This window comes from Drosophila guanche, unplaced genomic scaffold (genome assembly GCF_900245975.1).
Source record: "Drosophila guanche unplaced genomic scaffold, DGUA_6, whole genome shotgun sequence".
In the NCBI taxonomy this organism is placed as follows: Eukaryota; Metazoa; Arthropoda; class Insecta; order Diptera; family Drosophilidae; genus Drosophila; species Drosophila guanche.
In genome coordinates, this window is record NW_022995758.1 from 80,878 (window position 1) to 150,150 (window position 69,273).

Consider the following 69,273-nt stretch of genomic DNA (forward strand, 5'->3'; position numbering starts at 1 on the left):
GTATAAAAGTAAAGGAGTGGTGCCACGCAGGACGAGCGGAATATTTAAAAAAAAACGGTTAGGTGTAAAGCGGTGCACCTGGAAAAATAAAGAAAGAGTTAGATTGGGTTAAATGAGGCTGGCAAGATACAAATTACCCGCGTTACGCACTCATGGCGCTGGGGCGAAGCCCAGGCATGTGTAACGGACACGGGAAGTGTCGTCTCGTCAGCACTCTCTGTCTACTAAAGGTTGGCCGGCTAGGCTCGGCTGCTGCGAAAACGAACTCCGTCACCTAACAAAATCGTAGACAGATTTACGGGAACTGTTATCGGAATTACAAACCCGGACGGAACTTAAGGTCCACCACCTACTGTGAAGAGCAAGGTGGTTGTGCTCTTCCCTCTTGGCCCACCCTCCATGTAGAATAACATAAGAATATGCCATTATGGTTCTACCCGAAACCTGCCGCTGCTGCCTATGTGCCTTAGGAACCCCTTCCAAAAATCAGATTAGAAATTCATGATAAATCGTTATAATTTTACTTTGACTTGTATGACTTCAGGTTGTTTGTAACCCCCATTCTTTCTACCCTAACCCTTAAAACTATTTTTACTGCATGTGTATATATATGTGGGACTAATTTAATGCATAGGAATTCAAGAGAATGATCAAATATGAATAAAAATAATATAATCAAAATATAAAGTAAGAATGAATTAATTAAATGAATTAAATGGCATAATTGTAGTGAATGTAGTTAATAATAATTCATTTTATATATGGTTAAACATGCAGGTTTCACTGTGTAGACGCTATTCTCCTGACCCGGAGTGTATGTGTATATATGTGTGTCTACTTACAGACTTTTAAACAGCTGTTGGTGTCGTTGGGCCCAATTTCACGTTCGCAATAAAAACTGTTAAAGAAATGTAGAAAGATGCAAAATAACAAGAAGCGTTATGAAGAGGTATTTAACCAATACCCTTCCATGGACACAATGAGACCGATGATGCACCCTTTTAGAATCTATTATTAACTAGGCATTCATTTCATGTTTTTCCTCTTCTATTTCTAAGTTAATGTCTAGGAATATTTAATATTGTTAAAAAATTTTCTTTTCTATTTTTTTCTTCTATCCATAATTTTTCATTAAATTTTCTTTTCTAGATTTTTGTGATTTACTTTTCTTCCCTTAAGTGGCTTTTAGAATGTCGGCATCGAACAATTTTAATAACTTGAGAGAAGGAGAGAATAGGTGACATACGGTCAGGTGGGTCTATTTAAGTGCGCATAGGTGTATGGTCAGCCGCAAGGGCAATGACCGCTGAGCTAATTTTTCCACACCCTACATATGCAAGCACCAACATTTTCTTTACACAAGGCGCGGTGATATAATATATTAGATGGTTTTATGTTATCGTTGTTGTTGAGCGGCTTAGTTGCGCGTGAGATATATGTATATAAACAACTCGGTCCCGATCGCCAAGTCCATCCGTTTCTCGGCCTGCAGGCAAGGTCCGGTGGCACCAAAAAGAAGGACTGATGATCGTGGTACTGGAGCGGACCACCCTCCGAGACCGAGGGTCAGGCCAGGTCAGCAATTTCCTGCCACACGTGGATCATAACCTATGTACAATACATACATGGAATTATGTAATAAGGTCAGGTCAGGGGTTGGTTTTTAAGTTTTTGTCTTTGCAGCCACAACACTTTTAAAATTGTTTTTATTTGGTTTATGTTCCCTTTTATGGTTTTGCAAAATTTTCACCACGTTTTTTTTTTATGTATATTTTCTACACGCACATTAATTAAGTCTTCCAACTTTGAATGCAATTTTTGTTCTGTGCAGCATGCACTTAGCCTAACTATTTTTCCCCTCCAAAAGCTGTGTATGAGAGAGCTAAGAAGGTTCTCGAAGGGCTAGCCGTAAGCTATGCTTGCGGAGAGAAAATCTCACATGTGAACGGTGCTCGCACGTGCAATTTCGAAAGAAAGAGCTTTTCAAGATAAAAGCTTCTGATCTTGCATGTGAACTCTCGCTGGAATGCGTACAGTGGGGGAGGTTCCATATTTTCTCGATAAAATTAGAAGACTGTTCCCAAAAAAAATTTGTCTTAATACAATTTTTGTACAGACATTCTAACTTTTTGTTTTTGGTCTGCAACCTTCACACATGGTAAGGGATGGTGAGGTGGTCGCGGGACGATCCTCGGGTCCGGGACACTGTGTGGGGGGACTTCCAACCGATCTGGATCAGAGGCGCAGCCGGCGTGGGTGGTAAAGCACCGTGAATCCGAACCCGGGCGAAGGGACAATAATTCCGGCGATCGCTAGCGGATTCACGGCCGACAGGCAGAACTGGGGCACAGAGGCGATCTGGAAGATAAAGTATTAGTAAGGAGGCGTCCACTATATCCAAAACTTACCAGGCCAGGGGGGAACCGAACAGCAGCCAGATGAGGAGAAGTGTCGATCCGCAGGTCCACTTCCTGGCACGCGTACACACAAGGATTCACAGATGAACTTCACAACGGCAGTAAGCGGCGAAACAAGCTGGAAAAGGGAGGGTTAAAACACACTGGCACACTTCCAAAGGACACACTCACCAGTCTATGAAGGCGGGAAAATAAGGCAAATAAACGCGGGTCGTCAAGTAGTGCTAGTATAACCAGATAGAATTCACATTCCTCACTTTCCACTTTCCCACAATAAAATAAGCATTTAAGAAGTATGTAGGGGGAAGGATTGGTTCAAACGACAAAACCCAGCACAATTATAACAAATTAGTTTAAACCAAAAGAATCGATGTATGCGAGGCAACAAAACACAGACCGGCACTCTGGGATTAACGCGGCGAGATCGGATAAGGGCAACAACCGTTAGGAGAGACGGAGCAACGGTGAGAGGGAGTGCACAGGGCCCACGAAGAGATGCACCGTTAACCGGAACGAGTGGGAGTGCAACGAGAAAATAAATAGGGGAGGTTGGGGTCCGGACCGGCACTTTGTGAACACACGCGGTAAGCAAACGATCGACAACAGAGATACAAAACAAATAAAAATAAAAAAAATTTGGCGCACGTACAAAAGTTCGTGGAGGATCAGGAAGAACGGCTGCGGTACGGAGACTACGACGTCGACGTGCACCGTCAGCATGAGGCGACCGTGCCCATGCGTGGAGACGAGTGCGGTCGGCGAAGTAGCTCTCCCGTGCTGCAGGTGATGGCGTCGCCATACATTTCGCCAGCGCCATCGTCATGCTCATCGGCGAGCCCGGTGGTGTCGCCGGTGGAGAGTGAGGAAAGCTAGAGCGAGGATGACGTCGTCATCGTAGATTGGCAGCCGGCGCCCAAGCGAGGGGAGCTGCGGCGCGAGGTGCGCAAGGCAGACGAAGGGAGGCGCGGCGAGGCGAGCTGCGGAGAGACGCCCAGTGGACCAAGCACCGTGAGGGACCGCTGGAACTTCCTCACACCTGAGGAGAGGGTCCGCATCCGGCACTTCTTGGAAGGCATAGCCGCGAAGAAGTGGGCGATTGCCAAGGAGAAGAAGCTGACTGAGCGGGAGGCTCGGGTGCTAAGGAGGGAGAAGAAGGTCCGCACGCAGTGCCTCTTAAGAAACATCGCGGTGAAGAAGAGGTGGGTGGAGGCCAGAGAGAAGGCCCTGGTGGAGCGGGAGGCTCGAGTGCGGAGAAGGGAGCACGAGGCATGCCCACCGTCACCAAAGAGGAGGAGGGAGCCCACACCCACGCCCACGCCTACGTCCACGACCACGCCCTCAATGAGCTGGGAGGAGCGGCTGCGCAAGCCGAGGAGGAGGAAGAGGCCATGTGGGGAGCAGAAGATCCCACGGCAGGTGCCAAGGAAGCGGCCCAGGGGGTGCCGACAGCACCGGAGGAGGAGCCGCAACGGCAGCAGCAGGAGCAGCAGCATCAGCAGCAGCAGCAGCATCAGCAGCAGCAGCAGAAGCAGCATCAGCAGCCTCAACAACCAGGGCCCGGCTGGCAGGGTCCCCAGAGAGCCGTGATCGGCCCGTTCGTGTCCCAGGAGGTGCGAACTGCGGTGCGCGGGAGGATGGTGTGGCACCATCAAACGCTGCATATCACCTGGGCCTCGGGGCCTGCCCCGGTGGACCCGGATCCAGAGGAGGCGCGGGTATGGGAGCAGGCGCCATCCCACAGCAACAGCCGCTACCCAAGGCGGAGACCGGCGGGCCCAACAACGACAACGGCCGCGTGCGGGTGGATGCCAGCGGAAGAGGCGAGAGAAGAGGAAGAGGCGCCGAAACAGGCTCCGAGGGAGGTGGAGCCGGAGGCAGCGGAAGCGGAGCCAGATGTGCCAGAGGCACTGAGGGTGCTGCGAGCGGCTGCGGCGATTCTGCGGACAGAGGCCCTGGCACAGGAGGAGAGGGCAGAGCAGGCGGAGCAGCGACCATCGGTGGAGCCACAGGCGGAGAGCGCGGCCGAGGCCTCGTAGCCAGGGGAGAGGGGTCCGTGGCTGTGGCCAGAGCCGGCACCAACGCTCAAGCAGCCGACAGCCGCGGGCCACGCGAGCGCCGAGGGGTAGCCACGCGCAGCGACGAGGAGTGATAGTGGAGAGGGGAGTCAAAGGTGAGGTAAAGCTCGAATATCGATATAATATCGAGTGCGTGGCAAAACAACCTCGCATGATATCGAGTGCGGGGCAATGCAACCCCGCACCTTATCGATCGCACCAACGAATTCGTTAGGTCCGGCAACCTCGCATGATATCGAGTGCGTGGCAATGCAACCCCGCGCCGGGTCGATCGCAACACCGAATTTCCCCGATCTGGCAACTCTCCAACTATCGATCGCACCGTACACTTCCCGAGATGGGGCAGCCCGCAACCTGACACTCGCTGCGTCGGGTTCCATCGGTCTGGCGGCACCGAACCGGGTAACTGGGACCTGTTCGACCGGAGGCGGCTCGAACACATCAATTCAAAAGCGCGCGCGCTGAGTCAAGAGCGGCGCGCCGATCCAGCGGAAAACAAAGGCTTTCCGCTTCCCGAAGAAAGAGGGGAGTGCGAGGGAACGTGTCCCTCACAGGCTTTAGAGGGTTAAAGCCTGGGGCTCGGATATCCGAACACGTCGAATTTGGAAGAGGCGCTCAGAGAGCGGGGACCCCAAGATGGCGGCGCAGAAGAGAGTGGAAGGATGGGATCGGGCCGGCAGCGGACCGACGCATGACCAAATATGGCCATGTGATCGAGGTCCCGTTACGAAGAAGGGAGAAAGCATCAGAATCGCCAATGGAAAAACACTGACCGCGTCGGAGAACCGTTAGCCGGCGTCTATATAAGGAGGGTGGCCGCCAAGGCTCGGGATCTTCACGCGTGAGCAGCCCAAGGGCTAGGTCGAGTGTTCGGGTGTATAAGTGAATCGAAGTGCATAATAGCGGAAATTGTAACGGGACCATCAGATTTTCGGACGAGGTTACAGCGGAGAAAGGCGAACCNCCGAGATGGGGCAGCCCGCAACCTGACACTCGCTGCGTCGGGTTCCATCGGTCTGGCGGCACCGAACCGGGTAACTGGGACCTGTTCGACCGGAGGCGGCTCGAACACATCAATTCAAAAGCGCGCGCGCTGAGTCAAGAGCGGCGCGCCGATCCAGCGGAAAACAAAGGCTTTCCGCTTCCCGAAGAAAGAGGGGAGTGCGAGGGAACGTGTCCCTCACAGGCTTTAGAGGGTTAAAGCCTGGGGCTCGGATATCCGAACACGTCGAATTTGGAAGAGGCGCTCAGAGAGCGGGGACCCCAAGATGGCGGCGCAGAAGAGAGTGGAAGGATGGGATCGGGCCGGCAGCGGACCGACGCATGACCAAATATGGCCATGTGATCGAGGTCCCGTTACGAAGAAGGGAGAAAGCATCAGAATCGCCAATGGAAAAACACTGACCGCGTCGGAGAACCGTTAGCCGGCGTCTATATAAGGAGGGTGGCCGCCAAGGCTCGGGATCTTCACGCGTGAGCAGCCCAAGAGCTAGGTCGAGTGTTCGGGTGTATAAGTGAATCGAAGTGCATAATAGCGGAAATTGTAACGGGACCATCAGATTTTCGGACGAGGTTACAGCGGAGAAAGGCGAACCGTAACAGTGCGGAATTGGTGTGGCCGATTAAGATCAATTGCCCCAGTTCATCGGCACCAACGTGCAACGCCCGGAGTCAACCCTCCGAAATCGGCAGGTCACAAGATAGCGATAACATAGCCATAAGCTAGGCTAGGCTATAGAGATTAATATACTGAATAAAACCCCAATTGTCTGAAATAAACTAATCCTGTCTTTTTAATTGGTCGTCGAGGCAACAATACAAATTCGTTGCAACCACCCAATTTCCCGCTGAGTCAGCCCAGAACAGGTCACGCGACCGGAAAAAGGGTTCGTTACAATACATACACTTATTGGCAGAAATGCTAGGGGAGCCGTTCTGCCGACGAGACCTCCTTATATAGTTGCTTCATGGGTAACGTCTATCTAAGTCGTTCCACTACAGGCCCCTGTAGCACTTATTTAGAACTCGGCATACAGTCACTCACGTGTTTTGTTGCTTTTATATGCGCTGAGCTGAACAGAGAGACGAAGTCAAAAACGTTTCTGGATTCTCTGCCGCTAAGACAGCCGAGCAATTGTGAATAGGCCCCATACGAAACTGATTTTCTGTCGCTGCGGCGTTTCTCTGTGCTGATGGCAAAGTGACAGGAAGTCATCTCTGCCCGAGATCGTTACCGGCCTCTGCTCTGATTTCGTGTTTTTCAGGTATACAAACGAAGGAAAACCCATCAATATCCTGCGAAAACATCAAAGCCATGCCCTATCCCTCGACATACGAATATTTGAAGTACAGAAACTTGCAAATCTTAGTACACCAGACGATAAATATCACTGTTGTGTGTTTCGAGTAAATCTAAAAACAGCTAGACACGCAGCTGCTTCCCAATTTGTGATTTGAAACTTGTAATCTAAAACAAACGAGAAGGGACGTGTGAGACGCTTCTTACGTCACAACTTTTATACCCGGCACTCAGTACTACATCTGCACCTTAGCGGTGTTTTGTCAAATTGTACATTTTTTCTTCATCTGTCTTCTACAACTACAACTCTTCTCAAACCAACACGCTCCGTTAGCTCGCCGCCCTTCCCTAGACCCACACACTACAGACTCGCGGCAGCGGCAGAGGCAGGGCTCGCACACAAAAAAAAATCAAATATAAGCTGCGAGACGGGGTGGGTTAAAAATCGGTAGAGGCAGAGGCAGAGGGACGGCAGAGGCAGGGGCCAGAGGAAGCAGAAGCATAGTGTGAATGAGAGAATGTGAAAAAACAACAAAAGCTGCTGGACACGATGGGTTTAGCCACTGAAAATCATATTCTTCATTCTGGCTGTATAATGATATTATATATAATAAATTATATTATATAATAAATGTTCTTGTATCTTCAAAATTGAAATACACTTGTAACAGTGTGAGCATACAGAAGTCTGGATGCACAATTTGGTGGCTCTAGCTTTTATATCCTCTGAGATCCAAGCGCTCAACAAGACGGATGGATAGACGGACAGACGGACGGACAGACAGACATGGCACAATCGACTCGGTTATTGATGCTGATCAAAAATATACTTTATACTTTATGGGGTCGGAAACGTTTCCTTCTGTGCGTTACATACATTCACTTTGTGCACAAATACAAAATAACCCTATTTACTCTTCGAGTACCGGGTTTAAGAAGTTGGTCAGGATCGAAGCGGCAAAATCGTGTCGAGTAGTGTAATCGGATAAGGATGCCTTTCATTTTGTTCGATTCGTTGCATTTTTGTATACAAACACATTACTATCTTTCAAAAAATAACATTTTAATACAATTAAGTTTAATTCTATTTTATGAATCTATTTCACACCCTTCGGAGCTAGTCACATTGCTCCTATGAGGTGCGAGAATAAGGAGGGAATCATCTAAATATGTTGAAATTTCAACTTAAAGTACTTGGCATATGAAATAAGTTTCAATCACAAGAACAAGATCAACACAAACTGATACAAAACAGTACTTAAACGTTTACACAGATCATTCTTATTGAACATGTTTGAAGATAGTGTCAACTAATTTATTACAATCATGCGCACATATATTTTTTCTAACATTTGAAAACGATCGGATAAAAAACAATGAAAAAATATTAAAACAATTTTCTTTGGTTTTGGTAACAAAATTGCGTATCAATTTTCGTTGGCTCTATTTTTGTCCCATTGAATGGAATAATTCAATGGTTTGGATACAACACGGATCGCAGAGTTCCATTTGCGTTCTGCTCACTGTACCAACTCACACTCTCAAAGAGCAGAGCACATTTCATCTCTTCGCTGAAAGCGAAGAAATCGGTCTCCGCTTGAGCAATAGTGTCAATAATTATTTACGAGGTCGTGTTGAATATTATCTGATGTGTAAAACACCCGATCTGGTTTCCTATTAATGTTTTGAGTTTTTATGGTAGAAAATGCTAGCGTGCTCATTAGAAGCAAGACTTGTGGGATTGGATTGTTGTTCAGTATTTTTCCTTTATGTACGAGTATGTGGAATTAGATACTTTAATCTGTGTCTTGACGTCATGTGTTGAATTTGGTTTGGCGCAAAGAATAATATTATGTCTGACAGTCGTTGTTGACTTGCAATTTGGTTATTCCTGCTCCTACTAATAGTCCTAATCCTGGTGCCTGAAAAAGCCTTGCATAATTATCTACTTGGATGTATTTATGGTGTGTGTGTGTGTGTGTTTCAATCATCTGGGAACGTACACGCTCCATTAGCGGATCAATGTCGTCCTTGGTCAGGCCTTTGTGCTGACCGGCGGCAGTGTGGTGATAACTATCCGTCCAGCGTTGAGTATCTTCTTCTTGTCGTTCAGAAATGTGCAGTGTGTGTGTGTGTGTGTGTGTGCGTGTGTGTGTGTGTGTGTGTGTGTGTGTGCGGTGTGTGTGTGTGTTTGTGTGTGTGTGCGTGTGTGTGTGAGAGAGTGTGGGTCAAGTGTGAGATAAGATCGACTCTCGCTTAGGCAGCATCACTATCACCACATCTAGAGCGTTTTTAGCATGCTTGCCTTGGCGGCTGTGACGCTGCTCTTGTACGTCTCGTAGCTGGCCGATGCTGCTGCTGCGGCTCCCACATGAAGCGGTGCATAGCTCGTACTGACGCTGGCCACTGTGGCATCTATTTCTGACACTGGTTGCGGGACTCCTTCCAACGCTGATGCTGCTGTTGCTGATGATGATGACGATGTTGAAGATAGCGCTGAGGACTTTAGCGGCTTGTAGCGCAGCTCCAGGGCCTCCGCAGAGGTTAGCTTGAATGTTTCAATCATCTGGGAACGTACACGCTCCATTAGCGGATCAATGTCGTCCTTGGTCAGGCCTTCTGTGCTGACCGGCGGCAGTGTGGTGATAACTATCCGTCCAGCGTTGAGTATCTTCTTCTTGTCGTCCAGAAATGTGCAGTAGGAGCTAAAGACCACGGGCAGTATGGGTATCTGCTCCTCAATGGCCATGTGGAAGGCACCCTTCTTGAAGGGATGCATATCGCCTGTGTTGCGACGCGTTCCCTCTGGGAATACCCACAGCTTGATGCGCTGCTTTTTAATGCGTCGATTCACCTCATTCAGGGTCTCACGCGCCTTCTCCCCCCTCACCCGATCGATGAATATGAGTCCGGCCAGCCAAGCGGCCAATCCAAACGGCCAGGCGTAGAAAAGCTCTCTCTTGGCCACCACGGTGCACTTGTTCATCACATGCCAAATGTTAAACATTCCTGTGCGATTAAAAAATAGTTATGAGCATAGATCACATCAACTAGATTCGATTCGTTAGTTACCCAGCACATCCAACGAGCTCTGATGATTGGCTACAATGATGCAGGCCTGATCCTTGGCCAGATGCTCCTTGCCACGCAGCTCCCAGCGCAGCCCAATCAGCGCTGTCACGCGATGACACCAAGTGCTGGCCCATCTGCAAAATCGAGAAATCAATGGTTTGAGTATCAGTAGATAGATAATATTATTTGTTACAGAGTGAATTTGTGTGCACTTAACACTTAGAGCTCATGCCAATTGTCTCCCGTGCAGATCATTGATCGCTCGTTGCCTCCATGAAACGTATTAAATCGCTTTGCAGGTTCTATGTTATTATTATACCAGGTACTCGAAGAGTAAATAGGGTAAATGCGAATAACGGTTGTACGTTTCCGACCCCATGGAGTATATATGTACTTATATTCTTGATCAGTATCAATAGCCGAGTCGATTGAGCCATGTCTGCTTGTCCGTCTGTCCGTCTTGTTTGTCGGCTAGTTCTCAGAGACTATAAGAGCTAGAGAAAACCTCTAAAACCTACAAAGTTGAAGATAAACGAAAACTAACGAGAAGGGACGTGTGAGACGCTTCTTACGCGTCACAACTTTTACACCTTAGCGGTGTTTTGTAAAATTTTACATATTTTCTTCATCTGTCATATACATCTACAACACTTCTCCCACCAACACGCTCCTTTAGCTCGCTCCCCTTCCCTAGACCCACACACTGCAGACTCGTGGCAGAGTGAATGGCGGAGACGTGTCTGCGCGAAACAGACTGTGAATGAGAGAATGTGAAAAAAAAACAAATATAAGCTGCGCGACGGGGTGGGTTTAACCACTGTAAATTAATTTCTTCATTGTGGCTATAATAATGTCCAATCGGACACCCAATTTGGTGATCTGATAGCTCTAGCTTTTATGGTCTCTGAGGTCTAGGCGCTCAACAAGACGGACGAACAGACAGACATCGCTCAATCGACTCGGCTATTGATGCTGATCAAGAATATATATACTTTATGGGGTCGGAAACGTTTCGTTCTGTGTGTTACATACATCCACTTTGTGCACAAATACAATATATCCTATTTACCCGTCAGTACCGGGTATAACAATATGGTACCGGTACACTGACTCAGTGCCGGGTATAAAAGTTGTGACGTGTAAGATGCGTCTCACACGTCCCTTCTCGTTTTTTAATCATATTAATACCCAGCCGGCGTAGCCGGGCAATCAAAGCTATGTATAGGTACTATATACGAGAATTTACTAAATGTGAACTAGAGTGACGCGTTTATAGCCGCTTTATTGCGCGTCACTTAGAGGCTTGGAGTATAATTAATTATAGGCCAGGCGATGGCATTACCATTGTTGGATACCGGTGACCGGGTACCACCCAATCGATAAACTGCATAAAGTAGTTGAGGAAACAAAGGCATAATTGATACTACAAGCACGAGTACGAGTACGAGTAAACCACAACGTTATCAAATATTCATGATTTTTCACAACACACTTTTCACAAAGTGTCATGCGAGTCGAGTCGTGTTGAGTCGATTCGCAAGTGCGGGAAGGAGGTGTGTGCACGGGAGAACAGACACCGCAATGGAGCGACCTCGGGGCCACCTTTTGGTATAGGTATTGGTATAGGTATAGGTATAGGTATAGGTATAGGTATAGGTATAGGTATAGATATAGGTATAGGTATAGGTATAGGTATAGGTATAGGTATAGGTATAGGTATAGGTATAGGTATAGGTATAGGTATAGGTATAGGTATAGGTATAGGTATAGGTATAGGTATAGGTATAGGTATAGGTATAGGTATAGGTATAGGTATAGGTATAGGTATAGGTATAGGTATAGCCCCAACAGAATGGCAAAGCACCAACTTTGTCCTTCGATTGACACACAGGTGGCGGTATCGGCAAGCATTGCCAAAACAAAACAAAAAAACAATTATTAATGCCGTTTATGCGGTTGTTGGACTATAGGATACCCTCGAAACGGAATGGGTCTATCCATTTCAGATGATAACGCTGACATCAATCCATATACCTTACAGTAATGTGACTCTTTGGGGCGCACTTTTGCTTCCAGTTCAATGCGAAACTAACCACACAATCCAGAGTACTCTGGAAATTTACATAGAATATACAGTTTCGATATTTTCAGAGTGACATCCAGATGGCCCCACCGAGTAGCGTCTTGTGGTTGCCACCTGCAATCTTAACTTGTCAATATTGATGGGAAATTAATGTTGTATGTGTCATTGACGTCGGATGGTGGTGGCTTAATAATTCATGTAGCATTTGAAACCCTTAGGGGGTCCCAGTGATAGGATTTCTAGTCCCAACTTGTCAAAACCCTCCAACGACAAAGTCTGGCCGACAGAGAGTCACCAATTAAACCGGGTTAGCTACATACATAAGTCCAAATATTAACTTAATCAGTGCACCTGCACACTGTAAGAACAATTTCTTATCCGTAAATTAAGTGCTTCGTTCCCCAGCAAATTGTACCTCAAGAGAGCTGTCGAAACAACATCGCCGAATGCATTATTCATCGGCAATTTGAGTGTCCTGCAATTGGTTATAGACTAACCACTTTGAGGTAGCATGCCATTAGAATGCAGCAAGCAAAGTGCAGAGTAGGATTCGGTTACTACTAATACTAATAATACCATACTAACTAATACTATACTAATTTTCTCCCTTGTCGGCCAGGCCAAAACTAAGTGTTTGTCCTTTCAAAAGGACGTTCCACTGTAACTGAATGCATTCAGATTGAAGTTAATTAAATAAGAATAATACTTACAGCAGGTTGCGCACATCGCAGGGGCGTGTGAGGAAGGCCGGTATGAGTACGATCGAGTTGAACGACACGATGCCGTAGTAGATTAGGAATTTGAAATAATAGCGAAAAATGTGATTCGTCTCGTACAGGAAGGGCAACATCAGCAGCAGAAACAGTCCCAGCAGCTCGATGAATGAACTCATGGCGTATGGACCACAAACACACCGCCGTTGCCGGTTCGTGCTGGATTCAGATTATTTTTTCTAAATCTGGATTTTGGCTTGTCCTCCGTCTGTTCCTCATCCACCGATTCTCCTTCTCTCCGGCTAAGACAGATTGCAGTATTTTCTTCAGGTGGAAACTATCGGTCTTCTTACGCTATAATAAAATAATCTTTTAAGATTATGTAAATCGGGAATGAACTTGTCAATGACCAAATAATATGTTTGTTAGTTAATATCTAAAATTCCTTTTATATAAGAAACAATTTATCATTTTCAGAGACTCAGAGACTATCTTCTTAAATTCCAATTTTTTTGATAGTGTTTATTATTAAAAGATGTTATTGAATGAATTCTACCAAAAAAGTTTGATTTTACGATCAAAATATTTATCAAATATGATCAAAATTATTATCAAAATACCTTATTCGACTAATTAATTTTCTCAGTACAAGTTCTCTACTTAATTATTTCATTGTTGGAGCTCACAAATGGACTAGGTCGGGGAAAACTCTCATAAAAATATTACTTTTTCAATATATTAGACCCACTCTTTGGGAAAACGTCTTTTCCCGATCAATTTTAAAGTAGGTTCTAGTTTTTCATAAAAAATGTTTTTGTTTTATCTTGTATTTATCCAGGCACCCATGGCATATACATATTCGATAAGAAACACCGGGACTTTGAAAAGATTTTTAGAAAGAAAACGGGATTTTCCTTTGACATTTTTGCCACTGTATATACATACATATGTACATATGTATGTACACATGCATGACAGCCGATACTGAAAGTATTTCAACGACTTCATTCCTTTTGCAGCTCCTTGATCAGCGCTGAATGTGTGCCGCTGGGCGCGTTGTGTATGCAGCATATAATACATATGTATGTAAATACATACTTTCGTATGTATGTACATATGTATACATATTATGCACATACTTACATATGTATGCATGGTTGTTGCAGCTGAGAAGCAGCAGCAGCCGGAATCCGAGAAGAAAAATCAATTTAGATTTGCGTCCAACGTCGAACGAAGAAAAAAAAACAAAACAAAACAAAACAAAACAAAACAAAGCAAGAAACATGAAGCAAACACTAACTTTAAGCACCGGAACACTTGATACCCTCTTCAGAACAACGCATACTACACACGTCTATCGATGCAAATGAAACTCCTTTAAGGATTAAAGGGGGATTAAAATGCATCGTTTTCTGCGTTGCAAACATTTTGCAAAAATCATAATACCTTCTGCCGTACCAGGCAGCCGTACCCATATCAAAAATCAAGAGAATTCGTTTGCATATTTTCATATGTATGCATGTACTTGTGTATGAATGCATGTGTGTGTGTGTGTCTGTGTGTGCGGGCAGCCATGCTAGAAGAGATACTGAGAACAGTTATGAATATCAAATAAAAAATGCATACTGCTGAAAGACCTTTGAGATCTTCGATGATGTCTCGTAAATAATTTCTATGCCCACTGTAGGCCCACTCTTGCTCTCTCGAAACGGTGACCGGGACCCGCACACATCTGGTAGAAAAGCAACACAACAACAGAGGGTTGCAGATGCAATCACAGTGAAATCGAGAGAGAGAAAGAGAGAGAGAAGCGACAAAAACTAAGGCACGACACGCCAAGGATAACAGAACAAAACGAAACAAAACCGTGGGACGAAAATTGTCAATTTTTGCAAATACAATAACAAATTTTTACACATTTTTATGTTATGTATTTTATTTAATGTCTTTGAATTGCTACTTATGTTGCCTCTGACGCTGCTACTGATTCCTTTGTGGAAGACGTGAGTCTGTGCTTTACAATTAAGCTAAACAAATTTTAATATGAAACAATTGACAGACAGACGGGGACGCTTTACTAGAAGCGGGCGAAAAGCAACAACAACCACACACTAGTGAGCGAATTGAAATATACAACAACAATAAGAGAAGCGTTTTGTTGCTAGTATAACAAAAGGGATTACGTTGCTTTTTTGTATTTTGCTGCGATGCGACTGCGACTACTTCGACGCCGCTTTGATGAACGACGGGCGCGCCGTTAAACGTTAAACGCGAAACTGCTTTGGGGCGAAAATTCCCGTTGCCGGCGTTGGCGTCGGAAGTTCTATGACACTGAACCCTCGAGGCGAGGCGGCAAATGCTGGTCCACATGATAAAACAATATGCGGCGCCGAAACCCACGGACCTGCGCATAGGGGTAGGTGCTGTGGGTTGGCACGGGACTCTTACCTTAGCTGTGAGGACACCCTGGTCATATAATGGCGGAAAATTTAAATGAACAATGTATTGAAACGCAGCTCCTCGTCCGCAGAGCATTATGGTGCAACAACTTGCTGCCAGTCTGGTTAGATTTCGAAATCGCAAAATCGCTTTTACGTTTGAAAAGCCGACGATCGTTGTTGGATTTTGCAGATATCGATGCCGTCCAACATCGATTGCTTGATGCAGTTGTCATCGAGTATCGACTAGAATTATGACAGTAGAGGTGGACAAGCATCGATGTTTACAGGCATCGATACTATTGATACAATGTTGATTAAAAATAAAGCTCACAAGACTCGATTTATGCTTAGAAACTAAAACTGTTCCATTTCCGAATTAACGAGCTTTTTCTTCTCCACTTACGTATTTCTCTCATATGAAGATAGACGAGACAAAATGTAAAACTTATCATCGATACTCTGCCAGAAAACATCGATGTTTTTCATCCCTGGGGTTACATGTATGAAAATTGAGCGAGGTTCAAAACTGTGCCCAAAAGCAAGAAAATTTACTTAAAATATGCTAGTTTTCTTTGATAAAACTTACTAATTAATTGGCGGTTTTCCCTCTTTCATTATTTTACCCCCAAACAGCAATATCCTTACAATGGCACAATTTTAGGATTTCTGGCGGATCGTTAAATTTTCCCAGAAGTCTGGATTGCAACCGATAAAATTCCCGTTTCAGGAGAAAGGTTTATTATTAAAAACTATGGGGAAACACAACAGAAACAATTTTTTTGTTTACCCTCCCTTGACAGAATTGAAGGAAATTATGACGTGGGCATAAACATAAAGCAACTATATAATTGCTTTTTGGACGTGGGTATCCGAAAAACCCGTTGCTTGGCACGTACACGCTCTGTAACGTATGTATGTATGGATGCCCGTTCTCTAGATGCATACACACAAGCATGAAGAAACTATTTAAGGAGGTCTCGTCTAATTATTATATCTTGAGTATTTTTGTTTTCTTAAAATATAATCATTATTGATTGAGTAGTAAAATATAACTCCAAATTAATCATTATATTGTGAGTATTTCGATATTACTTGAACACACTCAAATCATGGTGGATATGCATAGATTATACTTTAAGATGAATATGTATGTATATGCACATGTACGCCAGCCTAAAATTTTCCACAAGTGAATGATTTTTTTATTTAAAAAATTACAAATAATCATTATTTACAGTCCCTGGTGTACGCAAGGGTTAATATGTGAGAACTCTAATGGTGCAAAAACAAAACGAAGGCAACCGACGATACCTCCTTATAACGTTGCTTCATGCGAGCGATAAGCCAAAACATAAAGTCGTGGAAACCGTTCTGTCGGTGCACATAACGCTTTGAGCGAGTCTTCGACGCAGACCCACAGCAGCAGACGACTAAACGTAGCAGAACGAGATAGAGAGCGACACAGCGAGCGAAGCACACACGCGAATATCAAGCACAAAGAGAAGCGCGCAACACGTGAGAACGGTGAAAGAGAAGGAACACATCAGAGAGACAAATTTAATTTAATTCGAATTAATCAAGAAACATAAAAACTGAAGCAAGAAATATGACAACTACATCCAGTAAGTGTGAAATCCATACATATCGCTATACATTCATGTGTATGAAACCATTAATCTCACAGTTGATGGCTACAAGCTTGGAAAGGTGCTGATCGAGGGGAAGACCAAGCTAGTGTACGACCTGCCCGAGCATCCTGGACTTTGCCTGCTGCTGAGCAAGGATCGCATCACTGCCGGCGATGGTGTAAAAGCCCATGATTTGGCCGGCAAGGCGGAGATCTCGAATACCACCAACGGCCAGGTATTTCGGCTGCTCAACGAAGCTGGTGAGTTCCGTCCCGTCCCCCAAATACCTCAGCTTTGTGTATTTTGTGGAATTTATGTGAAACATTCAAAATTCAATAGGTATACGCACGGCCTATGTGAAGCATTGCGGGGCTAAGGCCTTTATTAGCCGCAAATGTGAGATGATACCCATCGAGTGGGTAACCCGACGCCTGGCCACTGGATCGTTCCTCAAGCGCAATGTTGGCGTACCGGAGGGCTACAGGTTAGTGGCATTAATGACGAGGTTATCGGCACTCCATCGATCCCAGTCGAGGCCGCCGATCAACCATCATTGACGTTTGACGCTGTTGCCGCCTGCGGTAAACAAATTTAACTGCAATCGAAGCACTGCATTGAGGTCAACGACTACGCCTGTCCCGATAAGCATCTGTTTGCCCAGCCATCCCCATTCCCCGCATCACGAATAGCATTGCAAAAGTAATCGAAAACCATTCCTAATGCAATTCGTTGCCAAGTTTCGTCAGAAGAATGTCAACTTCAAAACTGAATGCAAAGCAAAGCATTCCTCCCACTTCCTGAAAGTTAATCACGATCAACCTTTGTCTTGCTAGATTCTCACCACCCAAACAGGAGACATTCTTTAAGGACGACGCCAACCACGATCCCCAGTGGAGCGAGGAGCAAATAATCGCAGCTAAATTTGAGCTCAATGGCCTGTCAATTGGTAAGCAATCTGAAGCACAGCCGTAACTTATCATCATCTTTGAATCAACAGGCCAGGATGAGGTGGACATTATGCGCCGTACGACACTGCTGGTTTTCGAGATACTGGAACGGGCCTGGCAGACAAAGAACTGTGCTCTGATCGACATGAAGGTGGAGTTTGGCATCGATGCCGATGGCAACATTGTGCTCGCCGACATTATAGACTCTGACTCGTGGCGACTGTGGCCAGCGGGCGACAAGCGCCTGATGGTGGACAAGCAGGTGTATCGCAATCTCACATCGGTCACGTCCAGTGACCTTGACACGGTGAAGCGTAACTTTATCTGGGTGTCGGAGCAGCTGGCTGATATTGTGCCGCGCAAGGATCACCTGGTGGTGGTGCTCATGGGTAGTGCCTCGGACACATCGCACAGCGAGAAGATCGCCACCAGCTGCCGCTCCCTGGGCCTCAACGTGGAGCTGCGCGTTAGCTCTGCGCACAAGGGACCGGAGGAGACGCTTCGCATTGTCCGAGAGTACGAGTCGGTGATGAACAACCTTATCTTTGTGGCCGTGGCCGGACGCTCCAATGGTCTGGGACCTGTCGTATCGGGCAGCACCAACTATCCAGTGATCAACTGCCCGCCCGTCAAGTCCGACAATATGCAGGTGGATGTCTGGTCTAGCCTGAATCTGCCCTCGGGACTTGGCTGTGCCACCGTCCTCTATCCGGAGGCGGCGGCCCTTCATGCCGCCACAATTCTGGGTCTAGGCAACTTTATGATCTGGTCCAAGCTGCGCGTCAAGGGCCTCAATAATTTCATCACTCTCAAGAAGGCCGATAAGGAGCTGCGCGGTGTTCGCAGTGCCTAAGTGAGCGAGCCAGCTTTAACAACATTTCCATTCCGTTTCTCCTTCGTTTTGCATTTTTTCGAATCTTTTTTGTTTTGTATACCCTTTTCTTACTTTTCTAGTAATAGGCATAGCATGACTCGTCCTAGGGATACCCTGTGTAGTCGTAGGGTATCAAGAATTAATAAAAACAAATCACTAAACAATAATTATGTTAGCTATTCATTTAATTTAAGTTTAACTAAGTACATTTTTTGGTTTTTTGAGTATCGAAGTACTCGCTTTCGTGGTCTCTTGCAGACCTGCATGCTGTCAGTAAATAATACAATTAACTTAAAATTTATTCAACATTTAGCACGCAATTATTTTTGCTGTAATGTGCTCTGTGGTGATGAGGCCAAATGATACCCAAAGATATTGGGCTGTCGGAAGCGCACTTTCTTCACATTCAACTCTAATAAAGCGCAAAAAGCCTAAAAGTCGCGAACAGGCAATCTGGATCCACATCGACTATCTCAACCAGTACCTGTTCCTGGGCCTGCGACTGTACCGAAATGAAAAGTTTAGTTTAATATCTAAAATCATCAATTTTACCCTTTACCCTTTCTCATGGCTTAGCTTTCGCCTATCCTAGTTATATGTATGTATATTCGTTTTGGTTCTCGGATTTGTGTCAACGAAAAATTAACACAGTTGTGTAAATTGAATTGAATGGAAAAATCCTAGAAGAGTGTAGAATTCAAAGATGTTTGCACTCTTTCAATTCTCTTTTAGAGCAATAAAACACACGGCCAGTTCAAAGGCTATAAATATTACACGTATGTACACAATACATCAATGTATATATACGAAAAGTATATAGAATATATATAAAATATTATTATCAGTATAGTACAGTGCGCTTAGGCTAGACGAAAAAGAGTAGGAGGAGAAGGAGGAGCAATGAGGCTGAAAAAAAGCGACAGAGAGAGAGAGACAACACAGAGGGGACGAAGGGGTGTGTAAGCTGTTGGTTGGTTCTTCGATCAATCAATTCGAGATGAGTATATTTGGCTCGATGGAGTGCAAGACATTGAATCCCTTGTGTAGGATGCAAGTGCGTTGGACGCCGCAGGCCACCAGAAAGTTTGAGAACTGTAAAATGAAAAGAAAGGAAAGGAAATGAAAAGAGTTTTCGTTGCGTGATGCGGTTTACTCACCTCCACTGCATTCTGATGAATGTTGCTCACACAAACAACAATCCGCCCGCGTAGTTGTGCCTCCAGTTGTGGAACATTAAGCGCCTCCAAACGCTGCTCGCCAAGCTGTACCGTGGCAAACGGTATGTTAATACTATGCGGCACATGCACATGTCCGTAGTCCACCACGCTCCGCAGATCGATGAGTGCCAGATCGGAGGGGGAATGAAGCAGCAAGTACTGCACATCTTTGGCACTGATGCGGGGACACTGCTCAAGCTGCAGATGCTTTAGCTCCACATCAGTTAGGCCAATATCCTACGAACGAAAAAAAAGATTCGGTCAGACGATTGACTTGGTTGTAAATCGAAGCTAAATAAAACAAACCAGAGACTGGGGCGGCTGGGAACGCAAGGCGTGCTGGCGGTGCGTTATGCTCTTTGGCGTCGCCTCGTACATTTTCTGGGACTCGATCACACAGGCCTCCATCACGATATCGGGCAGATCGGAGAAGAGCAGTATGCACTCGTTGAAGCCCGAATCGAGCAGCGTGCTCCTTAGCTGGCGCAGAATGGCGATGCCGATGAACAGCGGATACGAGCTATCGCCCAGCATCAGTTTGTCCCACAAGTGAAGGATCTTGTGCAGCGGAAACACATCTACAAAAAGGAAGATTCAGCAAAGATAGATAAGGAGACTGAGGGCAGCTCACGAGAGAACATGGTGAGAAACCAGGGAATGGCAAAGAGCTCTGGAATGAAACTGATGCTGGACAAATGCTGGGCAAGGAGCGGCTCATGGTAGGATGTTAGCTGCGAGAACTTGCTGAGATACTCCTTGATGATGGCCGAATTATCCTTGAGGAAGAACCAGTGCAAGTATTTCGGTATGAAGCGGAAAAGACTCAAAAATGCCAACTCTGTAAGGGAAAACCCTTTGATCACACGACATCTTGGGTATCCTCATGGCAGATCCAACACTCACCCTCATTGTTGAAGTTCAGATAGAGAAAGGGCGCCGTGAGCGAGTCCAGGCCCTGCCAGTAGACATACTGTGGATGGGCCGTCACCCAGGCCTTGAGCAGTCGTCGCAACTTCCGGTGGCCGTCGGGCGATGACAAGAGCTCGTCGTACTGATGGCATCGGGGTATGTCCACCTCGATCTGCCTGTCCGTGTACGTTGGCGTGAATTTGTCAATCTTCCCGTAGCCGCTGTTGGGCACCACCTCCAGCAGTGCCGCCCAGACGGCACCACGCAGCAGCGGCGGAATATCGATGGCCGCCTCACGCTGCAACAGTTCGGCCGTGTACGGATAGGCTTGCAGCAGGCGGGCAAATAGGCGAACGCGATGGAACTGGTACTCAATGTCGCGCTCTCGTATCACCAGCGGCAGTAGTTGCAGCTCAAGGACGAACCGCTGATGCTGGGAGGAGAAGCGTGGCGAGTGGAGCAGCGGGAAGTAGACACTGGCCGGCAGCTGGCTGAGACGCTGCAGCAGGGCGTGCATCTTGAGCGGCACCACTCGGTCGTCCATCAGATGCGACTGGCTGCGAGTCGGACAGACGCTGGCACCGTTCAAACGCACAATCTGCGGCAGGCCCAGAATGGGCGCCTCGCTGCGGATGAGGCCCTCCTTTTTGAGCTCCGCCTGAACATCGCCACCGGCCAGCTGCCACAGGTGATAGATTTGCGACAGCGGACACCGCAGCAGCAGCGGCAGAGGCGGCAGATGGGACTTCAGCTGCTGCTTAGACTCATCTTCTTTTGCCTTCTCTCGCTCCTGCTCCCGGTCTGCCTGCAGGATGTCCGCGAAGCATTTGTGGGCAAGCAGCTCCCTGGGCAGTGGCCGCTGGCCGGGACTGGCATGGAGACATTTCTCCAGCAGCTGCCGCAGCTCTGCGTCCATGGTCTGGTAGGCCTCGAAGCACTGATGCTCGCGGGCGATCTTCTCCAGCACATTGTTGCTCCTGGCGAAGGCGAGTATTTTGCGGACTACGTTGGATATTTTTAGCTTTGGCCAGAGCTGCAGATCCAGCACCAGCTCCACCAACAGCATGGCCAGCGCCCATACATCGCTCTTGACATTGCCATTGAGTCCAAGCAGTCGTTCGGGTGCCATGTAGCGTATGTTGCCCACGGGAAAGGGCACATAGGCACCGCCCTTGGTCATGAAATAGAGTCCGTAGTTGAAGAGCTTCAGTCTTCCATCCGGTCCGATGAGAATGTTCTTTGGCTCCAGATTGTGGGCCACCAGATAGTGCTGGCTGAGGACATTGATGCCGCAGGCCACCTGGTAAAAGATGCGCAAGATTTGTGCGAGACTGAGCGGGGGATTTCGCTTCACATGCTCCTCCAGGGAGCAGCCCACATACTCCGATACGACAATGGTGCGTTCTGAAAAGAATCTCCATGTGAGTCTAGAGATATACAAAAGGTTGCTCGGGCGTTTTCTTTGTTACCATGCTTGCCGCGAATGACGTCCAGATACTGGCACAGGTGCTCATCTTGAACCTCTTTCAACCGCTGGGCACGCCCCAGAATCGCTATCGAATTGGGGGTGAGCGGCAGGCCATTGCTGCCGCAGACATCGCCCGGATGCAGTTTCGCAAAGAAGGTGACGGCGCACAGGCGTGTCTCGGGTTTGATGGCCATTGATGAGGGGGTGGGCAGATGAATGGCTGACAGAAACCGAGTTCCTTCCTTCCGCTCTCGCTCTTTCTCTCTTACGGTGTTGGTGGGCTCAATTTTAAGCCTGCATCGGCAGCAACAATTATTTGGAAACAGAGTCCGGTCCGCAGAGCGAACAGCTGTTGGCGTTGCCACCCCGGACATACGCCCCCTGCTTTCGCAATAACTTCGAAAGCCGCCGATTGTGCTAACATTTCAAAAGTCATATGGAAAATGAATGGGAGTCAACCAATCAATATCAAAATTTGCGTATTAATATACCATACAGAAATAATTAAAAATTCACACCAATATTAGCAAACTATCAAATTTAATCAAATCTGACATGGAATTTGCGTGCCAATGGTTTCCACCCATCTGGCCACTATGCACAGCTGTGGACACTGTCCAGCACTGCATTTAGTTTGCTCTTATAGTTGCGTTCATGAAGTAACTATATAAGGAGGTCTCGTCGGCAAAAATTAGGCAAACGTGCGAGTGAAAGGTGCGAGGGCAACGACAATGGAGTGTGCTGAATAATCATTTCATGTCATGAAGTAACTATAAGGAGGCCTCGTCGGTGGCAGAGTTACTCGTTGCTTTTCCTAATTTTCAGTGCTCGTTTGCTTGTCGACGCGGAAGGTTGGTTGCGGACAACCTTTATTTTTTAATTTTTTCAAAATGTTTATTCATATTATGAAGCAAACTATTAAAAATTAAATTATGAAACAATTATTATGTTTTTTCACATTGCCTTCAAATGATTATTCAGCACACTCCATTGTCGTTGCCCTCGCACTTTTCACTCGCACGTTTGCCTAATTTTTGCCGACGAGACCTCCTTATATAGTTACTTCATGCTTCATGGATCATGGTTGTGTTGTTGTTGTTGTTGCGCTGAATTAACTTTTATTGCGCACTCGAAATTGTTTTCATTTGCTTGCACCGAACATGACGCTCTCCAGTTGTAAATTCTGACCAGTTAGGCTGCGTCGGTCGTCAGTAACGCCGAACAGGCTAGCGGGTACCATCATTTGCCGCGCACCATTTGAGACTGTCATTTCAGTTTGCACTGATAACATCTGACTACGGCTCGGATTCGACCCAGAAAATATGTCGCTGCTGGTGGAGTACACAGATCCGGAGTGGCGCGGTCTAAACATGCGCACCCTTGGCGTCGACCAGGCCTACATGTACCTGCGGTCGGAGTATGCTCAGCACAGTTTTCTCTATACGCTTTCCGACGAATGCTATACGGTAATTTTCGAGTAATTTGGTTCGGTTTCACTCTTGAATCGATGAGAATTAATGAAATCGAAATCTTCTCGATCTCTACCCCTCCCCACTTCAACAAAACGTAACAGTGCCCCTACACCAAAGTGAAAGCTCTGCCCGCCGCTGGCAGTGGACAGCAGTTGCAACCGTTACAGCTGAGCACGGCGTACGCTTTGAATTTCAAAATCTTTCAACACGATCAGGGTCGCTATGCATTCGAGAATGTGTAAGTACACCACACAAACATACATATGTATGTATATGTGTGCTCTTTTTTATAGCATATGTTGGTTTCCCCCGTTAACCAGTCGTTATGTAACGCTATTGCTATAGCTTATTGGTAAGCAGCTAAGTAACTAGTGCAGCGCTGTCATGGGTTGACTGCCTACTGGTAGGCAGTCAAGTAACTAGTGCCACTCTGCGTGGGCGTTTAATCAATATTAATTATTTGAATATAATATATCTGAAATAAGATTGCCAAGTACCCAAAGAGGAAATTTAATAAATGTATGCGAAAGACAGATTTTAAATAAAGTTGAAACACGGCTCAAAAAAAACGAGAAGGGACGTGTGAGACGCTTCTTACGCGTCACAACTTTTATACCCGGCACTCAGTACTACATCTGCACCTTAGCGGTGTTTTGTCAAATTTCACATTTTTTCTTCATCTGTCATCTACATCTACAACACTTCTCACACCAACACGCTCATTTAGCTCGCCGCCCTTTCCTAGACCCACACACTGCAGACTCGCGGCAGAGGCAGCGCCCGCACACAAAAAAAAAACCAAATATAAGCTGTGGGACGGGGTGGGTTAAAAGTTGGTAGAGGCAGAGGCAGTGGCAGAGGGAAGGCCGCTTGAAGCAGAAGCAGAGCGTGAATGAGGGAATGTGAAAATAACACCAAAAGCTGCGGGACAGGGTGGGTTTAGCCACGGCAAATTAATATCTTCATTCTGGCTATAATAATGATCCAACCGGATCCCAATTTATTGATCAGATATATATGGCAATTCCCTACGGAATGGCGTTTTTAGTTTTCTTTTATCTTCAAAATTGTTGATTTGGGACGTTTTCGGCTTTTTGCGAGGGCGGAAGGGGGCGTGGCTCATTTTTAAAGTACACTTGTAAAAGTGTGAGCATACAGAAGTCTGGATGTAAAATTTGGTGTCTCTAGCTTTTATGGTCTCTGAGATCCAGGCGCTCAACAAGACGGACGGACGGACAGACAGACATGGCTCAATCGACTCGGCTATTGATGCTGATCAAGAATATGTATACTTTATGGGGTCGGAAGCGTTTCCTTCTGTGTGTTACATACATTCACTTCGTGCACAAGTACAATACACCCTATTTACTCTTCGAGTACCGGGTATAAAAAAAATAAATAAATAAAATTAATTGTGTGTGTACTTGTGGCACTTGACGCGATTGTCAAAGTGTTATCAAACCATTTAATATAATTCCCTGCCACTCCACATACTGCAAAAGCTCTTCCCTCTGCTGGCTGCGCCGCACCGATCTGCAGGAGTTCGGCGTCTACAATCTGACGCTCCTGGCCAATGGTAGCTGCGACTTTGCCGTGGACAAGCCGGGCGTGCCCATCAACTATGGTGAGTGTGTACCCCTGGGCCACCGATCGTAAAATTGAAGCTGTGGTCTCTTTTGCAGCATTCCTCTCCGTGTTCGTGCTGGTGGCCGCAGTGCTAATCCTCCTGAAGCTAGGAAGCTACGCCTGGCGTTGCCATCGCTACGATGAGGCTGCTGCCGCGGCGGACAGCATTGGGGCCGCTGCCGCAAAGGCAACGCAACGCAAGCGGATGCGAAGTCTGGACACGTTCCGCGGGTAATTTTTGGAGCTGCCATGGAAGACGAAATATTTACTCATCCTGCTTTTGGCTGCCCTTCCACAGGCTGTCCATTGTATTGATGATATTCGTGAATAGCGGGGGCGGTGGGTATGCGTGGATCGAGCATGCCGCTTGGAACGGACTGAATCTCGCCGATCTGGTCTTTCCCTCCTTCCTGTGGATCATGGGCGTCTGCATACCCCTCTCGGTCAAGGCGCAACTATCGCGCGGCAACAGCAAGGCTCGCATTTGTTTGCGCATCCTGTGGCGCTCCATCAAACTCTTTGCCTTCGGCCTTTGCCTCAACTCGATGACCGGTCCCTCGCTGGAGCAGCTGCGTCTGATGGGTGTGCTGCAGCGTTTCGGGATTGCCTTCCTTGTTGTCGGCATCTTGCACACCCTCTGCAGCCGTCGGGAGCAGGTGCTGCCGCAGAGTGCCTGGCATCGTGCCATCTACGATGTCTGTCTATTCAGCGGGGAGCTGGCCGTACTGCTGGCCCTGATCGCCGCCTATCTCGGCATGACCTTCGGCCTGCCTGTGCCCGGCTGTCCGCGCGGCTATTTGGGGCCCGGCGGCAAGCACGATCTGGCTGCCCATCCGAACTGCATTGGCGGTGCCGCCGGCTATGTGGACCAGCAGGTCCTGGGCAATGCACACATCTATCAGCATCCCACGGCCAAATATGTCTACGATTCCAGTGCCTTCGATCCCGAGGGAGTCTTTGGTAAGCCTTTGGTCTCCAATCGCTTCAGAACTTTCTTCAATAATTCCATCTGTACTCACGCAGGCTGCCTGCTTAGCATTGTTCAGGTATTTTTGGGCGCCTTTGCCGGTCTCACGCTGCTCGTCCATCCCACCTGGCAGAGCCGCATCAGACGATGGCTGCTCCTCTCGATTCTCCTGGGACTCATGGGCGGTGTCCTGTGCGGCTTCTCCCGTGAGGGTGGCGTGATACCCGTGAACAAGAACCTCTGGTCACTCTCCTTTGTGTTTGCTACCGTCAGCGTGGCGCAGCTCCTGCTTGTCCTGCTCTACTACATCATCGATGTGGGCGATGGCTGGTGGTCGGGCTGGCCCTTCTCCGAATGCGGCATGAATGCCATCATCATGTACGTGGGCCATTCAGTACTGCACAAAATGTTACCCTGGCACTGGCGTATCGGGGCCATGAACACCCATTTTGTGCTGCTGCTAGAATGCACGTGGAACACGTTCCTGTGGGTGGGCATTGCCCTCTACCTGGACGCTCATGAATTTTACTACAGTTTGTAAAAAACATTCGATTTTATAGCTTAATCTTGTCCCACTATGTACAATAAATGTAAAACTGTTCTGTTTTTTATGTCAATCTGCAAGAGTGTAGGCAAGTTTGGGCTTCGATTTGCGGACGAGTGTGTCTGAAAAGTTCACAGCAGAGCCAGAAAGAGATGGCACTCTATATTTGTTGTGTTTTTGCACACTGACAACTGCTGTAAACAGAGTAAATGTGGTGCTGGACTCCATTCTATTACTTAAATTCCCTTGGTCTGGTTCACTGTTTATACTTTCGAGTTAAATTCGTAGTAATTTCTCAAGTTTAATGGAGCAGGGCTCGGCACGCATAGTTCGCGTTTCGTTTTTTTGTTTGTTTACGGAGACATCACGCAATTAGGAACCCTGAAATACATTGGTATTGGCTCCAAGGCTTGGAAGTCTCAACTTTCCTCGTTGGCTGTATGTGGAAATCGTAAAATAAATGCAAACTGTTGTGATTTTATTTTGGAAATGTTTTGTAATTTTATTTCTTAGGTTTAGAAAACAAAAATTTTGCCAAATTTAACGCTCTATTATTCTCTCTTCCTTTTCTTTTGTTTGTTTTTCGTTATTTCGAGGCTCATTCCTAAGGCTACATTTGTGAGTGGGTGGTGAGGGGTGCGATTGCTTTCTTTCTCGATTGAGGATCGGGGATCCCTTTTTATCTCTCTCTATCTCTATCTGTATATCTATATCTCTATCTCTCTCGACTACATACTACTAGGGCACTGCACTACTACATACACATCAGAACTACTAAGAACATATGTCTATATCTAAATATATTTATATCTATATTAAATGCTGTACGTCTTCTCCAAAAAATGATTGCAGCAGCGAAACAAACAGAGACGTTTTTCTCCAAGGTACACCACTGTCCAAAACGGGATAGCAAACACCTACCGCCTAAATAACGGTATTCAGCCTGCACCTGGCTTTGGAGGAGCAAGCGAGATGACTACGATGCGCTGTGTAGTACAGGCGAGGCGGCTCCGTATCAAATAAGACAACAAATTATTAGGAAAAAATACAATATCTGAGAGAGGTCCCAAAATCTTATTTACATAAACTAAATACTATTTTAAGGTTTTTGCATATATTTCCAGGGGGTGAGGGGCTGGGCGATTAGCTGAGTATTCTCTCCAATTAGTTTGCCAGCGAAAAAGTTGATAAATCATATTTAAAACAAAATGTAAAAAAAACCTATTCTTCGACGCAGCAGCAGCATCCATTCATCGTTGTTTATCTGCATGAAAATATGAAATATGAATATGAATATGCTTCCCGAAAGCCCCACCGCATGCGGCATATGTACAAATGATGTGCTGTGGCGTCTTTCAATCTCTCAATAATAAATATATAAAAGTAAATCTTTTCGCCGTTTCTTACGATATGTAAAATATGAAAAAAAAGTGATGCAAAACCACCAAGTCCCATCACCGCAATTCCTGCGCCGCCTCCTCCGTCACTCTCTCTCTCTCTCTCTCACTCTCTCACTCTCTCTCTCTCTCTCTCTCTCTCTCTCTCTCTCTTTTAGATCTTTGCATCGGCGGAGTGTGGAGGTGGAGTGGTGGCGACCACTGCCTGACCAACAAATTTAGCCGGCTTAACGAGTATAAACTTGGGATTGGCCACAGTGGCTACGGTGGCACCGTTTTTGGCCGGCGTTATGGTCACCGTGCTGGGGGCTATGGCATTCATGGCTGCCGTCTGATTGCTGGCAGCCAAAGAGGAGGCCGGCAGTATGGTGGTTACCCCATTCTCATGCTGTATGGTGTTGGCATTATTGAATATTGCACGAATCTTATTACTATTCCCCTGAGATCCGCCAACGACATTGATTTTCAGTGCAGTTCCAGCGACGACGACTTTCTCTCCAGCGGCGACTGACACCTCGGGCGACTGCTGACGCTGCTGGACAATTCGGGCGGTGAATTCATTGCCGGCCAGCACTAGATTCTGAGTCTGGCCAGTTATAGGCAGGCCGCTGGCCAGAATTAGTTGCATGCCACCTGCGACTGCTGTGGTTGCGCGCTGCTTCAGCTCATCCGTGGGCGGACTGACGCTCGATTTGCGCTCGAGAACATGTTCATCGAAGCCAGAGTCCGAAGAGTTGTCGTTGAATTTGGTGTTCACCGACGACGAAGTCGAGCAGTTGGACGACGAAGATAGCGACGAGGGTGAAGCTGCGCCCATGGATGTAGTGGTCATACCCGGATGGAGGCTCGCGGTGGCCATGGCCGTATTGGAATGTGACAGAGGCAGAGCCATAGCCGTGGCATCAGTCTTGTTCAATGGAATGGGACTTATTCTATGGATATCGCCCTGTGGAAATGACTCCGACTGACGTTTAAAGAACAGATGATGCTTCTTCATAGCTTGCATCGGATTTGCCACAATATTTCCTTGCTTCTGAGTTTGATTTTGAGATGGAGCTTCAATCGCAACTGCTGGCTTGGCAACGCTGGCGGCGGCTGCCATCTCCGCCTGCTGACGCCTGAGCCGCTGATGCTTCTCGCATGGCTTGTACAGCATCGGATCGATTATGTAGCAGCACATGCCCAGAGTCAGACTCTGGAAGACTGTGCCGCAACAGACCTCCAAACGTATCAGATCGCTCTCCTCGAAGAAGGGCACATTGTCGACGGCGCGTCGATGCTTCTTGGGCGCCAGTTGGCAGCGTCGCTTGCTGCCAGTGAGCTTCGGTCGCTTGCTGTTTTGGCCCTGCTCGGCGAGGGCTGCCTGTGAGGCGGCAGCCGTGCGCTTTCTGGTCTGATAGGGGGCCGCCATAATCGCTGGAGCCCCTCCACCACCCGTAGTCAAGGTGGCCACAGGTAATTGCTCATCTTCGTTGCTCTCGTTCGAGTCGCTCTGCTGGTGCTGAGACATGGGCGAAGAACTGCTGGGACGTGGATGGTCTCTGGCTACTGGCTCAGCTGCCACGGCTCCTTGAATGGCCGTTATCTTGCCCTTGCGATTCTTCTTAAAGATCTTTGCAAACTTCTCGGGTATAAAGGAGCTGCCGCTGGAGCCGCCACCTCCTCCTCCTTCGCCGGCGTTCTCTGCGTTTTCGCGCTTCTTCTGCTTCGCCATGGACTTGGTGCCGTGACCAGCTCGGGCATCCACAACCTGAATAAGCGAGAAAGAGAGCATTAGCATAAAGATTATTTATCGTGGTAGGCTTTTGTTGGCACTTACATGACCCCAATGGCGCTTGCTGCCAGCGGGCAGACGTTTGAAGCGCTTCACCAGCAGCACGCACGCGTTGCAGATCTCGCCATTGCGCGGCTCCTGCAGATTGAAGCACAGCACCGATTCCTTCTCGTACTTGCGGGAGGCCGTGAAGCGGGAGCTGCTCGACTTGGCGCGGCAGATGCAACAGCCGTCGGTGGAGCGGTAAACGCGTGGTTTATGGAAGCTAAACATTTTTGTTGCTGTTTCTCCTTTACTTGTTGAAAATAAAGGCGTTGATATCCTTCCTATCTCTGACGTATGTTGAATGATTTCTGGAAGTTTTTCTTTTTGTTGTCCTACTGTGTTGTAAGTATTTGTGTGTGCCTCTGTGGGTTGCGGATTGTAGATTGATTTGTGCGTCCTTGCGCTTTCTTGTGTATATATATATGTGTGTGTGTGTGTGACTGTTTATGTGGGAGTGTGTGCATTCACAGAAGAGTTGTTAGTGTTATTTCTTGGCGACCATTGGATTTATACTGATGATTCGTAGCACAGCCAACAGCCATTTCTTGCGATTAACTGTTGTTTGCTGCATTTGTGACCTTTTATCCTTCGTCTTCGTCGTCGTATTAGGCGATTTGATCTAAACAACAGAGTGAGAACCGAGAATTCAAGTTAAAAGCGGTTAAAATATTAAAACATATGATCATACAGCAGCAGTGTTGACTAACGCTGGCACACAGCTGACAGCTGGCAACGCTGCTTTCTTTTCATTATTCTGCTCAGCCTGTGCATGCGTCGCTTTATTACAACCTAAAATGCAATTCCAATTCAAAATGAAATTCAACGCCAATCGACAAATCTTTTTACAATGCTTCCGTTTCGAAAACCGGTTCGACCCGAAAGGCTTAAAGAAATGTCTTATCAACATTCATTAAGTAGTATTTATTTGACGCGGTGTTAATTAAATTTAGCAAACATGTTTTAACAGCAATAAGATCAATAGGAGTAAGCGGGCGAGATAGCTAAGCCACGCGCGCGTTCAAATACACAAACACATACAAATGTATGTATATCTGAAGCGCAATTTTCGTTGCCTGGCAATACCACTTCTGTACGTGTTATTGCAAGTTTTTGGGGACGCGCGCCGCATAAACAAAACACAGAGCGAAAAAGGGACACACGAACAAACACACACACACCTACACAGATAATTTAAAGCGCGCTCTCTCGTTGCACTCGCAGCGAATGAAGTGACTTTTGATTCGGCTGGCGGCTAGGCCTCCCCCCCCCCCTTCCTCATCCAACTCTTAACCAACGGTTGATGTTGTTTTTGGAAAACTGATTTTCTTTTGAGTACAAAAGTGCGTGAGCGTCTATCTACGTGTATGTGTGTGCACCGGCTTAGCATTTGTGTGTGTGCATAAGTTGAGCATTTTTTTTCGATTGCTTAAATGCTTGAAATGAATGCTTTTTTACGTGCGATTTTCGAAGTTGAAAATGCATTCACAGGTTTCCTAACATTTTCTTGTTGCTATTATTAACACACACAGCTGTCTGTACCCCCTCCTCCCACTGACAAAGTGCTTTTTACCTGACTTAACAAACGATCGGCTTTCTGCTAAATGCGGCGATACTTATTTTTTACACAAAACACTTAAGTACTTTTCGGGTTAGCGGGAATAATGCGAAATATACAACATATGCGCGGCGGTACGAGGAGCTCCGGGTAAAACGCGTCTGCACACAAGAAACACAAAGGCAAAATGACGAGGAAGTGTGTGCGAGTGAGAGATTGGGCAGCGCAAAGCGAATGCAGTGATAACGCAAGAGAGCAGCTGAGTCGTGTATATCTCTCCGTCTCGCTTCTACTCATGAGCAGTGCGTGGTCGTGTGTACGTGAGAATGCGCGTAGCGAAAATTCCGGTTGTATTTACAGCGACCACAGATACAGATAGAGCAAGACAGCACCGGTCAGAAAGAGATATAGAAAGAGCCGAAACAAGAGGGCAATAAAAACAACAATTTGCATAACATTCACTGTCGGCGGGAGGCGTACACAGAGTTGCCACCTGGCAGATTCAAAATGTTAATTGAGAAAAATTGAGTTCGGCTGCGCTCTGTGCTGTTGTCGTTCTTCCCAGGGTTCTGATCCAGCAATTGCTTTCGCTTTCATTGTATCTTTTTGCTGTTTTGCATTGTTCCGGTAAGGGCGAAACGTGCACAAAGCGAACGAACAGAGCAACAACCTCAGCGCAGCTACAAACATATATGAATATTGGTGTGTGGCTGCCCCCTCCCTTGCAACACAACACCAACGTTGGAGCACATTGGCTGTGTCATACGTGACAAACCAGCCATTAACACAGAATATCGCCTCTCTAGCATGGGTCAAATATGTATACAATGTCTGTAAGTAATTAGTGTAGTACAGTGGCAACGCTGCTGCCGCTAAGCAGCTGCGTTCGACGTAACCGCTTTACAACACTGACCTCGTACTGTTGTCCAAGCTGCGAAAATGCACCACATTCTTGTTGTTTTTGTACGATGGGGCGAAAGTGGCTGAAAAAACATGTGTTCGTGTGTGTGGATGTGCTACGTGCCTGTTGGGGCACACGCACAACCGAAATCCAACAGAAAAGGAGGCCAAAATCTAGGTCGTCGCTGTCCGCATGGCTCTGAGATGCCAGCAAGTGGCCACAAAATTGAAATCAAAACAAAACGCATGACGCACATATGTACACATAAGAGAACAGGCACACGGACAGGCTTGAGTACGCATGTGTTGGTGGGGTACTCGGCTCTTTGGGTATTGCGAATAACAAACTGTACTTGTGCGAAATTGAACGTGCAAAGCAGTAATTGAGCGATGAACGGGACCGGGACTCTCCCAAGGGAACCCTGTGGGGGGCGGGCGGATGGTGAGAGAGAGAGAAGTTTTGTTTATTGTCTTTCACGTATATTTATGTGCATATGTATGTGCACACATTTACACGTATATGGTGCTGGTAAACAAGGTCAACGCGTTTGTGTGACACGCACAAAAATCAACTTTCCTACGTTTTCAGGCCTCTGCGCCGGCAGAAAGTGAAAGACAAGTCGGTAAGTTGTCTTATTGGAATAATCTCATAAGAATGTGAAAAACATCAGCGTAAGCATGAAACAGGTTGTCGGAGCGGGCGTTTAACAGTTATAACACATATTTACGTATACACAAAGAAGCATTGGCACCGGTAAATGGAGTGATAGCGTAATGCAAAATAAAACCGAAATAAAATAAGGAAAAAGAAGTGGCCAATGTTTTGAATAACTATTATTTGTTAGAGTGGCACAGGGACGTGGCGGGTGGAAGCAGTGTAATTGGAAGTAGGTTGTTCGCACACACAAACACACACACAGATATGCAAAACAGTAGCTTTGCGGCAAATACGGCCCGCATTTAAATTTTACTCACTAGTGTAAGAATGTAGTATTAAAGCAAGAAAATAGAATAGAAGGAATAAACGAATACAAAAAAAAAAAAAAAAAAAAAAAACACGACAAGGAGACAGGCGGGCGCTGTTAAGTAATATACTACACTGCGCTCTCTGTGAGATTGTATGGATGTGTGAGCGGGCGAGTGCACGGCTATTGCTGGTGTTTTGCAGAGAAAGCGCGCGCAAAAGTAAAACAAAGAATGGAAAATGCTTTGTGGCACATCTTTTTGACCCTTTCGCTCGTATTTCCTCACAATTACAATCGCCAACGAAATTGTTTCTTCGCTCGAGGCCGCCTCACATTGCCATTGAAGAGTTCAAGAGACAGGCGGCAGCAGATCCATTTGATTATAGCCAAGTGAAGGTCAACAACGCAACAATCAATTTGTTCAAATCGCACCATACACTCTCACAAACACGAGATTGTTTGCATGCTTGCACACATGCACACAATTGATATGTCACAATATTCTGCATCATTTTTTGGGAAGTGCGTATACATATGTACATATGCACGTACATATGTATATATGCATAGTTGAGTATACTATATTTAGCATTTACCTGTTTATTATATTATTGCAGCCTAAACTCTGTTGTATTTGCACCTTTTCACTTTATCAACGTTTGATGGATTTAAAACACCTTAAAATAGTTTAGATTTTTCGGCAAAACGCAACACGATACCGACAGACAGTGTGACCGCGGAATTATCAATTAATTATACCGTCACACCCTCAAAAATATACCATCTCATTTTAAAAATATACCGTAAATACCATAGTCTTAAATCATACTCCTCGATGTTGATGTTCTATTTGAAATTACTAGCTTGCAAAGACTTTTAACACTGAAAAAAATACTTGTTAAAAATACTTCTTTTTATGGATTTGTATACCTTATGACCCTTTATCTTATAAATGTTTCTGTTTGTGTTTGTAATCATTTGGAAAATGTGTGGAAAGTGTTACCTTCTCAAATATACCGTAATATACCGAACAATTGTAAAAATATATCTGTATATACTGATATACCGTAAGTACCGAAAAGTATAAAATATTCCGTAAACGGTCACCCTGAAGACAGATACTGGTATCGCGATGCTAGGGATGGGATGTTACATAATGTTGACATATCGATGTATATTTTGATGTCGCTGGGCTTACCCAGATAGATATATAACTATACCCGAGACTTTTAGATCTCTGTGCATATATTTATTTAAAACAAAGCCATCATATAACAAATATCACATCTCGGCTCAACTGTTGTTCTCAAAATTAAAGGATGAAAGCGCGAAATTCGTTCCGCTTATCGCACAAATATATCGAAAAATGGTTTCTACTTCCCTGAGCATATCGACGACTCGATGCAAATGCAAGTGGAATCAAAAATCGTGGGTATATCTGAAAAAAAAACAGACAAATAGAGGTCTCTTCTGAGCGTAGGTATGATATATCAATATAGATTGTTTTCATTATTGTTACCTTTCATTCCCCAATGATTGTAATTTACCATATTCCATAAGACCAGTAAGCATTAATGGAATCGTGTTTTATGTAGAATTTATTGTTACGGAAGAACTAAAGAAACATAGGAAGTAGGTGGCATAGTGCGCGGGCTGTTTGGCGCTTCAGCAATAACTGCAGCTGCAACCGCAACTGCAAATAGAACAGTGCGTGACTGCAAGCTCCCCAGCTGGAGCTGTATGAATTTGTTAAATCTTTGCTCAGTCCATGGAGTAGGCGTGCAGCTCCAGCCACTGCTCCGCTGCTCCTGAGGAAAAGCCAATCAATCTACTGGGCAAGGGCTTGACATTCAATGGCGGTGGTCTTTGCCTCCGCCCAAAGAACTAATGCCTATCCATGTACCGCCCAATTGTGTGCACTATCCCTGTCCATCAACGAAGCAGTAGTGCTGCTACTGCCACTGTGCGAGATAATGGTCAGCGGCAAGACACTCGGCTTTGTAGATGTCAGCAATAACCAATGGTGAGATGGTAGGGGATGGCCTAAAAAGTATTGAAATGATGAAACGAATCCTAAACGAGACAAGTCACAACTGTGGCCATTGTCAACCTACTGTTCTTCCTTCAGGCTATTGTTTGTTGCGGACGTGGCCCCGCCGCCAGTTGCATATCCGTCGCAGATCTACACGAAATGGAGCCGTCGCAGTACTCCATGAGCTGGTGTTGTGTTGTGTCGACTGGGCCCATCTTGACTTCATGAATGTGGGAATTCTGAAGCGCCACAGTCCACAATCCTTTGCCCTACTTGCTCAAGAACTGCGTGAGTTTCCGACCCGCTAGTTTTCTTTCTTAGCTCCTGTATCAGATGGCTTGCCCCCACAGCAAGGAATCTGAATTTGTTCGTACCATTCTTTCCAAAATTGTTCTGCTTAGTGTAGTGCCCAATAGATTATTGTGTAATATATAATGCTTGGCACGCTTTGACAAAAACGAAATCGCATCTTGCGCAAACATTCGCTCGGCCTATCGCACAAAAAAATCGCATATTTTAGCATCCCTATGCATATCGATTATGCATGGAAGTACAAAAGGACAAATAAATTATGTAGATTTTCCAGATAATCAGGATGATTATGACATAAATGTACTGCAAAAATAAATCTTAATGTAATACAACATACAAATGCACTATCGCCAAAATAACGCATCGATATATTGATACATTTATATAACTATTTTAAAATCCAATTTCTCAGAAATAAGATTGTTAATTTCCAAAATTAAAACATCGTTCTATCGAGTAAATCATATCTAAAATATTAGTAAATCAAAATATCATATATAATTAAGCATTCCAGTCGATATTGGAAAATATCGATTTTGATCGCGCCGATACTATCGTATACAAATTAAAAAATATTATTTATATCGATATAACAACAATCCTTTTACTTATAAAATATTGAAACTTCGAGCGCGGCAGCGCAGGTTGCGAAATGTCAGTAACGAGTTTCTGGTAAAATCTCGCTGTGAAACCGACCGATTTCGTTTCGTTTGTTGTGCGGCTGTTTGGCAAGCCAGTTTTTTTTTTGTGTGTGCCGTTTTTTTTTTCCTAGTGTTTACGACGCGCATGAATTAGTACGCGATCGTTATTGTTTATTTGGATTTACTGTTTGTGCTGCCGCCGCCAGCGTCACCGTCTTAGCCGCCGTCGCTGCCACTGCGCAGACGTCGGGCGGGATTTGTGGCAGGTATATCGTCCGAAAAACCAGCTGAAAGATATACCATTTTGTACTAAAACCATCAAAAACGAAACGTGACTTGTTTATTTAATTGACGTATCAGCAGCAGAAGAAGCGACAATGCCTAGTGATTTTTTTTATAGTTTTCGTTTGTTTGTGGGCGCTGCGCCGCCGCCGTCGCATTTTGTTGTCTCTGGTGGGCACGCGGGTGTGTGTATATGTGCATGATGATGGTCGAGAAAGGAAAGGGACGCTGTGCCGCCACAGTTGTTGATGCGGGGAGCAAATGCGTGCAATTAGCATTCAATGTAATTATTATTAACCATTCAGAGAAATGGTGGTGTCATTGTGAAGAAGAGGGAGAGAGGGCAACAGCCCCGCACAAAAAGTGTAAATGGGTAAAAGGAAAAAGGAGCAGCAGTCACAGTAACAATTGTCAGGTAATTGCTGATATTTCGTAATGCAGCAGAGCAGTGCAGGAACAGTTGTAGCAGCAGCAACAGTAATACTACAGTAGAGATTCGTTAATGTGGATACAATAAGTACAGTGGAGCCACAACAAATATGGCACGATGAAAAAACGGGATTTTAATATTGAACTATTAATCAATCCGCAAGTGTTTTCGGTGTTTCTTTTTTTTGTGTGTTCTGTTGAGCGACAAATTACTGTAGTTGTAGTAAAGCGCCGTTACATGCGCGTACATAGCCAGACGTGCACGTACTTATGCGTGTGAGTGGCTGTGTGCAATGCAGTCGACCTGCATTGACATGTCCAAGTTGTAACTTAGATAAGGTGAGGAATGGAAAGAGCGTTCTGTGACAAAAGTCAACTATTTTGATTTAGTGCGAGCATCACACTATATATAAATATGTGCATATGGATGTACGTACGGCTGCACAGAGAGAATGAGACTTATATAATAGGCGGGAAGGCGTCACCCGATATCAACACACCATGGACTTGTCGGTGTTTTTTTTTTCAAACCCACACATGCCAGTGCACTTGCACTTGTGTGTGGTTTACTTCTCTCTATCTGTCTCTCTCCCTCTGCATGTATTTGATGTCTTAAGTGCAGCGGCAGCCGCTGCAACAGCGACGGTGGCTTGGATTTGGTTTTGGTATTCACCTGCAGAGCGACAGCGCGACGCGACATCGCAGCGCTTTCGCTTGCTCGAGTGTGCTTGTATTAGTGTTATAGTTAGTGTTTGTTTGAGAGTGCGTGTTTAGGCGAGAATGTGACACGGCCGCTACACATTTGTTTTCCAATAAACAAAAATCGAATTAAAACATTACAATCGTTGCGCTTGCCCCCTCATTTCTCGATTCTCCCTTCCAGCTCCACCCCATTGAAAACAAGTGCAATATTAATTAAGTAGTGACCGGTTGAATCCATATACACATGTATTACGTTCATACATACAAAAATAAATGCATTTATGTATAGAGTATAAACAGATGCTAGGAAAAACCCTCCGGACAAATGACAAATGATGTTATAACAGAAAATAGCAAAAGAAACAGCAAAATCTCGCACATCTCCGGGTTTTACTGTACCTGAAATATGGACTGCGCAGCTCAACAACAGCAACAGCGGCAGCCGCAACAACATCAACAGCGGCAGCCGCAACAACAAGAAGAAGCACCAGCAGAAACAGAACAGCAAACACATGGACGAAGACGGCGGCGACAACAACATACACAAATGCAGCCGTCGCATCCACACATGTGGATTGCATTGAGCATTTTGACAATATTTTGGCCGCAGGTGAGTGAAAAGAGTCGTAACAAAAACAAAAAGAGTGCTGTGAAACGTGTTTAGGGTGCGGGTGCAAAAGTTGTGTGGGGCTCGTCTTGCCTCGGCTCCCACTCCCCACTACGGAAAACGGTTTAAAGTTCAGCCCTTTCAACTAAGGGACAACCCAATATTTTCCCTGTGGGGTTTTCTCCCAAAAAAAAATCGTATGTTGTTTTAATTGATAGTCAATATACATAGTAATTTTTAGCAGTCGTAAGTCATATTTGTTGCTGCCTTTTTGTTGCTTTTGTTGCCGCTGCTCTATAAGATGTATTTTAGGAACTGGTCTAACTGGTCGTCGTAGTTTTTCTGGCCGTTCTAGTACTTGGAACACACCAGCTTCAAAATTCACAGCAAAACACACAGATTGACAAAAGACAGTAGTGGGGAAAGTGTCTGGTTGTACAACAGTTTTATGCAACAATTGTGAATAATAATCATCTTCGATTTTCGAATCTCAGGCCACAAAACCCTCAACAAATTTATTAAACGGAAATGTCTCTATGTTATTATTGGTATATTTTCGTTTGCTTTTCCAGTTTTGGCTATTTCGATTTTTCCGAGGTTTATATCAAAGAAGGAGTGGCCGGCCCCCCTTCCGTCTATATCGGTTGGACCGAAGGGTGTCCCAGCTTAGTACGATCCCCATATTCAGGACTTTACCCTTTATTCAATTTCATTTATGTACGAGTGTGTCGGTTCTTTTATTATTATTTCGTTTACAAAACTCGTTTCGTTTTGCATTGTTGTCGCATTGTTGAGAAAAAAAGAGGGGAAAACAACCAGCAGCACAATAAAACAAAAGTCAAATTAAAAAAAAAAATAGCAAACGCAAGTAAAACTTAAGGTTGGTTCTGATGCGCCCCTGCTCGTGATCCTCTTTCCTTTCTTCTTGGGGATACTGGTGATTCTCGTTTCCCGCTCTGATTTTCGCTTCGTTTAATAACCTTTTCTCTTTGGGGTTTCTCTCTTATTTGTTGTGTGTTGTGTGGGGAAATTTTTGAATATTTTCACGTCAACATCTCACGTGCGTCGCGTTAGTCGCCTTGGCTTTAACTTTTATCTGAACATTTTCGTGCGATTGCAGATCGTGGGTCATTACGTGCCGGCTTATCGCTTGAACTTGACGCAAAGTATTTATATTACTAACCGTTCAGAAACAAAACAAAAACACTCGCGATGACATCAGCGAAGTATTAACCCGAAAAAAATGTGTCCCACAAGTGTCACATGCGATCCATACGAGGGAAGTTCGTGAGGCCTACACAGATATTGTGCACATACATATGTATGTCTGTATGTATATTTGTAAAGGGTATTTTGTGAACATAAATTACACACCCAAAACATGGGTTAACTATCATTTGGCAGAAGATCAACAAACACCCAGTCTCTCCTAGCAGATGGCAACCCATTCACTGAACTGTGTCAAGTGTTGAGGGAAAATTACCCCAAAAGAATCCCCTAAGATACCGAACCGAAATAAACCCAAAAATGAAGCGATTCCATGGCTCACTCTTAAATACTTAACTCAAATCTACTCTCTCTCTGTCTGCTTTCCCCCTCTTTTGCTTTTAATGTTTATTTCTGGTTCTCATTTTGAAGAACAAATTGAAGAACTCTTTAGGACTTCATTAACTGCATTCCGTTTGCTTTCGATTGATATTTCCTCCTCCTCCTCTTAGTTCTGCTTCGACTTCTGTTTGCTCCCCCTCCCCACTTCTACTACTTCGTTTTTTTCTTGTGCTTCTGTTTTTGTGATCTTCTACTTCTCCAATGTTTATGCGATGCCAAAGAAGGAGTGAAGGTGGAGAAAATATATTTACTGCAACTATATAGTTGCTTCATGCTCCTATCTTTTCATTCTCATTCTCTTCCTCCCCTTGTGTTCGTTCTCTCTCTGACCCTGTTTTGGGTGGAGTTTGTCTGTTGATGGTATTCCACATTGCACCAAACTGTACCTTCTCCTCGGATCGGATGGGATCGGAACAGATTTGTGTTTCGCCGGTAAGCGGGGAGAGAGTAGGAGTAGGAGTAGGAAAATAAGAAGAAAATATAAATACAAAATGACAAACAACTGTCGTCATTCCCTTTGGAAACAGTAAAAATAGTTGATGAATGGTTGGCTTGATGGACGACTATAACTGTACCTTTCTTGCGACTTGTTTATTCCATGTACACGGAAACAGTATCTATCTATCGCCTTTCATCCCACTTCGCCACCATATGTACATATGTACATATGTATGTATATGAGGTTATATTTTAAATATAGACACGAAGCACACAACAAAATAAATCGAGGAGAAATCCCACATTTAGCAGCAAATTATTTTGCGGTGTAAATGTTAAACTCAAACATCGATCAGCGGAGAGAGTTCCAGAGCGTCTCGTGGAGGAAGGGAAATATATGTATGCATGTAATTCGATTTTTTGTTTGCACTTTGAAAAAAGAAAGATATTCCCTGAAGTTAATTTCTTGTTGATTTAGCGATCATCTTAAAGTTCCTGAAACTAAGATTGTATCAATGATTCAGCGTGCATTTGCTACGGATTGAAATTGAGATCCTCTTTCATTGGGTTACATCAGAAACCGTGACAAAATGGTTCTCATAGTTCTCTTTCTATATCTCCGTCTGTCTTTGATCTTCAACCTGTCTCTCTGTAATTTATTAATTGCATATTAATTGCGGTCGACAAATTGGGCCAAGACTCGACCTGAACAGCCACAAGAAAAGCTGTAGAAAATCACACAAAAATCGTAAAGTTGGCATTAATTACTACGCTTGTCCAACAAAAAAAAAAGTTTAAATTAAAGGCTCGGGTTCCCCTCTCTCTGTTTGTGAAGTGGTGGAGCTGCATCAAAGGACCATTTGTTTATTTACTACATCAAAAAAAAAACAATAACAAGCCAGAAATAGCAATAAATACAAATACCAAAAGAAACATAACATATGGAATGCCAGTGGCATGAAAGCGAAACGAAGCCAGCCATACCCTTAACGTGAACTCTTCCCCAAAGTTATAATGATTGTTCTTTGTCGAATCAACTACACTTTAGAAGTAGGGCGTACATGCTATGAGAATTCCTTAAAGAATAGATAGATATCGGGAGCGGTAAATTCCGAAAGTTCGATTTTTGTCATTCGAAAAGAATTTTGAACGTTTGAACACAGAACCGACTATTCATCGATGTAAATTGCTGATTTATCGATTTTAAATTTACGATTCATCGTTTATGCATTAGATATTTACATATTTACCACCCTACATACATATGTGTATTTAACAAATAAAATCAATGTTACCCCTTTGATAAAGGGTAATATGTGTGTATATTCGTAAATCATTTGGTGCTTGGGCGCTTGCGTAACTGGTTATTGTGTGCTTTTGGATATCTCTCTCACCTTCCTCTCAATGTCCCCTGTTTCTATGTTTTTTGTCCCAGTTTCTCTCTACCCCTCTCTACACTGGCTCTATTTTGGCCATACAAACAATTAGCAACAAGAGGCACAAACGTTTTTAAAATCACTGCCACTCTAAAAAACAGCAACAAATACTTTCCCAAACACCAACATAAATTTCAAATTAGATACAAATACGCACGCACGCATTATCCCCCCACCCCCCCCCATTTGCGAATTCAATTTGTGTTGCGTTTATTTGCTATTTATTTCTCCATTTCACATACACTTTCTTTTCAGAGTAGGGCAATCTGAATATTGATAGTTTGCCCACGATTTTACAAACGATGAGGCCCAATAGTGGCTAAGGGTATCAAAAGCTTCGACCTGATTTGATTTTCCTCTTCGGGTATGAAACCCGGTACTCGAAGAGTAAATAGTGTATATTGTATTTGTGCGAATAACGGTTGTATGTAACGCACAGAAGGAAACGTTTCCGACCCCATAAAGAATATATATTCTTGATCAGCATCCCTCCGCCACTATAAAAGGGCGAAAACCTCTCAAAGCTACAATTTTGAAGATAAAAGATATCTAACGAGAATGGACGTGTGAGACGCTTCTTACGCGTCACAACTTTTATACCCAGCCCTCAGTACTACATCTGCTGCACCTTACCGGTTATTTGTCAAATTTAACATTTTTTCTTCATCTGTCATCTACAACACTACTCACACCAACACGCTCCGTTAGCTCGCCCCCCTTCCCTAGAGCCACACACTGCAGAGTACCGGCAGAGGAAGAGGAACGGCAGGGGAATAGGCCACACACTGCGCGAAGCAGAGTGTGAAAGAGAGAATGTGAAAAAAAAAACAAATATAAGCTGCGGGTCGGGGTGGGTTTAGCCACTGCAAATTAATTTCTTCATTGTCGCTATAATAATGATCCAATCGGATCCCAATTTGGTGATCTGATAGATATGGTCATTCCCTACAGAATGGCGTTTTTTTACCCGGTACTCGAACAGTAAATAGGAAAAATAAGTCTGCCGACTTTTAACCCACCCCGTCTCTTATATTTGATTTTTTTTGTGTGCGGGCGGTGCCTCTGCCTCTGCCGCGAGTCTGCAGTGTGTGGGTCTAGGGAAGGGCGGCGAGCTAAAGGAGCGTGTTGGTGTGAGTAGTGTTGTTGATGTAGATGACAGATGAAGAAAAAATGTAGAATTTGACAAATAACCGCTAAGGTGCAGATGTAGTACTGAGTGCCGGATATAAAAGTTGTGACGCGTAAGAAACGTCTCACACGTCCCTTCTCGTTTTGTTTGTTTAGTATTTGAATGCCAATCTCTAGTACTTACATATACACGTATTTGTAAGGATGAAACTGCATTGCCAGGTGTGAAATGACATTCGTATAATAAGTAAACATTTAGGGGTAGACGCATCCAATGACACCACCTTCAATGGACATTCCAAGTGTCTTTTGTTACTCATTGAAGGAGTACACGCGATAAGGATTGGTTTTCATTCAGTCATCAGCTACCATAGTTATGGTTATCATTATTATTATTGTTATTATTTTTTGTTAATGCTGCACTACCACACTTAGCCTGCGAGAGTGAAGGAGGGGTGACGCAGTCGCACATGCATGTTGCACCATACAATTAGGTGTGACTGTTTGCGTGTGTGTGGGCGTGTAGTGGGGGCGGGAGGCTTAATTGTTTGCCTTAATTTGACTAAAAACCAATTTAACTTCCGTTTCCCACATTCAGTCATCATCTTTGCTGTTGTTATTGTTGCTGTTAGTTTTTTGTTGCATGTGACATGCAAACTGACAACAACAAAAACGCACACACACTCACAACAACAACAGCAATAAAGAAAAAAAAAAAAAGCAAATTGAGAAGTCATATTCAAATTGCATTCACTTCCACATTCGTTGGAAAAAAAACGAGGCACAATAAAACAATTTCAATTGCCATTTTCCGGCCTATGCATAGAGGAAATTCCATTCAAAAACTTTTTTACGTCTTATATTATTGCTTGACGATCCCGAAATCTGATCTCCCCCCAAAAAAATCCACAATGACGTCAGAGGCGTCGGACGTGTCAGAGCTTAATATTCGAACAACGATCTTTGGAGCGTGATTAGCGTTATTATCTGATCATCAGATCACTCGTATCACTCGTTTCGCATCCATTTGTACATATGTATGTATGTACATACATATATCCCATCAGATGATCCAGCACGGCAGGCATGCAGGCAGAAACCGCCGCCAATTATCGACTTGCGCGATAATGTCGAAAACAATAAACACAAAGAATTGGAATATATATGGAATATGTATATACAGACACACGCAAGTGTATGTACTGTTTGTTAATTTGCGGCTTTTGATTATTAATTTTTGTGTGCTCTCCATTATACTGCGACACACGAAAAGTGTGATTATTTCAGGTTTAAAATTAAACATTGCTGATAGATAAAAGATGGGATGTATCCGAGGAGAGAGATGGCTGAAACATAGATATAGTATGTACATATATTTGGTAGATAAATATTTAAATAAAGCTCGGTTTTTGTGCATCTTCAGCTGCTCCTGCTGATGCTGCTGCCTGCACGAGGCCGCAAATAGTGTGTGGCATATAGTATTAACCATTGAGCGCTTATCCTCATATACCATGCATAGATGGTCACTCCAAAGGCCACACACAGAATGAACGATAACTGTATGTCGAGGCTAGTCATCCTACAAATAGCACAACACACTTGTCTGTGTGTTGGCTATGTATGTATGTATATCTGCATATATAATTTATTACTGCCTGGCACGAGATTCAATCGCGCCGTTTGCCCATGACTCACCCACTGACATTGGCACCCAGTAAGTAGGGGGAGGGAGGAGCTGTGAAAGGTAATCCACAGGGTGCTGTTGTCATCGTTGTGTCCCCTAGAGACATAGGGGCTGCGATTAGTGCGGCGGAACGAATTCAGCGAGCTATGTAGGTCAGTTATGCGAACCGTAGACAGTGATCGAGCACAGGAACCGTGGCAGTGGCAAGGTGTGGCGTAGTCAGACGAAAAATCGATACACCGAGTGATCGATTAATTATTGCATCGATATCTAATTTATATTTTATTGCTTTTCCGCTTTTTCTGATATGTCCAGTATTCGAGCGGAGCCGATCTGGTGATCAATGTGCCCAATGCGAGCAGCAATGACAATGCTTTCTACATGATCGACTACAGTCCGCCGTTTGGGTTCCCAGAACCGAACACCACGATACCGGCCAGCGAAATTGGCAAGGACATCAAGTTCTCGCGTGCCCTGCCCGGCACAGAGTACAACTTTTGGCTGTTCTACACAAACTCCACGCACCAGGAGCTGCTCACCTGGACGGTGAACATAACAACGGGTGAGCCATAAACGGCATATTTTTGTAGAGAACTTTTCTCATTCCCATTCCATTCGAATAGCTCCCGATCCGCCAGCGAGTCTGAGCGTCCAGTTGCGCTCCAGCAAGAGTGCATTCATCACATGGAAGCCCCCAAGGACGGGCAACTATTCGGGTTTTCGTATCAAGGTGCTGGGCCTCACCGATATGCCCTTCAATCGAAGCTATGCGCTGGACGACCGAGAGACGCTCCAGTTGTCCGCCAAGGAGCTGACACCGGGCGGCAGCTACCAAGTGCAGGCCTATACCATCTATAAGGGCAAGGAGTCGGTGGCCTATACGAGTCGCAACTTTACCACAAGTAAGTCGCGGACGGGCGGCACTCGCAGTCCCGGCAGCAAGTGTAACTTTTAATAATTCCCCCGTAACCATAATCGTTATGTTTAACTATGGACTATAATCCGGTGATGTGTCATTATTAATGTGTGTAACCTTAATATCTAATACCAACTGGTAATCTGGAAAATCTGGCAATCCGGTGATGGATGGATCCTGAATACTCATCAAACTAACACCATAATTATCTCTTTCTCCCTCTCGCTCTCACTCGCTTTGTGTGTTTCTCTGAATCGCAAGCCCGTGTTCTTGTCATGTTGCCTTTTTTATGTCACTTAAATGCACTACCAGGGATCATCTCTGGAAAGAGATTGGAGCATCTATTGGAGCAGGTAACCCTCCCGTAGACCGCAGACCGCACACACAACTTCTTCCTTTAGTTTGTTGTTTTTTTTGTTTTGTTTGTTGCTAATAAAATAGCTGATACAGAGATGCTTTTCACACTTAACGCTTTCGTACAGTGGTGCCATAATTCAATGGGGAATGGCGGGGAACCTTCGCCCGCACCTTGAATTCAGGGGCCACTGTGATGCGGGCGTAATGCGTTTTTATTTGTGTGTTGGTTTGTATTTTGTCCCATCAATCGTGCTCGCTTACTAAACTTCTCGTAACCTTTAACACCAGCACTGCTTAACAATTTGGCACACCTGAACTAATTCACAATAAAATACCAGTTTCCATTAGCAGCAGATTCGCATTTGAATTCGGCAAATAGTTTCCCATTTTAAAGCAATATCTTTATCGATTGGATATGCTTCTAGATTATAATTTCGATTTCGATTCCTATCGATTTAGGATAGATGTGCAGATGTATATAGTGCAGATTATTTGTTGATGACTTAACGATTATCTATTGATCGGTTATTGATTTGTCGCTTCGAGAAGTACCTATTGTCTATTTATAGATCAGTTATTTATCGATTATGTATTGATTTTTTGTCAATATGTACTTTTTATGTACTTAATATCTACTTTTATTTATCGATTACGTATTGATTATATCAGATTTTTGGCCAGAACTCATCGAATGTGTAGCCAAGCCCACTAATACTCAGACCTACCTTCACTACATACATACAAAGTAGATATATAGTAGATAGTTATGTAGATGTCAAATAAAATATATATCATCTATCTCATGCACATCATATCTCTCCCTCTCCCAACATTTATCGATCCTGTGTGTCCGTCCATTCCATTCCACATCCGAAACATCGAACACACACAGAGCCGAATACGCCGGGGAAATTCATTGTGTGGTTCCGGAACGAGACGACGCTCCTGGTGCTGTGGCAGCCACCATTCCCGGCTGGCATCTACACACATTACAAGGTCTCGATCACGCCGGACGATGCCATCGAGAGTGTGCTGTATGTGGAGCGGGAGGGCGAGCCACCAGGTCCGGCGCAGGCGGCATTCAAGGGCCTCGTACCTGGGCGGGAATATAATATATCGGTGCAGACAGTGTCCGAGGATGAGACCTCGTCTGTGCCCACCACAGCTCGCTACCTCACAGTGCCGGAGCGTGTACTGAATGTGACCTTTGACGAGGCCCACACCACCTCCAGCTCGTTCCGGGTGCGTTGGGAGCCGCCGCGTACTTACAGCGAGTTCGATGGCTACCAGGTGATGTTGTCAACATCTCGGCGTATCTTCAATGTTCCCCGCACGGACGCCACCAGCGTTACCTTCGACTATCCCGATATCCTGGAGCCGGGGCGCACCTACGATGTGGTGGTGAAGACCATTGCCGACAATGTCAACTCATGGCCGGCCACGGCAGTTGTGACGCTGCGTCCACGACCTGTCCGCACTTTGGGTGGTTTTCTAGACGATCGCAGCAATGCGCTGCACATCTCGTGGGAACCGGCGGATACGGGCAAACAGGATGGGTATCGAATCAGGTAAGAATATAAGGCGGACAGCAGCTTTGATGATTATACCTCTACATCTCCTTTTCCTGCAGATACCATGAGCAAACGAACGATAGTGAAGTGCAGAGCCAGTTTACATTGCCAGCGCCGTCAGCGCTGGACACAGTGATAGACACCGCACTCACAGAGTACACACTGGAGTCTCTGCAGGCGGGTAGACGCTATCTGGTGGGTGTGCAGGCCCTCTCTAATGGCATCGCCTCGAATGTCACATATATCACACGCTACACACGCCCTGCGGCGCCCATTATACAGGAGTTGCGCAGCATACCCCTGGGCCTGAACATCAGCTGGAAGAGCGATGTGAATTCACAGCAGGATCGCTACGAGGTGCACTATCAGCGTAATGGTACGCGCGAGGAGCGCACAATAGCCACCAATGAGACAGCGCTGACAATCAACTATCTGCATGCGGGCTCTGGCTATGAGATCAAAGTGTATGCCATCAGCCATGGCATACGCAGTGAGCCGCATTCCTACTTCCAGGCAGTCTGTGAGTGAATCCTTCCATCGTTTTTTGCTGCCAAATTCTAATTTATAATTTTCGTTCTTTTTTTTGTAGTTCCCAAGCCGCCGCTGAATCTCACACTGCAGACAGTGCACACAAATTTGGTGGTGCTGCATTGGAAGCCGCCGGAGGGTAGCGATTTCAGCGAGTATGTGGTGCGATATCGAACGGCTGCATCACCATGGCAGCGATTGGCCAATGTCCGTGAGAGTCATGCCCGCATCGAGGATATGCACTACGGGGAGCGATATCTCATCCAAGTGAACACCATCAGCTTTGGGGTGGAGAGTCAAAGTCCATTGGAGCTAAATGTCACCATGCCACCGCATCCAGTTTCGAATGTGGTGCCGCTGGTGGACTCTCGCAATCTAACCCTTGAATGGCCGCGTCCTGACGGACACATCGATTACTATACCCTCAAGTGGTGGGCCACGGATGAGGTTGATCGCTTCGAATACAAGAATGTCACACAGTTGGATGACTGTACGTTAATGCGCATCGGGTACTCTGTTTAAATCTGTAATCAATAATTATATTTTACATCTTTCAGTGACATCGCCCAGCGTACGGATACCCGTTGAGGATTTGTCACCGGGCAGACAATACAAATTTGAGGTTCAGGCCAGCTCCAATGGCATACGATCGGGGATCACGCATCTCTCAACGCGCACCATGCCCCTGATCCAATCGGATGTGTTTATTTCGAATGCACGAGCTGGTGGCGGCGAGGAGCAGGGCGACAGCGATGGCAGTGGCGAGGAGGAAAGCATCACAGTGAGCTACACACCGACACCGGCATCGAGCACACGTTTCGACATCTATCGTTTCTCGATGGGCGATCCTCAGATCAAGGACAAGGAGAAGATGGCCAACGATACGGAACGCAAGCTGACATTCTCGGGTCTATCGCCGGGACGTCTGTACAATGTGACCGTGTGGACAGTGAGCGGTGGCGTGGCCAGTCTGCCCATCCAGCGGCTGTACCGGCTCCATCCGTTGCCGATCAGCGATCTGGAGGCCTCACAGGTGGCGGCACGCGAGATCAGCCTACGCTGGACGGCCCCAGCGGGTGAGTTCACCGACTTTGAGCTGCAGTATCTTAGCGCCGACGAGGAGGCACCGCAGCTCCTGCAAAATGTGACGAGGCTCACACAGATTACGCTTCGTGGGCTACGACCCTACCACAATTATACCTTCACCGTGATTGTGCGCTCCGGGAGCAGCAGCAGCATCGGCAGTAGTACGGGGCCGACCACTCTGATACGCAACAGTGCGCCGATCTCGGCCAGCTATCAGACACTGGCCGCAGCACCAGGCCGTGTGGATTACTTCCAGCCCAACGATGTGCAGCCCGCTGAGGTAAGCTTCGTGTGGCTGCTGGAGGCGCGTGAGCAGCACGGACCCATCGATTATTTTCGCATCAGTTGTCAGAATATCGACGATGCGGCGGATGTTGTAGCCAGCCACGAGTTTCCCGCAAATGCCACACATGGGCGGATCGATGGTCTGGTGCCCGGCAACAAGTATAGCTTTCGCATTCAAGCGAAATCCGCTTTGGGCTATGGCGCCGAGCGTGAGCATGTCCAGCTAATGCCCATTCTGGCGCCGCCTGTGCCAGAGCCGAATGTGACGCCCCTGGAGGTGGGGCGGACAAGCAGCACCATTGAGATAAGCTACCGTCAGAGCTACTTCTCCAACGCCCATGGGCTAGTGCGCTTTTACACCATCATTGTGGCGGAGGATGTGGGCAAGAATGCCTCCGGCCTGGAGATGCCCAGCTGGCAGGATGTGCAGTCTTATACGGTGTGGTTGCCCTACCAGGCCATCGAGCCTTACAATCCTTTTGTCTTGGGGGTCGCGACGAATGCGAATGCAAGTGTCGCCAGGAGGAGCATGGGCAGTGGCTCACCCGTGGAGCGCTTTACGATCGGATCGGCAAACTGCGATAAACATCGAACGGGATATTGCAATGGGCCACTGCGAGCGGGCACCACATACCGCATCAAGGTGCGCGCCTTCACCGACGACGACAAGTTCACGGACACCGCATACAGTGTGCCAATCACAACGGAACGCAACCACACGCTTATTGTTGTGATCTCGATCTCGCTTCTGTTCGTTGCCATTCTTCTTGTGGCCTATTGCCAGCGGCGTTTTCATCAAATTTGTCGCGCCTCCAAGTTGTCGCGGATGCAGGACGAGCTGGCCGCTTTGCCTGAGGGCTATGTGACACCCAATCGGCCCATTCATGTGAAGGACTTTGGGGAGCACTTCCGCCTGATGTCCGCCGACTCGGACTTTCGCTTTAGCGAGGAGTTTGAGGAGCTGAAGCATGTGGGACGAGACCAGGCCTGCAGTTTCGCCAATCTGCCGTGCAATCGGCCAAAGAATCGCTTCACCAACATCCTGCCCTACGACCATTCGCGCTTCAAGCTGCAACCGGTGGACGATGACGATGGCTCGGACTACATAAATGCCAACTACATGCCCGGTCATAATTCGCCGCGGGAGTTTATTGTCACCCAGGGGCCGTTGCATTCGACGCGCGAGGAGTTCTGGCGCATGTGCTGGGAGAGTAACTCGCGGGCCATTGTCATGCTGACGCGCTGCTTCGAGAAGGGGCGCGAGAAGTGCGACCAGTATTGGCCTGTCGATCGTGTGGCCATGTTCTATGGTGACATCAAAGTTCAACTGATCATCGATACGCATTTCCGGGATTGGAGCATATCCGAGTTCATGGTCTCCAGGGTGAGACTTGCCTTTCATTTGTCTTTAATGCTTTGTTCAAATGTTGCGCTTTGTAGAACTGCGAATCACGGATCATGAGGCACTTTCATTTTACCACTTGGCCAGATTTTGGTGTGCCAGAACCGCCGCAGTCACTGGTGCGTTTTGTGCGCGCCTTTCGCGATGCCATTGGCACCGATATGCGCCCCATTATTGTCCACTGCAGCGCAGGTGTCGGTAGATCGGGCACTTTTATAGCCCTAGATCGGATACTGCAGCACATCCACAAGTCCGACTATGTGGACATATTTGGAATTGTTTTTGCCATGCGCAAGGGTGAGCGAGAGTCTCTTCCCTCTAAATTGAATTGAATCTAACTATTTTTGGTTCTTGTTTTTCTGTTGTTGCAGAGCGCGTATTTATGGTGCAGACGGAACAGCAGTATGTGTGCATACATCAGTGCTTGTTGGCGGTGCTAGAGGGGAAGGAGCATCTGCTGGCCGATTCTTTGGAGCTGCATGCCAATGATGGCTACGAGGGTGAGTCGGCTGCGAGCTGCGCGAGAATAGATATGGCAGTTGTATTTCTCTTTTGATTGTTGCTCCTCCATTTGCTGCGACTTTTTACCCTACACTTTATTCTGCTCCTCCTTATCGTTTTACCCCGACTCCCAATTGTATTCGTTTTTATTTGTATATATATATTGTATTTGTGGGGAATAACGGATGTTTGTAACGCACAGAAGGAAACGTTTCCGACCCCACAAAGTATATATATTATTGATCAGCATCAATAGCCGAGTCGATTGAACCATGTCTGTCTGTCCGTCCGTCTTGTTGAGCGCCTGGATCTCAGATACCATAAAAGCTAGAGGCACCCTATTTACGCTTCGAGTACCGGGTATAACGAGCCAGAATGAAGAAATTAATTTGCAGTGGCTAAACCCACAACGTCCCGTAGACTATATTTGTTTTTTGCACATTCTCTCATTCACACTCAGCTTCGGGCTGTGCGCGGCTTCTGCCTCTGCCGTGCCTCGGCAGTGTGCGTCTCTAGGGGAGGGGGGCGAGCTAAAAAAGCGCGTTGGAGTGAGAAGTGATGTAGATGTAGATGTTGATAAAAGATGTAGAAACATGTAAAATGTAAAAGTTAAAATTTGAAAATAGCCGTTAAGGTGCAGATGTTCTACTGAGTTCTAATTTTAATCGTGAAAACTCCATCCTAAACCAAATACGATGATTTATGTAAATAGTTTTGCCACGCCCCCCTGCCCCAAACTAAAAACACAAACAGTCACACAAATAAAAACTACAAAAATGCTGGAACTGGGCTTCTTTTTTTTTTATTTTTTGGTGGTCTTTTGATGGAAATTTTTTTTTGACTTAATTTTGTTTCAATTTTTTTTGTAACTAACAAAATAATATTTTTCAATAATTTTTTCTTTTTTCTCTTCACCAAAAACACACACACCAACACATGCCTAACCCCCTCTACACACACACACACAAACACACTATACCACAAACGCATATATCAACTTTTCATTATAATAAAAAAATGCTTCTCCTGAAATCGAAAAAAAAATGCAAAAAAAAGTGACTAAAATTTACTTAGAGCGACCGAATCAGCAACTACAGCAGCAGCAGCAACCGCAAATGAAGCCCAAAATGGGAACCCTTGGAGCAGCCATGGGAGTCAAGACTTTGCGTGCATCACTGGCACTGGCCGAGGAGTTGGACCAGGAGCTGATGGAAAAGCCGGAGGAGGAGCACGCAATGGCTGGAGTGACACTACCGAACAGTAGCATTAAATCGAATGAAAAAGCTGATACGAATACAGATGAAGACGGGGACGATTATGATGATGATGATGACGATGATGATCAGCAGCCATTGAACAATGAGACGACAGCCACATTTTCGACAGCCAGCAGTAGCAGTATTAGTGAGAATCAGGTCGATCATGACGAAAAGCAGCAGCACAAGCAGCGTGACCAGGGAAGAACTCGTTCCAAGTCCGAAGCAGAGACCGATGACGATGACGAGGACAAACGAGATGGAGATGGGGCCAAGCGTCGCGAGGCTGACGAGGATGAATGGTGGTAGTGATAAGAGAAAGGTCCGCTTTTAGGTTTGTACCCCACCCACCCACACACACACACGCACAAACACTGACTTCCACTACACTGTCCTACACACCCACACGCACAAAACACAAGAAAGCAAGCAGCACCCCCACACGAGAAAAGACCAAGCGCAACAATTGCCTTAAACAAAAACAAAACATTAAAAAAAAAACCAAAAATATAATTTGATTAGGACTTACGCTTTTCCTTACGAATAACGCATTCGATTTTTGGCCAAAGACTAAACAAATAAAACAACGCAACGTAACACAAAATTCTAACAACTGCCAGAGCACAAGAGAATTGTATATAACACAAACATACACACGCACGCCCCCACAGATACACACAAACACACGCACAAGAAGTATATTTAATTGATGCACCAGCAACTTCCGGTTAATGTCCCACTCTGTCTATGTGTATTGTCTCTCCTAGCATTGTATGTTTCGATCTTCAACTGAAAATGAGCATTGCATTGAGTTTAAATAATTTTAACATTGAAAAATCTTACAGATGACGAGGGAATCGCTGAGACGGGCATCTAACGTATGGCAAACACACACAGCGACGCATCGATATATACATATCTATATATATATTACATACACATATATATGTATATATTAAATAATATAGTAGCTATTCGATGTTAGTTCTTAGTGGTAGCTTCATATTTTTTAAACATATCTCTACTTTTACGTAAAAATTTGCCTGTGATGTGCTGGATGTGATTTGTCTACAGCGAAAGGGAAAGGAGAAGTCAGATAAGTCTGTCTGTCATTGTGCTCACGCCGCTCCATGCCGCCAAAACTAGATAAAAACCACAAGAGCGTAACCTTAAGCTTCAGGTGTAACCATTATACCCCCCTCAATCGCGTCCACTAGTTTGTCCTCCAATACCCAGATATTGTGTATAGTTTTTTTTTTGTAAATCTGTTCTGTCCTCCCTCCATTTATGGAACAGCATCGATCGATGCTGTGCGACTATTATTATAATTATTTGTATTACCCCCAACTCCCACACCCACGAACTATTTATGTATGATCAATTAATTGTGTTTTATGTTTATTATTAATATTATGTAGCTTGGATTCGTTTTATCGTTAGGTTTTAGTCAGCATTTAGTCAGAAAACTGTTTTTAGCTCTAGCAGCAGTATCCGGCCTGTGTGTGTCCTTCTGGCCATATGGTGTATATGTGTGTGTCCATGTGCCATATAAGGAATGGAAGCGATATATTTGGGCCAGCAGGCAGGCAGCAGGAACAGCAAAAGCTTGCTTTTTAGCATTTATTTTAATATAAAATTTATTTAATTATTGTATTTTTTGTCGAATGTGCAAACACCCACACCCCACCCCACCCTCCCCCACACCACACTAAAAATCAATAAATTTATATATTGAGAACATGATATATTGTTGGGTTATTTATTCCTTGCATTTTACCATGCATCATTATAAAGAGGAAATTAATAAAGAATTTTTGCAAATTCTAACGAAAATTGTGCAAAAATTGAATGAATTGTTTCTATTGGGAAACACTATTTCGATTCATTTCGGGGATGACAACCCTATAAAGATTTTACACCTGTTTATACACAAACTTACATATTTTCTACGTGCATTTAAGATTTTGCGTACATGCTGAAAATCAGTGCCTACTTTTGTGGGCAGCATTTGAATACGTGCTTCCATATCTGGCCAAGCCCATTGCAATAGTCTGGCGGCGCCACTGATCTGAATTGTAAATACGAATTTGTATTTTGATTGGAATCCATATAATCGAATAAGGATTGCACGAGCGATTTTGGTGGGATTTGAGGAGTTCCCAGCTACTACCGCTGTCGTAGCCAGGGAGCGTTCCAGGTAAAATTATGTACAGCAGAGAGGAGGAGAAAGCCGGGAATTTCAACCATCTTAATGGGCTGAACAAGCCAAATACAGCGAAAATCAGCTAAGCAATTATAAGGCTTCTAAATGTTACCACAAACAGACAGACAGAGACACCAGACAGTTGGCGGTTGGCAGTGGCTGCTTCGGCTGCTGTTGCTCTTGTTCCTACTGCAACAAGTTCCAAGAAGAACAAGAAAATTACAATGATAATGACGCTTCGAACGAGGATGATGATGAATGTTAGTTGGAGTCAGTGGCGAGGAGTCGTCGGCATTCGTTTTAACAAATAAAGCCAGAGACTAATTGCATTTGCACTTGTTGTGCGATATTTCTTTGCTAGAAATTATATGGCCACGGCCACAATGGATGCGATTCACTGCGATGCACGGCGATGCGATACGATGTGATGGGATGTGCTTCTTGTTGGCTGAGCATGAGAGGAGGAGAGAGAGAGATAGGCTGTAGGATGTGTATACTTATTACTTAGGATTTACTTAGTAGTTGGTTTCAGTGCACAGTTTAAGACACGTCATTTGTCATTTATCTTTTGTGGCCTTTTAGCGTTTGGCTTAATTGACTTCATCTGTTCTTCAGCTGAAGACCAGCCAACCACCAGCTGAAAAGAGACCTGAAACAAAAAGATATATAAAAAAAAGAGCAGACACTCACACAAACAGCAAAACCGCGAGGAGGAGAGAAATAGGAATACCAAAGAGCAAGACCAAGACCAAAACCAAGAGCAAGAGCAGGCGACGGGCCATCATCTGGTCATCATTTGCTCACTCAAACTTCCCATAGACATGGCCATTGCCTTGTCTTATGGTCAATACCAATTGACCATAGTGCGGAACATTTAGCTTCATTACGTCAGGCCATGTTCGTGGCTGCACTGCAGAACCGTTTTAATTAGATGTAACCATAATAAATCACACACAGAAAAACAAACACACAAAACCAAAACCAAAATCCACTGCTTCTTCGCTGAGCGCTGAAATGGAATGAAATGTAAAGATCAACGAGGACAGAATCAGCATCAGCATCAGAATTAGTAACCATCCATATTTGTTTATATATATATATATCTTTCGGTTCCCATAAAAGTGCAACACCACTTTTCGCTCTTTCTTTCTTTCTCTGATGTGGCATTGACATGCAAGTTGGCAGTTTTGGCGGTTCCGCAAGAACATCACTCAGATAAGGCCATAAAGTACCAAAAGGGGGTTTCGAGTAGCCCACCCTCATTGTGGCTAATGTTTTTGATGTTTTGTGATTCGTGTTGATGCTTTGTATTCAATCCAATGGATTATTGACTATCAGGAAGTCAGGCAGTCAGGCGACCGCTCCATCCATTAGTGCTGTTTTTGAGCCAAGTTTAACCCACATTGTGGCCATTAAGAGCCATTCCCGATGGCCATTTGACAACGCCCAGTGCGAAATGCAAAAGAGGTACGGGATGGGATAGCATAGGATAGAATAGGATAGAATAGATGGTTTGGGATGGGATGGGATGGAGGCAAATTGCAATGGAAATTGCCACGCTTCATTCCTTTGTGCTGTGCACCCACTGCTTCTGCTCGATGCAACATCACAGATAAGTGCATACTGTGCATGTGGCATGCCATGCAACATGCAGCAAACTAGACTCTGCACCAAAACCCTACATCTTGGCTTTGAACTTGCGAATTCGCTAGACAAGCAACAAGCAAGGCAGCTAGGCTCAGCGCAAGCGAACTCAAACCTCAAGAGGAGGTACCAGTACTCAGTCCCCTCCCTCTCACCACCAGAAAGCAGCAACAGCAGCAGCAGTAGTGCTGCAACAATGCCAGCAGCAATCAGCGGCAAGTGAATGAGCTTAAATTGTCCATGGCTAGAGGGAGGCAAAGCGCTTGGTTGGTTGCTCTTGGTCTTGGTCTTGGTCTTGGTCTCTTGTCTCTTCGTTCGGTTTTGGTGGTGGCCATGATGATGGCTTCGCTGGCTGACTGCAAGCCTGCGAGCTTGCCCCACGTCTAGGCCCGCCTGCCTCGATGCATGTTGGTTGTTGCCTCAACGCCCTCAGTACGTTATTATGCGGCTCTTGGGGCTCTTGTGTCTTTTTGCCTGTCTGGTCGTCTGTGGAGCATCAAGGCACTGGGGCAGCGAGGCAGCCACACACACTGGCATACACGCACCGCCGCCGCCACACAGATGCACTTACAGAAGAGCAACCGCAGTTACTTTTGGCTCTGACTCTGGCATAGACAAGTCTCAATTAAGTTGAAATTGCAGTTGTTGTTGTTGTTGTTGCTTCTGTCAAAGCGTTGGCGGCGTCGGAATTCCACTATGCACTGCCCACGCGCTGCTCGGCTGCTTGGTTGCCTGTTCTGCTGATAAAGTCCAAAATGATGTACTACTACCCATGTGCTGGTTGCTGCCTGCTGCTGGCTGCTGACTGCAGTTCGCTTCTTTTCTCTGTGGAATACACTTCCTAAGAGTCACGTGTTTTGAAGCGAACCCTAAAGCAAAAACAGCATGGAGAAGGCACCATTTCAGATGCGCTCTTATACTGTTTTGTTAATTTTCTTTTTGAATAATACATCATAATGGATGGTTCGAAGAAGAAGTCGTTTTGGAACCGACGCAACGTTTGCCTGCCAAGGGTATGTAAAGCTTCGGCTGTCGCTGGCGACCCTTCTTTCCTTTAACTATTTTTCCGTGTTCTCTCTTCTTTTGGTTGTTTGGTGTTGTTATCGCTCAGGAGCGCAGCCCGAAACGAAGTCAAAGTCATTCTTTCTCTCTATCTATCTCTTCCAGTGTGACTTAGCAATGAAGAGAGCAATCAACTAACAGCTAAGATTTTACTTAAGGGCTGGACCATGGTAGAATTACTAATAGGTAACGTCATCAGCTGAGTGGAGGATCACCAGCTTATTCACCACGCTCTCTCAGCTCTCAGAGAGGAACGCGCTAGAGAGAGTTAGCAAACGTTTTACGTTTTGCACTCTTCGCTTTTATTGTTTGTGCTGACAGCAAAGAAAAGATGTTCGATAATAAATAAAACGAAATAGTTCAAAACAAATAATAACATTTTAATATGTATGTTATAACAGTTCTCTTGAAACTAAAATACTTCCATGCAAGCATAGCAAACAATATGTTTGCAGACATGTTTATTTCTAAAAATAAAAAAATACACATCCAAAATAGAATAGTACTTGCATGCATATTTCATTGTCTTCCGCTTACGTCTTCATTCGCAAATAATGAAGAAAATGAAGAAGAAGACAATGAAAAAATCGTGCGCTACACAACCTCTTTCGTCAACGTTTGGCAAACGACTGACAAGCTGGTATTCCTCGAATGAGGAGTACTGTGGCGACAACGTCACATATTCGTAATTTCACAATGGGCTGGACAACCTTTGAGCAATAGTTTTTTTGCCACTTCAATGATCTCAACAGTTTTCAGGCGCAGATCCGCTCCTGAACTTTTGCTGGGCGCTGATAAGAAAATTTATGGTTACCTGCCTGCTCTGGCGGCATAATTGCGCACCCACATCCACTTCACATGCAGTCCGGCGGCACCAGCCATGGGATCAGGAGTGCCAAAGTGGAGGAGTCGCAGAAGCAGCAAAAGCAGGCTTGTGGGCTTACTTTGGCGTGTGGCTTCAACGCCAATTTTTCTGTAGCTCTCAACCACCCTAGACACAGCCCACAGTTTTATTTTGCTGGATTCCACAAGTTTACCCGCAAGTTGTAATTTTCTGCGAAAACCGTCAGCCACAGAATTGTTTTTCTACGTCTCTCCGTCTTCGTCTTCATCTCTGCATCTTCATCTCAACTCCAACTCCATCTCGAAGTCAGTCTCTGTACCTGATAAATCCCGCTTCTGTCCGTCTTCCTCTTTGTCACTCTGTGCTCTCTGTCCACTGTCTGGGCAATTGCAATTGGTGCCCCCGAACCAGCGGTCTTGAGGTGATCTTTCTTTTGGGTTTGCCTTGCTAATTGCTTTCCAGAGATTTGGGTCTCTCTACTTAGGGAATTTGTCCCCAGCGTCTCCTCTCGCCGATTGACAGGCTTTTAGCCAGCGAGGAGCTCCTATGGCATCCCAGCCATCCAAGCCATCCATCTATTGAATGCTGAATTCCGGAACATGTGGAATTTCGCAAGACTCTATGAAATGGCCTGCCAAAGATGAGTGTCGATACGTTCTGTGCTAAAGGGATGGGATGGGATGTGCTATACGATGACCGAACAAAAAACGAGAAGGGACGTGTGAGACGCTTCTTACGCGTCTTACATCTTTTATACCCGGCACTAAGTACTAGATCTGCACCTTAGCGGTGTTTTGTCAAATTTTACATTTTTTCTTCATCTGTCATCTACATCAACAACACTACTCACACCAACACGCTCCTTTAGCTCGCCACCCACCCCTAGAGCCTCACACTGCAGAGACGCGGCAGAGGCAGAGACGTGTCTGCGCGAAGCAGAGTGTGAATGAGAGAATGTGAAAAAATGTGGGTTTAGAGACTGCAAATTAATTTCTTCATTGTGGCCATAATAATGACCCAATGATCCAATCCCAATTTGGTGATCTGATAGATATGGGCATTCCCTACTAAATGGCGTTTTTATACCCGGTACTTGAAGAGTAAATAGGGTATATTGTATTTGTGGGGAATAACGGTTGGATGTAACGCACAGAAGGAAACGTTTCCGACCCTATAAAGTGTATATATTCTTGATCAGCATCAATAGACGAGTCGATAGAGCCATGTCTGTTGTCCGTCTTGTTTGTCGGCTAGTTCTCAGAGACTATAAGAGCTAGAGCCACCAAATGTTGCATCCAGACTGCTATATGCTCACACTGAAACCAGTGTATTTCAAAAATGAGCCACGCCCCCTTCCGCCCCCGCAAAAGGTTGAAAACCTTCCAAATCTACAATTTTGAAGATAAAAGACAACTAAAAACGCCATTCCGTAGGGAATGGCCGTATCTATCAGATCACCAAATTGGGATCCGATCAGATCATTATTATAGCCAGAATGAAGAAATTCAATGGCTAAACCCACCCTGTCCAGCAGCTTTTGGTGTTATTTTCACATTCTCTCATTTACACAATGCTTCCTGCAGTGTGCGGCAGCTGCCTCTGCCTCTGCCATGACTCTGCAGTGTTTGGTTCTAGGGAATGGGGGCGAGCTAAAGCAGCGTGTTGGCGTGAGAAGTGTTGTAGATGTAGATGACAGATGAAAAAAAAAGATGAGTACAGATGTAGTACTGAGTGCCGGGTATAAAAGCTGTGACGCGTAAGAAGCGTCTCACACGTCCCTTCTCGTTAGTTTTCTTCTATCTTCAAAATTGTAGATTTGGGAGGTTTTCGCCCTTTTGCGCGGGGCGGGGCTAATTTTGGAAATACACTGGTTTCAGTGTGAGCATATAGCAGTCTGGGTGCAAAATTTGATGGCTCTTATAGTCTCTGAGAACAAGCCGACAAACAAGACGGACAGACGGACGGACGGACAGACAGACATGGCTCTATGGACTCGTCTATTGATGCTGAACAAGAATATATATACTTTATAGGGTCGAAAACGTTTCCTTCTGTTCGTTACAAACGTTATACACACAAATTCAATATACCCTAATTACTCTTCGAGTACCGGGTATAATGAGGTCAGAATGGGTTTTAAACAACCGAATAAATATAGGAAACAAAAAGCCTAAGAAAACATAACAAACAAAAGCCACAGAGAGCTCTGGCACTTGAGAAACAAATGAATTTGTTAACGATTTGAATCCATTAAATAACAATAACCATTCATATTGAGAGTGTAAAAAGTCTGGATAAAGCTATAACAAGAGCCCAAGTGCTGACATTCCTCCAGGCTGCTTAGAAAACAATTTCTGGAGACATCAGATGAACGAAGATATCATCAACTTCGCTGCTGCTTGGTGGTCTGTGGTATAAACTTATTTTTAATTCACTAATCACACATGAATAACGGTTACATTTCTGGTAGCCACCAGTCTGAGTGTAGATTGTTGAAGCTCCGACAAGTGTGGGACTCCTCCGCTTTGAGTTGCATTTTACACTAGCTCCTCGAATTTAGCAAATTCAGTGTTCAGTGCCATGTAATACAAAGCCCGACAATTTACGAGAGCCCAGGCCAGAAAAAATAAATTAATTTAAGCTAAGGATTTTACGTTCACTTACATATGTTTGTATGTGCAGTGATTTGCACATGTGATGAATACTCAATACTTGGGTAGCTGCCTAGCAACTTGTAGATACGTAATAGATTTTTGTGAAGGTTTACCTAAAGATGTAATAAACATTTAATAAGGAATAAATAGGTAAAATATTTTTAAAAATCATGAGAATATATACATACATAGATATAGATCCAGTAATTTCTTTAAATTTAAATATAGCATTAGAGTAAAATAAATTTTGAGAGCAAGCTGAGATAGGTGAAGTCTCTCTCTGTCAAAAACTTAGCACCAACCCAGGAACAAAGTCGATCTTATTTGTGTGATTCTGCTATATACTCGAACATATTCATGTAGCTCTAGGTATAACAGGCAGAGTATTTGAAAACATAGAATATTAAAGTTCGGATTATGCGCAATCGTAGGATAGTTTAAGTATTTTCCAAGAAGAAGGAAATCCCTTCATCGGACAATATTTGGTATTTCATTCAGTTTTATTTCCATTTCATTAGTGCAAAAATGGAATGACTGAAGCAGGGGAAATAAAAAGAAAAGAGCTGGGAAGTGGGAACTGGGAAGTGGGAACTGAGAAATGGGAACTGGGAGAGCAGAGAACTGTACCACTAAGATGCCTAATCACATCCAAGACGAGCGATGACCGATGATGGCCATAAAAGTTCACATGAGATTCTGCCGCTGCCGCCTGGTTCCCAGCCACCGTCCCTGGCTCTCGCGATCTGTGCCCTGGTCATGCAGGAAGTTCAAGTGCGCGAGAGAGAGAGAGAGAGAGGCAGAAATTCTGACATTCATATATTCCGACTTGGCCCCGTCTCTAGGCGGTCAAATCTTGGCCCCAGCAGTAGCCAAAGCAGCCACAGAAGCTGCCAAAGAGGGCACGGAAGAGGCAGGCAGCAGGCAGAATACTCACGACCGAGCCCGATAGAAGATCATAAAGTAATAATAAAACAAAAACAAAAATAAAGGATGAGGAAAACGAGTAGCGAATAATGCAATACACATTAGATATAGAACAAGTCTATAGAAAATTACGATTTATGTAACAAGTTGAAGAATTCAAGTGCATTTATTTCCGCATCTGGAACGAAGTGGAAAAGCGAGCGAATAAAAAAAAAATACCCATTACGAGTGACAACTAATGGACGCAGCTGTTACCGCGGTTTGGATTCTAAGCTGCGGGGAGTTTTTGTAGAAAATTTGTTGAAAATCTTTTGAGTTATGAAGAGTCCAGGCCATAAAATGGCACATAGAAACATTTGCATCAGTTTGGGTAAAATAACAATTAATTAATATACGCTTAAAATATATGCTAATAATACACAAAAATCTTAAACGCAATTTCCATTTATTATTTCCATTACATACATCCAGCTAGACCCAATAAACTCTTTGGACACCCATTACTGCGCACAGAGATGACGATCAAAAGCAAAGCAAAAGAAAGCGACGTGAAACTGATGTGGACACTCTAGACGGGCTGGACCACAGATGGACTGGGCCGAGGGGAAGGATCAGTCAGTGCACCCATTAGGCATCAGAACCATGAGAGCATCAGTGGATGTGACCACGGGCCAGTCCATGAGCCAGTCAGCCAGTTACCCATTCAGAGGCAGTCGGTCAGTCGGGGCAGTCGGTTATTAAATGTGACCATAAGAAATAGAAATAGAAACAACACCATAGAAATCTTGCAGGCAAACAGGAAGGTAAGGGAGAGAGAGAGTTATTATAAAACAGCGCGTAGAATTGCCTGGGCCGAGCCCAAGGAGGATGTGGATAGTTGTGGCTGTTGGTTTGTGGATTGCATAGAGAAAGAGAGAGAGAGAGAGAGCTAGCCAGCAGTCCAGTCGGTTGGACTTGTAAAAATCATAGCGCTGCTAAAGCGTACAAGGCAAACAATTATAATTTCCAATCAACTGATCAATTTTTAATGATGCAACTGCCACAAGCCGACGCCAAATGCCCGATGCCCGCGATGCAACAGAAGGAGATCGAGGTGCAATGGAGGTGCAGTGGAGTGTAGGCCTCTAATATGTTGTCCAAAGTGCATGCTGGAATTCAGCTAAAGTCTTCAGCTACTTCTCCGATTCGTACACCAACTCTTCAACTCTAACTGCAACTTCATCGTGATCATGATCATGATCATCATCATTGGTCGCAGACGATGTCGCTGTCGCCTTGGCCACGGGACATGTGTAAGAAACATTCCCATAGGTGTGATTGCTGGCGCGCAAGAACAAGTAAAACACCAAATTACTGTTACCCACACAGACACACAAAAATACACAGACTGACACATGGCACTTGGGCGGGTGGTCGAATGGCAGTGACAGGGGGATGGCCACTTGGTGACGACCGACTCCTCCAAGCCATTGGCACTGGACCAACTACACAAAAAACGAAAAACGAATGAACGAAGGAACGAAGTGGCTTCGTGATCGATGCAAGCTTTTGATGTGCCTGACGACTGCCTTGATTGCTTGCACTGTCCCTCCCCACTCCCCACCCACCACCCCCCACTCCACACTGCCAAATTCAAAGCCAAAGCCAAACCCAAACAACTTTGTGGCTGGACACTTGCCATGCAAATTGTCGGAGGCGCGGCGCCTGCTTTTGATTGAATTGTCTCCTTCTATGCTTAGGATGAGATCATAGAATTTACACTTGAAGATTAGGCAATGACAGTGAGAGTTGACAGATTCTCCATTTGGTATCTCGCATTGAAATAAATAATAAACTTTGCTATGGAAATATCTGGACCACAGCTTCCAGATATTCCAGGTATTCTCTTACAACATTTTAAAAACCACATTCAAGTACTCTTTTAGCCATGACAAAAGTTTTAAAATTTAACCATTCTTTAAGAATGTTTAGGCAATATAAAGCTCTAAAATTTCCAACGTTCTGCTAAAGTTCCAGCTTTCCATGATGTCGTCCTCAATCGCGTTAGACATGAATACCTGCACACAGTCTGCGAAAATTTAAAGTGCTATTAAATATATGTGGAAGAGGGTCAATTAATTATATCAAACCTTTGCGCTGGGGGTGCTTGGTTTTGGGCTTGGTTTTGAACTTGGTTCTGTGCATCGTTTCTGGGTGCGACTTCCAGTGTCATTATGAATTTATAAATGCCATAATAGATGAGACACAGTACGCCGAAAAAAACAGGACTTGAATTTTCAATTAATTTTGAATGTAAACACAAAGTAAGTTGATGCCAACAATCGTGACTACTTTGAAGACTGTACTACCTGTGCATCAGTCGTCTTTGGGATGTCTTGAAATTAATATTTATCTCTTAAGATATTTCATGCAGGGTATATAAGGTAAGAATTGTATTTATACAAGTTTCACTGGAAATGTTTGCTTCATTTTCAAATTTAATAATGGTATTTGCGAATAGAATTTAATGGGCATCCTCAGTTGTATATTGAGGAATATTTTCTAGAGATTTGCATCTCCCATTTGGCTATGACTGATGGCAATTCCATGGGCCATCGATCACTTTCAAAGGAATATTTACTGCCATAGATGATCTGTGGCTAAACTGAAGTATCCATGACGTACTCGTACTGGTCTGTGTATGAATCTGTGTATGATCTGCAAGAGAGAGCCATGAGAGAGTTCCCATTTTTGCAACCATCGATGCTGACCGTTATTTAATAAGGAAATTTAATCAGACAAGCAGTCGCAGTCGCAGTAAGGGGGGAGACACTCTACACGCATGCTAGAGTGTCCAAAACTCAGGTGGCGATGTGTCCGTGTGGCCATGTGTACGTGTCCACGGTGCCAGGCGCCAAATGCTTAGAACGTATTTCATTTCGGGATCTCAGTCGCCGCACGCAGACAAATTACGAATGCAAATTCAATACACAACCCCCCTCTCCCGCACCACTTATTCACCGCTACACCTCCGTGTTTTTTTTTGCTGGAGGAAAGGCCGCTTCGAGTGGCCAGCAAATTGTTCGCACGCTTCTCTCGCTGCTCGAAAGGGGGAGAGATGGGCTAGGGGGTAGGGGAGGGCATAACAAATGCGTTTGGGATTTTCGCGCATTTTCTTTTATTTTTCAATTACAACGTGCTCGATCTGCTGAACGGCTAATAAAAAGTTGATCGTCGTGGCCTGGCAAATACACATCCACATCTCCGACCATCTACAGCCATCTTCAGCAATCTTCAGCCATCTGCAACGATCACCGGCCATGGCTTGGGCTCGATCATCGCTGTTTGTCAATTAATTGATTGCATTCTCTGCATCGACTGTAATAACTGTCGTATTTGCCATTAAATATGTGCTTCTTTTTCCCCCATTCCTCCACCACTGTGACGGAGCAAGATCGCCGATCGACTAATGTAAAAGTTGTTTCGTTCTTGATACTGAGGGTATACTGATGCACAAAAGGTCTATAAAAATATGCCAGAAAATGATAAAGCCACGCATATATGTCTGATTAGATGTATGTACATTTCGTACAGGAAAGCGTTCAGAACCATTTGCATAACATACTAGAATTGTTCAATATCTATCATTAAGAGTAAAAATTAAGATTTTAGTCCGATTATGCTTACCATTTTTACATGGCTACCAGTATGAGTGTGAACTGTTAAAGCTCCAATATGTATGGGACTCCTAGGCTTTGAGTGGCGTTGAGCCCCTCGAATTCAGGAAAATCAGTGTTCAGCGCAATGTAATACATAACTTGGGATTGGGAATCATTTTAGCTTGGGATAATATTTTACGCTCACTTATTTCCAATGATTATTTTGTGATCAAAACTCGATTGACAGCTAGAATATATTCTGATGGGCTACTACTTTTTCTAGATTTAATGGAAAGCTAAAAAATAATTTGAGCCCTAACCAACTTTATTTAATAGATTACTTGGGAGAGCATTTAATATTCGTTGGACACGTGCGCCCCCAAAAAAAGAACTGAATGCTGATGATGCAAATAGAGGCCTGAGGGTTGGCCAATGATCGCAATTGATTTATCATATATTTGTGGCCATATGCTAAGCCGGCAGGCCAAAAGCCATCTGTACCGCTACAGAGTCTGGTTCGCTCGTTTGCCTATCGAATTGTTCTCAGGCTAATTGAGGTTCTTCTATTTCTTAGGTTGGACATTTGTTGAAACGAATCTCCATTCATTGCCAACGAACGCCACTTGCCCATTAATTTTCCCTCTCGTATTTTCCATTTCCCAATTTTCAGTTGTCTGTTCTTCAGGCCTGCTTTCGCCACAGACCTCTCGCTGGGCCTGGAAAAATTTGGCAAAAATATATAAATCATTTAGTACCATCCCATTTGGTTTGAGTTAATTGAATTGAATGGAATTCATTCGATTTGGCACACAGTCGCAAGAAGCCATTGTCTATGCTTGATGGCTTGCTCATTTCCCCCACACCAACCCACCCCGCCCCACAAATTTTCATCCAATTTCCATTTGAATCAATCCCGCTGAAGAACGAAAAGTTGTTCGTTGTTTTCCAATGAAAGAAACCTAAAGTGAACTGAATGCAAATAAAATGATAAAAAAAAACAAAAATGTAAATTGATAACTTGGATTTATCTATTTTACGGCTTTCTAGTTCTCAACAAGTTTTTTTTGTCCACAGTGCGTTTCGGCACTTTAAAGCCAAGTTTTGAAAATGTAGGGAACGGAAAGGGAATAACTCGGGGGATAACTTTCCGCAGATGGGTTCATGAATTAATGAAAGTAATCAACAAAAATCCATTTATCGGTTAAAATTGTGAACTAAATGTATATTGATGATAAAATATTAAAATTAAATAATAGGGGAATATTTTCAGAAGTAAATGGATCGTTGGATTGGTTCAGTTTCCTTCACTTAATTACTTTATTTTAATTTTTGGATAATTTTTAAAAATAAACCTTCAACAGGGTTTGATTTTTAAATGCAAAAGAAAAACGAGAATATATGTATATGTAACATATGTAACAATATTATTAATAAATTCCAATGCCGAGAGTTCCACCTTTCTTAGCTTTCTTTCTTCTCTGAGCGTCTCTCCATCTATCCCCCTAGCTGTACACTTTTGTGACGCACTGTATATACTCTTTGTTGAATGTTGCATTTGTTAGTGGAAGAAGAACCCTTAATATGTGTTAGTGTTTGTGTGTATATTTATTTATTTATATTATTGTGTGTGGTTTTTGTGTGATGTATTTTATTTTCTTTTCACTGTTTGAGATCGAAACACGTTTCTCGATTCTTTTCATTTTGCGGCCTTTTGTTTGCTTTCCGATATTTAATTGTCTTTTGCCTATTGGTTTTCGTTGCCCAATTAGGATTTCCTATAGAAAGCCAATGGGTTTATTTTCATTTCGTTTTATTGGATTTTAATGAATGCAATTCAAACTCAGCACACAGCCACAGACCTGTCTTGGCCATTGTTAAAATTGATTTTTATGAATTTTTAATTGAGAGAAGAAATGGGGAAATGTAGGTTTTGATGTTTGCTACAATCAGGCGAGGCACGACAAGGTCGCCCTACAACGGAGACTCAACGATAGCCACAAATTGGATTCCAAAATCCCCCTCACCCCCCTTCTTTTGTTCTGTATCGGGTTTTATTGACTGTCTGAGCATAGCAGGGTGATTCAGTGTTCATTAATCCATTTGATCTGATCATCATTCGCCCCAACTTTAATTTCGCATTCTTTTTGGGAAATTTTGCATGAGAATTAATAATTATTTGATGATCAAATACCTGGCAGCCTAGACATTTGCTTCTTCAGGACTTCCGCTTCGCATCGATCTCCCCCTTTTTTCTCTCGTTCTCGTTCTTCAATCAGACTGCTCTGCTTTTGGCGGAAGTTATACCCGTGAATAAACCCGAAATCTAAGCACTTTTCTAGCCCAAAAGGAGCCGCATTAAATAAGGATCCCAAGCCTCCGTTTCCCATAGTTCCAGAAAACCCTTTGACGCACCCTCAACAACAACAAAAACTTCTGTCGGATCTACGTGTTTGAATTCTCATTTCTGTGACAGGTAGAGGGGGTAAGCGTAGACAGTCGGAGCGGAGGGGAGGGGAATGATGGAATGGAATCGAATCTACCTGCGCCACTTCCCGTTTCCGAGTGCATTCGTGGGGGATGGAATACTAGAATGTGGCTGCCGCTGCTGCTGCTGCTGCTCAAGTTCCAGTTCTCTTTCTCGTTATCTTTCTCTCGCCTATCGATCAAGATAATTTGATTCGCATTTTGTTTGGCGCTGCACCCTTGTCTCACGAATTCGTGGGAACCCTCTACAGGTGCTGTTTCCAATCGTTTCTCTCGCATGCTGCAAAATATGAAACTCAATACTTTTGCTCATATTTTGTGTGTGCATCAACATTGTTGCAAATATTTGCTTAATCCGATTTGTATTGTCTTTTTGGTGGGAACTGCGTCTTTTGGAGAGAGACTGCGGATCAGAGGGCGTGTGTCTTAGATTATTTTTCCAGCGTCTGTGTGGCAAGTGGGATTTAAGAGTATAAGAAAAGATTGAAGATCGGACAATTAACAAAAATGATTTGCTAGAACAGGAGCAGAAAGCAGAGGCAGAGACGGCAACAGCAGCAGCAGCAGCAGCAACAGTCGCATCCGACGGAAGCACAAAAGAAAAAAAAGCCAGAAATAGCCACCAAGAACCACAGCAATAATGACAGTCACACAAATCAACAAATCACGATCACACAGAAATCACGATTTCTTGACAACACAAACCAAAAAACAGAAAAAAATTACTAAACAGAACTAAGAAGAAATGGAAAAAGGCAACAGAAATCGAATCACAAACAGAAGCTAAATGCTGGAACAGAAACAATGTAACAACAACATGGTCAAACCCTCTTCTGTGCAAAGCAAAGCAAAGCAAAGCAAGGCAAATACCCTGAGCTAATCCGAAGCACAATTCCTTGATTCTGGTAACCAAAAAGACACAAGCCAGAAGACTACATGAAAGCATTGTCAACATTTGATCATGGCGCATGATTCAGTGGACAACGTTGCATTCCCCTTGCACAGGCCTCAGCACAGCTTCAGCCCTGCGAAATGTGGCCAAAATGTGTAGGCAATTTGTCAACATGTTATGACAACCCATCGGAACGAAACTTGCAAACAAAATCAACAAACGACGAACAGCGAACAACGAATAGCAGCAACATCCACAAACAGCAGCAGCAGCAGCAGCAGCAGCAACAAACAGCAGCAACATTATTGACATTAGGGCACCTGTTTGTTTGCCAACTAA

General features: G+C 44.8%; 6 protein-coding genes and 2 long non-coding RNA genes across 18 annotated transcripts; 3 read left to right on the forward strand and 5 right to left on the reverse strand.

Annotated features, from left to right (window-relative positions):
* Positions 1-7,833: 7,833 nt before the first annotated feature.
* LOC117590470 (1-acyl-sn-glycerol-3-phosphate acyltransferase alpha) lies at positions 7,834-15,001 on the reverse strand. Of its 4 annotated transcripts, none has more exons than XM_034283120.1 (5): positions 14,843-15,001; positions 12,657-13,013; positions 9,864-9,997; positions 9,485-9,800; positions 7,834-8,908 (listed from the first exon to the last, which is right to left on the reverse strand). In XM_034283120.1, the coding sequence occupies exons 2-5, from the start codon at positions 12,836-12,838 to the stop codon at positions 8,827-8,829; spliced, it is 714 nt and encodes a 237-aa protein (XP_034139011.1). In that variant the 5' UTR covers positions 12,839-13,013; positions 14,843-15,001; the 3' UTR covers positions 7,834-8,826. The 4 variants fall into 4 exon arrangements, with proteins under 4 accessions (XP_034139011.1, XP_034139009.1, XP_034139010.1 ...); XM_034283118.1 differs by having other exon boundaries at positions 7,834-8,771; positions 9,347-9,800; XM_034283119.1 differs by having other exon boundaries at positions 7,834-8,886; positions 9,463-9,800; positions 14,843-15,000.
* Positions 15,002-16,479: 1,478 nt separating this feature from the next.
* LOC117590469 (multifunctional protein ADE2) lies at positions 16,480-18,716 on the forward strand. Its single transcript, XM_034283115.1, has 5 exons — positions 16,480-16,722; positions 16,785-16,988; positions 17,068-17,212; positions 17,562-17,674; positions 17,726-18,716. Exons 1-5 carry the CDS (start codon positions 16,707-16,709, stop codon positions 18,526-18,528), a joined length of 1,281 nt encoding a protein of 426 aa, XP_034139006.1. The 5' UTR covers positions 16,480-16,706; the 3' UTR covers positions 18,529-18,716.
* A 637-nt stretch (positions 18,717-19,353) lies between these two features.
* LOC117590468 (TBC domain-containing protein kinase-like protein) lies at positions 19,354-22,513 on the reverse strand. The gene is made up of 6 exons (XM_034283114.1): positions 22,145-22,513; positions 20,670-22,079; positions 20,398-20,604; positions 20,073-20,344; positions 19,707-20,003; positions 19,354-19,641 (listed from the first exon to the last, which is right to left on the reverse strand). The coding sequence occupies exons 1-6, from the start codon at positions 22,335-22,337 to the stop codon at positions 19,537-19,539; spliced, it is 2,484 nt and encodes an 827-aa protein (XP_034139005.1). The 5' UTR covers positions 22,338-22,513; the 3' UTR covers positions 19,354-19,536.
* Positions 22,514-23,242: 729 nt separating this feature from the next.
* Positions 23,243-26,827, forward strand: LOC117590495 (heparan-alpha-glucosaminide N-acetyltransferase). The gene is made up of 6 exons (XM_034283156.1): positions 23,243-23,609; positions 23,717-23,853; positions 25,118-25,239; positions 25,298-25,472; positions 25,540-26,201; positions 26,265-26,827. The coding sequence occupies exons 1-6, from the start codon at positions 23,466-23,468 to the stop codon at positions 26,747-26,749; spliced, it is 1,725 nt and encodes a 574-aa protein (XP_034139047.1). The 5' UTR covers positions 23,243-23,465; the 3' UTR covers positions 26,750-26,827.
* A 500-nt stretch (positions 26,828-27,327) lies between these two features.
* Positions 27,328-34,124, reverse strand: LOC117590488. Of its 4 annotated transcripts, none has more exons than XM_034283147.1 (4): positions 33,985-34,124; positions 29,969-30,587; positions 28,298-29,899; positions 27,328-28,257 (listed from the first exon to the last, which is right to left on the reverse strand). In XM_034283147.1, the coding sequence occupies exons 2-3, from the start codon at positions 30,194-30,196 to the stop codon at positions 28,304-28,306; spliced, it is 1,824 nt and encodes a 607-aa protein (XP_034139038.1). In that variant the 5' UTR covers positions 30,197-30,587; positions 33,985-34,124; the 3' UTR covers positions 27,328-28,257; positions 28,298-28,303. The 4 variants fall into 4 exon arrangements, with proteins under 4 accessions (XP_034139038.1, XP_034139037.1, XP_034139036.1 ...); XM_034283146.1 differs by having other exon boundaries at positions 27,328-28,238; positions 28,279-29,899; XM_034283145.1 differs by having other exon boundaries at positions 27,328-29,899.
* Positions 34,125-34,968: 844 nt separating this feature from the next.
* Positions 34,969-35,887, reverse strand: LOC117590481. Its single transcript, XR_004574297.1, has 2 exons — positions 35,503-35,887; positions 34,969-35,431 (listed from the first exon to the last, which is right to left on the reverse strand). It is a non-coding gene; the product is annotated as an uncharacterized LOC117590481 (long non-coding RNA).
* A 476-nt stretch (positions 35,888-36,363) lies between these two features.
* On the forward strand, positions 36,364-54,208 carry LOC117590471 (tyrosine-protein phosphatase 10D). Of its 5 annotated transcripts, none has more exons than XM_034283121.1 (12): positions 36,364-36,639; positions 37,968-38,396; positions 45,003-45,249; positions 45,311-45,589; positions 46,853-47,528; positions 47,591-48,051; positions 48,121-48,549; positions 48,617-50,814; positions 50,871-51,129; positions 51,204-51,332; positions 52,390-52,923; positions 53,435-54,208. In XM_034283121.1, exons 2-11 carry the CDS (start codon positions 38,193-38,195, stop codon positions 52,896-52,898), a joined length of 5,391 nt encoding a protein of 1,796 aa, XP_034139012.1. In that variant the 5' UTR covers positions 36,364-36,639; positions 37,968-38,192; the 3' UTR covers positions 52,899-52,923; positions 53,435-54,208. The 5 variants fall into 5 exon arrangements, with proteins under 5 accessions (XP_034139012.1, XP_034139014.1, XP_034139015.1 ...); XM_034283123.1 differs by having other exon boundaries at positions 52,390-52,911; XM_034283124.1 differs by having other exon boundaries at positions 52,408-52,923.
* A 9,547-nt stretch (positions 54,209-63,755) lies between these two features.
* Positions 63,756-64,211, reverse strand: LOC117590499. Its single transcript, XR_004574299.1, has 2 exons — positions 64,050-64,211; positions 63,756-63,988 (listed from the first exon to the last, which is right to left on the reverse strand). It is a non-coding gene; the product is annotated as an uncharacterized LOC117590499 (long non-coding RNA).
* Positions 64,212-69,273: the final 5,062 nt, after the last annotated feature.

Bases quoted from the DNA above. Each gene is read 5' to 3' on its own strand.
- LOC117590470 (XM_034283117.1), bottom strand. From the start codon at position 12,838: ATGAGTTCATTCATCGAGCTGCTGGGACTGTTTCTGCTGCTGATGTTG. The intron at 9,998-12,656 runs GTAAGTATTATT...TCGATTTTGCAG, and splicing joins TGCGATGTGCGCAACCTGCT to ATGGGCCAGCACTTGGTGTC. The intron at 9,801-9,863 runs GTAACTAACGAA...TTAATCGCACAG, and splicing joins GAGCTCGTTGGATGTGCTGG to GAATGTTTAACATTTGGCAT.
- LOC117590469 (XM_034283115.1), top strand. The intron at 16,989-17,067 runs GTGAGTTCCGTC...AAAATTCAATAG, and splicing joins TCGGCTGCTCAACGAAGCTG to GTATACGCACGGCCTATGTG. The intron at 17,213-17,561 runs GTTAGTGGCATT...TTGTCTTGCTAG, and splicing joins GGCGTACCGGAGGGCTACAG to ATTCTCACCACCCAAACAGG.
- LOC117590468 (XM_034283114.1), bottom strand. From the start codon at position 22,337: ATGGCCATCAAACCCGAGACACGCCTGTGCGCCGTCACCTTCTTTGCG. The intron at 22,080-22,144 runs GTAACAAAGAAA...GATTCTTTTCAG, and splicing joins CGTCATTCGCGGCAAGCATG to AACGCACCATTGTCGTATCG. The intron at 20,605-20,669 runs GTGAGTGTTGGA...TTTCCCTTACAG, and splicing joins TCTGAACTTCAACAATGAGG to AGTTGGCATTTTTGAGTCTT.
- LOC117590495 (XM_034283156.1), top strand. From the start codon at position 23,466: ATGTCGCTGCTGGTGGAGTACACAGATCCGGAGTGGCGCGGTCTAAAC. The intron at 25,240-25,297 runs GTGAGTGTGTAC...TCTCTTTTGCAG, and splicing joins GGGCGTGCCCATCAACTATG to CATTCCTCTCCGTGTTCGTG. The intron at 25,473-25,539 runs GTAATTTTTGGA...GCCCTTCCACAG, and splicing joins AGTCTGGACACGTTCCGCGG to GCTGTCCATTGTATTGATGA.
- LOC117590488 (XM_034283147.1), bottom strand. From the start codon at position 30,196: ATGTTTAGCTTCCATAAACCACGCGTTTACCGCTCCACCGACGGCTGT. The intron at 29,900-29,968 runs GTAAGTGCCAAC...TCGCTTATTCAG, and splicing joins GCAAGCGCCATTGGGGTCAT to GTTGTGGATGCCCGAGCTGG.
- LOC117590471 (XM_034283121.1), top strand. From the start codon at position 38,193: ATGGACTGCGCAGCTCAACAACAGCAACAGCGGCAGCCGCAACAACAT. The intron at 38,397-45,002 runs GTGAGTGAAAAG...TGATATGTCCAG, and splicing joins TGACAATATTTTGGCCGCAG to TATTCGAGCGGAGCCGATCT. The intron at 48,052-48,120 runs GTGAGTGAATCC...TTTTTTTTGTAG, and splicing joins TTCCTACTTCCAGGCAGTCT to TTCCCAAGCCGCCGCTGAAT.